The 70,000-nt window shown below is 46.0% G+C and overlaps 1 protein-coding gene and 1 pseudogene across 1 annotated transcript; one reads left to right on the forward strand and one right to left on the reverse strand.

Annotated features, from left to right (window-relative positions):
* The first annotated feature begins 24,959 nt into the window (after positions 1–24,959).
* On the forward strand, positions 24,960–28,091 carry LOC117442766 (olfactory receptor 13C2-like; annotated as a pseudogene).
* Positions 28,092–63,994: 35,903 nt separating this feature from the next.
* Positions 63,995–65,099, reverse strand: LOC117442768 (olfactory receptor 51L1-like). The gene is made up of 2 exons (XM_034078716.2): positions 65,085–65,099; positions 63,995–64,941 (listed from the first exon to the last, which is right to left on the reverse strand). Exon 2 carries the CDS (start codon positions 64,937–64,939, stop codon positions 63,995–63,997), a length of 945 nt encoding a protein of 314 aa, XP_033934607.1. The 5' UTR covers positions 64,940–64,941; positions 65,085–65,099.
* Positions 65,100–70,000: the final 4,901 nt, after the last annotated feature.

Genomic DNA, 70,000 nt, shown 5'->3' on the forward strand with positions numbered 1-70,000 from the left:
TGTGTTTATTGATCAAAAAGCAAACCTTCAATACAGCTGTTATGTGGTCAAGGTAAGTAAAGTAATAATTGAAGCTGTGTATTGGTTAATATTAGCATATGACATAAAATGAAAACACAACAGCATTTCACAAAACGCCACAGCATTTCACAAAACGCTACAGCATTTCAGAAAACACCACAGCATTTCACATTGGACGGAAAGGGTATTCCTTTAGGGAGAACACTTCTTGTTTATGATTGGACAGAGCCAGCCAGACAGCACTGCTGTAATTGGTTGTTTTTGCTGCTAGTGAAGAAATGACGCTTCGTGATTGGTCAATGTCCGACAGCGCAATATGTCCCAACCGGTCCCTCCCAACACATCAGCCGTTAGCACACACTCAGAGCTCACAGCTCCTCATATCTGTTCAGAAACTGGACAAAAGTTAAATATGTACAAACCACAGACTGTCTATGTCATGGTGAATACAGTCGCTGCTTTATTTATGTCTGTATGACGTTGTTGTGAGTGTGGACGGAGCAGCTACAGGTTAGTTTAGCCTGATGGATACGATTCCATTCAGAAAACACGCATTTTAAAAGCTTTTCGCCTGCCGTCTGTCTGCAGACTTGTCAAAGCATTAATTCATGGTTTTTACTAACCGTTATCAGTATGTTGTTACTTCGGCATCACTTTGAAACGTGTATTACAATTAAATCACTGTCAAATATGTTCATTTTGTTGTAGTTGGTATCTCCTATAGGATTTACATGGAGATACTTCCCGCCCCCTCTCCAGCGCGTCTTGTTTGAATGACAGGAGCAAACACAGCTGACAGCCGCGGTGAAACTCAAGCGATTAGAGCGATGCGAATATTGGGTAGTCTACCATAGTATTTACATGGAGATAAGCCCCTTAAAAACCATGAATTAATAAAGCATTAATTCTGTGTTTACTCCTGTGATTCAAAAAAGACGCTGGAGAGGGGGCGGGCTGGATCTCCTGTAGCTGCTCCGTCCACACTCACAACAACATCATACAGACATAAATAAAGCAGCGACTGTTTTACATTTACATTTCTGGTTAGCCCAGAAATGTGAGAGATCTCACGTCTCAATTTCCACACACTAGGAGTCTGCGAGTAATTCCATTCGCTTCGTCTTCATCTGTAGATGTGATTTGATGTGTCGTTTGTACATTTTGATGGTGGAAAACACAGAATGTTTATAATAGATTATACAGCTATAAGCTTGGGGCGATCCAGGTCGCTACACGGATGACACGGCTTCGAAACTCCTGTCAGACTCTCCATATTATATAGCAGAACAAATACATGTATACAAAAACATTTAAGAAACATTATAAGAACAATCATTGGGAACATTTTAAAACATTATACACATTAATTTCATCATATTAATCATATTAATCATATATCACACAATGGTGTGATGTGAAAAGCCATTGCTACGTTTTAAAACTTGTAAACACGCGTTCAGGAGTCTGAAAGTGGTTTCATTAGCTTCGTATTGATTTGTAGATGTGATTTGATGTGTTTTTTTGTCAATTTTGATCGCCAAAACGATAGAGAAATGTCTTTTTACTTTATAGTGGAGTCTATATATGATACTTTTGTTCAATAAGCTTTTAGTGCCACTTGTGGGGCAATGGAATGAGACTCGCTCCTTGTTGTGGAGAGAGCTGGGTAGGAATCCTGCCCTTGGCATCAAATCTTGAGTTCCTTGAATTCATTGTTATATGTGACCCAAGTCAATATGGGTGCATATTTAATAGTTATACAAATTATTATCATTATTATTTTGGAATTATTAATAATATTGAGAAGTGGGCTTCCATATTGAGATGTGGGACATCGCCCCAATCCCCATAGGTATATCTACAAGTGGGCTTCCATATTGAGATGTGGGAGCCCTGAAGTGGGCTCTCATATTGACTTGTGGGACAGTCTTGACTTTAGTCTTGAGAAAATGTTTTTTTCACTTTTAAAAACAGCTTTCTGCCCTGGAAATGATTTCTAATCATTATTACCGTCATGGAGGGGCTGCAGGAACACTTTACCCGCCTTGTAAACACTTATTCCTGGGGGAAATGCTTTCCATCAGCACCCGGCAGTAATTTCAAACGGTTTTAAATCGTTTTTGAGCTGCTTAGTCCGTCATTTGGGGCTCTGTGAGCCACCACAGAGAGGTGCTTTTCCCGGTTTATGTCATGGAAGTCTGACATAGCCTGTGTCCTGTGAAATAGCCTGTTTGTCCATGTCAAATCTTGCTATTAATTGATAACTTTTAATAGGAATCTCTGTTTGACATATGTTCAGAATGTGCTATTTATTCAGAAATAGCACATTCTGAATGACCCAGTGTACACATCGTTGTGTACCTCTGTGTCACAGCCTGCTGCTGCTGCTGCTGCTGCTGTATTCACATAACTTTTACCCAGCTTTCACACACTTATTCAAGATCAAGGCAGTTGTTAAAAACAGCTTCTTCCACCTCAGGCAGCTAGCCAAAATAAAGCCTTTTTTAAATAGTGACCTCTTTGAAACTGTAATCCATGCCTTCGTCACCTCCCGCTTGGATTATTGTAATGCACTATATATGGGGATAAGTGCATCCTCCCTTGCTCGCCTCCAGATGGTGCAAAATGCAGCAGCACGGCTACTAACAGGCACACGCAAACACGAGCACATTTCCCCCATTTTATCTTCACTCCACTGGCTGCCCGTTCATTTGAGGATTCATTTTAAAACTCTATTATTTACTTTTAAAGCCCAGAATGGCCTGGCCCCGCCGTACCTCTCTGAGCTGTTACACAGCTACACGCCCACTCACACTCTCAGGTCAGCTGATCAGTTGCTCCTGAGGGTGCCAAAAACAAAGTCTAAGCGCAGAGGAGACCGTGCTTTCTCTGCTGCTGCCCCTAAACTGTGGAACAACCTGCCCTTGCTCATCAGACAGGCTCCCACACTTTAAATCCCATCTTAAAACCCACCTCTTCTCCTTGGCATTCAAAAACAAGTAGATTGTTGCTTTTATTTGCTTTCAGTGGTCCATTGTTTTTTATTATATGCCTGTTATTTATTTTTTAATTATTACGTTTATTCTGGTTTGTTTTGTGTTTGTATCTTTTATTTATATTATGTTGTGTGAGCTTATCTCTCTGTACAGCACTTTGGTCTGAAGGTTTTTAAAGTGCTATATAAATAAAGTTGGATTGGATTGGATTATTGCTGGGTAAGAAAGCCATGTGCATGACCCTGGATCTCTGCCTGTGTGCGTGGGACCCTGCTTACAGCAGTGACTCTGCTGTACATTTCATGAGTAGTTAAATGTGGATGAAATGGACGGATTCCTGTACATTTCACGAGTCAAATGTTTATGAAATGGACAGATTATCAGGGTGGACCCTCATTGAGCCATAAATAACCCAATTTGATATATAGAGTAAGCGGGCCAGCATATCGTCACGGTGGACAGTCATTGAGTTATCATTAACTGAATGTGATATATAGAGTAAGTGGGCTAGCATATGGTCAGGGTGGACAGTCATTGAGTAATCAATACTACAAATATTTGGTAAGTGGGATAGCATATCGGGTTGACTGACACCCCCCCCCATGAGATTAAGTACAATACTACAAATATTTGGTAAGTGGGATAGCATATCGGGTTGACTGACACCCCCCCACCCCCCCCCCCATAAGTTTAAGTACAATACTACAAATATTGGGTAAGTGGGATAGCATATCAGGTTAACTGACACCCCCCCATAAGTGTAAGTACAATACTACAAATATTGGGTAAGTGGGATAGCATATCGGGTTGACTGACACCCCCCCATAACTTTAAGTACAATACTACAAATATTGGGTAAGTGGGATAGCATATCGGGTTGACTGACACCCCCCCCCCCCCGAGTTTAAGTACAATACTACAAATATTTGGTAAGTGGGATAGCATATCGGGTTGACTGACACCCCCCCCATAAGTTTAAGTACAATACTACAAATATTGGGTAAGTGGGATAACATATTGGGTTGACTGACACCCCCCCCCCACGCCCCATTCACCTTAATATGCCGTAAGTGGGCACTCATATTTGGTTGTGGACACCCCCCCCACTGAGTATAAGTACACGGGTAAGCGAATACTCGCTTTGCTGTGTAATATGCGACAAGTGGGCTCCCGTATCGCATTGCCGGACACCCCCGACTGCTCCACCTGGTGGTCGGCGACGGAAGCGCGTCCTGGTGGGGCATAACGGTTTAATTGGCACCTAAAATAGGGGGGGGTCGCGGAGGGGCGTGGCATGGCGTTTTCTCGAGTCGCGGGGACCCTCCCGAGACCCCTGGGGGTCCGGCTATTTTAAAAAGGGGGAGGGACTTGGAGTAAGGCGGAGTTTATCTTCCTCCGTACAGCGGCTGTATATTGCGGTGGGAGCAGGCCTGTCAGCTCTGCTAGCATTGGTAAGTGGGATAGCATATCGGGTTGACTGACACCCCCCCCATGAGTTTAAGTACAATACTACAAATATTTGGTAAGTGGGATAGCATATCAAGTTTAAGTACAATACTACAAATATTGGGTAAGTGGGATAGCATATCGGGTTGACTGACACCCCCCCCATAACATACTCTAGGGACTGATGGGTACACTGGGTGGACATTTACTACCGGCCGCGGTCGGCCAAATGTACAGGGTAGTGTGTCCAGATCACGGACTTTAATGCATAGCGGGAAGTCCATTAAATTGAAATTTTAAATAAGTGTTTAACGGTGATTTAAACTAGTTTATGCGGGGAAAAGAGTGCTCAAAATCGGATTAAACAGGCCATTTCATCCACACCTGAATACGCCCATTAAAAGTGCATGAAATGTACAGGAATCTGTCCATTTCATCCACATTTGACGACGCATGCAGGGTGACTTTCTTACCCAGGAATTAGTGTCTGAAAGCTGGGTAAGATTACTTTAAATACAGTGTGCACATGGCTTTATTACCCAGGAATTAGTGTGTGAAAGCTGGGTGAGTTTGCTGTGAATTTAGGGAAGGTATGGCCATTTCATACTCCCATTAAAAGTGTATGAAATCTACAGGAATCTGTCCATTTCATCCACATTTGACGACGCATGCAGGGTGACTTTCTTACCCAGGAATTAGTGTCTGAAAGCTGGGTAAGATTACTTTAAATACAGTGTGCACATGGCTTTATTACCCAGGAATTAGTGTGTGAAAGCTGGGTGAGTTTGCTGTGAATTTAGGGAAGGTATGGCCATTTCATCCACACCTGAATACTCCCATTAAAAGTGCATGAAATGTACAGGAATCTGTCCATTTCATCCACATTTGACGACGCATGCAGGGTGACTTTCTTACCCAGGAATTAGTGTCTGAAAGCTGGGTAAGATTACTTTAAATACAGTGTGCACATGGCTTTATTACCCAGGAATTAGTGTGTGAAAGCTGGGTGAGTTTGCTGTGAATTTAGGGAAGGTATGGCCATTTCATCCACACCTGAATACTCCCATTAAAAGTGCATGAAATGTACAGGAATCTGTCCATTTCATCCACATTTGTCAAACAGACATTCCTATTAAAAGTTATCAATTAGTAGCACGATCGGACACGAGCACTTATTTCACACTGCAAGGAGACCGAGCTTGAAAAGCACCTCTCTGTGGCCGCTCCAAGACCCCCAAAACACGGACGCAGCAGCCCCAGGATCCCTCCCTGCCTTGAGCAAACAGGCTAGTTCACACTTCCATTACGTACACCGACAAAGCCACCTCTTCGGGGCCGCTCCAAGACCCCCAAAACACGGACGCAGCAGCCCCAGGATCCCTCCCTGCCTTGAGCAAACAGGCTAGTTCAGACTTCCATTACGTACACCGACAAAGCCACCTCTTCGGGGCCGCTCCAAGACCCCCAAAACACGGACACAGCAGCCCCAGGATCCCTCCCTGCCTTGAGCAAACAGGCTAGTTCAGACTTCCATGAAATACACCGACAAAGTTACCTCGTTGGGGCCGCTCCAAGACCCCCAAAACACGGACTAAGGAGCTCCAGGATCCCTCCCTGACATGCGTAATTCCAGAACCTCGCACACCTTGGGTCCCCGGGCCCCCGAACTTAAGCACTCCCCCACGGACTAAACCCAGATGATCACACCCTCAAGAATCTCGTGCCCCTGGGAATCTTAAAGGGGGTGTATTTTGCGGTGCTTTATCGTCCGCCCATCGGCACCCATAGTCGGCCTCCTTCACAGCAGCAGCACCCACCCTCCAGTGGAGGATGTTCTCGTGCCCCTGGCAACACTTTAAGGGGGGTGTATTTTGCGGTGCTTTATCGTCCGCCCTTCGGCACCCATAGTCGGCCTCCTTCACAGCAGCAGCACCCACCCTCCAGTGGAGGATGTTCTCGTGCCCCTGGCAACACTTTAAGGGGGGTGTATTTTGCGGTGCTTTATCGTCCGCCCTTCGGCACCCATAGTCGGCCTCCTTCACAGCAGCAGCACCCACCCTCCAGTGGAGGATGTTCTCGTGCCCCTGGCAACACTTTAAGGGGGGTGTATTTTGCGGTGCTTTATCGTCCGCCCTTCGGCACCCATAGTCGGCCTCCTTCACAGCAGCAGCACCCACCCTCCAGTGGAGGATGTTCTCGTGCCCCTGGCAACACTTTAAGGGGGGTGTATTTTGCGGTGCTTTATCGTCCACCCTTCGGCACCCATAGTCGGCCTCCTTCACAGCAGCAGCACCCACCCTCCAGTGGAGGATGTTCTTGTGCCCCTGGCAACACTTTAAGCGGGGTGTATTTTGCGGTGCTTTATCGTCCGCCCTTCGGCACCCATAGTCGGCCTCCTTCACAGCAGCAGCACCCACCCTCCAGTGGAGGATGTACTCGTGCCCCTGGCAACACTTTAAGGGGGGTGTATTTTGCGGTGCTTTATCGTCCGCCCTTCGGCACCCATAGTCAGCCTCCTTCACAGCAGCAGCACCCACCCTCCAGTGAAGGATGTTCTCGTGCCCCTGGCAACACTTTAAGGGGGGTGTATTTTGCGGTGCTTTATCGTCCGCCCTTCGTCACCCATAGTCGGCCTCCTTCACAGCAACAGCACCCACCCTCCAGTGGAGGATGTGATGTTCTCGTGCCCCTGGCAACACTTAAAGGTGGTGTATTTTGCGGTGCTTTATCGTCCGCCCTTCGGCACCCATAGTCGACCTCCTTCACAGCAGCAGCACCCACCCTCCAGTGGAGGATGTGATGTTCTCGTGCCCCTGGCAACACTTAAAGGTGGTGTATTTTGCGGTTCTTTATTGTCCGCTCACCGGCTTCCATATTCGGTTGTGTGTGCCTGGCAAAGACGTGTACCCAAACTCAAGCACTCTGACTAAACACATAAGGATATCCAGGTAAAACCTTAGTGCCCCTGGTAAACCATGCAATGAAATGAGCTCCGTACTGTGCGACGTGCACATCACTTGGGTAAAATGAGCTTTGGGTCGCCCTGCAAATCACATTTGGTGTATTTCCAGAAAGCTGTGAAAATACACCTACATCCGGCATGTCCTGTACTGTCTTGTCCTCTAAAATAGCATTTTGTTTATTTCCATCATTTGGGCAAATACACATATTTGGGGATTTGACCCTCCCGGCCATCAGAGTCGAACCCGCAGTTCGGAGGAACCGACCGCCAGAGCACCGGCACGAGGCCAGGCCGGTGGAGGTGGAGGCCCTCCGATGGCAGGCCACTCCAGGAGCTTCAAAGTGAATCAGAGTCGAACCCGCAGTTCGGAGGAACAGAGCACCGGCACGAGGCCGGGCCGGAGGAGGCCCTCCGATGGCAGGCCGCTCCAGGAGCAGACCCCTGAGCAATATTATTAGTCCGACCGTCCAGCACCGGCATGTGGACCCGGAGAGAAGGCCCTCCGATGGCAGGCCGCTCCAGGAGCAGACCCCTGAGCAATATTATTAGTCCGACCGTCCAGCACCGGCATGTGGACCCGGGGAGGAGGCCCTCCGATGGCAGGCCGCTCCAGGAGCAGACCCCTGAGCAATATTATTAGTCTGACCGTCCAGCACCGGCATGTGGACCCGGGGAGGAGGCCCTCCGATGGCGGGTCAAATTTGCTGATAACACAGCTGACGGCTGGACACTAGCCGCAGAGGAACACCAGGGCAGGACCAGGCAGTTCACTCTTTGCAGACAAGCATATGGGGTTGGTACGCAGGATCAAACGGGTAGCCTGTGATGAAGTACGGTCAACCCTATACCATGGTAAGGCTCCCTCTCCCGAATCAAACCATGGTTCTCCGTTACCCGGGCCGGAGGAGGCCCTCCGATGGCAGGCTGCTCCAGGAGCAGACCCCTGAGCAGTATTATTAGTCCGACCGTCCAGCACCGGCATGTGGACCCGGGGAGGAGGCCCTCCGATGGCGGGTCAAATTTGCTGATAACACAGCTGACGGCTGGACACTAGCCGCAGAGGAACACCAGGGCAGGACCAGGCAGTTCACTCTTTGCAGACAAGCATATGGGGTTGGTACGCAGGATCAAACGGGTAGCCTGTGATGAAGTACGGTCAACCCTATACAGTGGCGTTTCTATATGTACAAAAGTGGTGGGGCACAAAAAACTCAGATGTCTAAATATAAGCTTCTGCAGAGAGGTTCATGGCTGGTGAGACACTGGCACTGACTCTTCAGGTTTACAAATATATGAAATCAAAATATAATATTATTTTCAAAAGCTTTTTTTGTCTGATGCTTCAATTACCTTTAAACAGACAGTTCAACAGAAGGATACCCAAAAAAATGTAATTTTATCATTTAACCCTCCGGTATCACTGTGGACGTTTTTGTCCATATGGGTAATTTTTCACTTTTCATTTTGCAATAACTTTGGTTGTGTTGGTGCAAACGGCCTGCATTTTTGTAACAAGGCTATTTTCTCGATCTATTTTGGAATTCAATTTTCAATTTTTGAAATCGGTCTTTAATTCACTGTGTAACAAATCGACTATGCAAATTAGTCATTCGAGACAAAAATGTCCACTGCAAAAGACTTTGATAAAAACATTATATTAAAAGGTTTTTTTCACAACTTTTTTGGGTTCAATCTTTAAAGCAACTTCCGCCCTAATAGAAAATACCAAAAATGTAATCATTTTCAGGATTTTAACTCTTTCAATGCCATTTTGAAAACATGAAACCGCTGTTTTTTTTCATGATGAAAACAGAGAAAATTAGTTATTTTCCCAAAAATACATATCTGGAGACTGGCTCTTTTTTTTTTATAACAGTCTTGGATATGTCAAAGATTAGCAACAAAATGGATTTTTTTGCATTATTAGTTTTTGCACAAAATCAGATTGAACAAAAAAGTTACAAATTAGTCATTCGGGACAAAAATGTCCACTTCCAAAAACTGCTCTAAAATGACAACAGATTCATATTTGTTTTAACTTTTTGGGGTTAAATCTTTCAATCAACTTCAGTCCTGATCAAAAATACCAAATGTTAAATTATGTTCAGGATTTTAACCCTTGAACTGCCAGTTTGAAAACATGAATTTGCGTTTTCTATGAAAAACATGCACAAAAAGGCAGTTATTTTCCATATAATAAATGTTGGGGGGGTTGGCTTTTTTTTTTATCACAGTCTTGGTTATGTCAAGGATTAGCAACAACATTTTTTTTTTTGCATTATTAGTTTTTGCATAAAATCAGATTGAACAAAAAAAGTTACAAATTAGTCATTTGGGACAAAAATGTCCACTTCCAAAAACTGCTCTAAAAGGACAACAGATTAATATTTTTTAAAACTCTTTGGGGTTAAATCTTTCAATCAACTTCAGTCCTGATCAAAAATACCAAATGTTAAATTATGTTCAGGATTGTAACCCTTGAACTGCCAGTTTTAAAACATGAATTTGCGTTTTCTATGAAAAACATGCACAAAAAAGCAGTTATTTTCCATATAATAAATGTTGGGAGGTTCGGCTTTTTTTTTTTATCACAGTCTTGGATATGTCAAAGATTAGCAACAACATTTATTTTGGTTGATTATTAGTTTTTGTACAGAATCAGATTAGACAAAAATGTCCCATCCACTTCCATTATAACCACATCTTTTGATCTCTCGCCATACCGGTATAAAATCATGCATTTTGTAATGTCAGGGTTTTATATTTGAGGAAAATAGTTCAATTTGTCCTTTTTACTGTATATGACCAGATGTGACATTTTACATTGAATTACATGCTTGTCATGTCTTGGTTTACAGTTTACAGCATTCGCAATTTCCCCCTCATCTCTTTACCTTTGATGTGTGTGAGAAAGTAGGAGTAAGTGTTCTCTCATGGCATTTTGTTTTTCATTAGTGCTGTTTCATGTGTCTTAGAGGTAAACAGAGGTATGATCTTGACCCAGCTTGACCTTTTTGTTTAGAATTGTTTGGAACTTCAAAGGCTTTGATAATGTCTCTTTAGCATACAAACATACACAGCCATACATGCACTAAGTCAATAAGCGAACACCTGGCTGCAAAGCCAGATCCATAAATATGTGTAGTTTGGCTGGCTGGTCATTTCATTCCTGTGATACGCAACAAGCGAGTACGATGAAGAGGCGCTTCTCTGTGGAAGAAGCTAGAGATATGGTGATGCAGCCGGCAACCTCCAGCGAGCTGCTTGACTCTTCTTCTGAATCAGAAACAACCTCAGAAGAAGAATGTGATGTGGAGTTTGTAGTGGAGTCTGATCCTTCTTCTTCTGACCCTTCCACTGAAACTGCAGAGGAAACAGAAGATTCTGGCAGTGGGTGGACATCAACAAATTGTGAAATCTGGTCTCCCTCTAACAACGACACGCTGCGCTACATTCCCGCTGCCAGAGGTTTGGTTCCAGGGCCCACGCGTTATGCCATTACAAGAATTGATGACGTGGAATCCTCCTTCAATTTATTTTTCACTGCTGAGATCATCAGTAGTATTGTCGACATGACAAACTTGCAGGGGGGATGTTCGGTGGCAAACTGGAGTGATGTGGATGCCACAGATATTTGTGCATACATCGGTCTCCTGATGTTGGCTGGAGTGTACAAATCGAAGGGCGAATCCACCCGCAGCCCCTGGGATGACCACAGTGGACGTGCCATCTTCCGTGCCACAATGACCCACACCAAATTCCGGTTGATGAATACCACCCTCTGGTTTGACGACAAGCTGATGAGACCTTCCCGTCACAGAGAAGACAAGCTTGCCCCCATCCGCTCTCTCTGGGAGAAGTGGACACATCGCCTTCCGATGCTTTTCAACCCTGGGGAAGATGTGTGTGTGGATTAGCAGCTTGTCCCCTTCAGAGGCCGCTGCAAATTCCGGCAATACATACCAAGCAAGCCAGCAAAGTATGGGCTAAAGATCTGGATCACCGCTGATGTTGAAACCTCCTATGCCTGGAAGTGCCAGATTTACACCGGTAAAGCTGCTGGCAGTGCTGCCGAGGTGGGCCAGGGAAAGCGTGTCGTCCTGGAAATGACAGAGGGGCTCCAAGGGATCACTGTGACTTGTGACAATTTGTTCACGTCATATGCACTTGTGCTTTTTACTGCTGTGGATCCCTCCTGGAAGCAAGCCAAGTCCTTCAGGAGGAGGCTTTTCTTGGAGGAGTTGGGGAGATCTCTGGTGTCTGCAAAAATCATGCGGAGAAAGCGTCCACCTCGTACACCGGCTGCTGTTACCATAGTGGCGGACATACAGGCCTCGGCAGCTGCCCCTGACACCGGCACAACCGCAAGCGGCTCCACAAAAAAGAGGGGACTGTGCTGGATGTGCACTGGGAAAAGTTCACCTGCAGAGAGCACCAAATCCCCTGCTGCAGGTTCTGCTGGATGAACTGATCTCTCTCTCTCGCACGCACATACACACACATTATTTGTTATCTCCATCTATCTTACTCCGTCTCTAACACACATACTTGCTCTATCTTCATCCATCTCTCATTTTATTCAACACACACTCATACATATCATTGTTCTGTTTTGACAATTTGATTTGTTCATGAATGTTGATTGCAGTTTGCTGTTGGAAAATAAATGTTGACATTGATACATCTGATGCTGATTTAAAAATTATTTCAAAGAAAGTTGAAAATAGTATTACTTCAGGGACACATTGAACTATTTTCCTCCAATATAAAACCCTGACATTATAAAATGCATGATTATATACCGGTATGGCGGAGAGATCAAAATATGTGGTTATAATGGGAGTGGATGGGACACGAGTGGCTAATGTGTGACTTTTTTTGTTCAATCTGATTTTGTGCAAAAACTAATAATGCAAAAAAAAAAATGTTGTTGCTAATCTTTGACATATCCAAGACTGTGATAAAAAAAAAAAAGCCGACCCCCCCAACATTTATTATATGGAAAATAACTGCCTTTTTGTGCATGTCTTTCATAGAAAACGCAAATTCATGTTTTCAAACTGGCAGTTCAAGGGTTAAAATCCTGAACATAATTTAACATTTGGTATTTTTGATCAGGACTGAAGTTGATTGAAAGATTTAACCCCAAAAAGCTTTTAAAAAGATTAATCTGTTGTCATTTTAGAGCGGTTTTTGGAAGTGGACATTTTTGTCCCGAATGACTAATATGTAACTTTTTTGTTCAATCTGATTTTGTGCAAAAACTAATAATCCACCAAAATAAATGTTGTTGCTAATATTTGACATATCCAAGACTGTGATAAAAAAAAAAAAGCCGACCCCCCCCAACATTTAATATATGTAAAATAACTGCCTTTTTGTGCATGTTTTTCATAGAAAACGCAAATTCATGTTTTCAAACTGGCAGTTCAAGGGTTAAAATCCTGAACATAATTTAACATTTGGTATTTTTGATCAGGACTGAAGTTGATTGAAAGACTTAACCCCAAAAAGTTTTAAAAAACATTAATCTGTTGTCCTTTTAGAGCAGTTTTTGGAAGTGGACATTTTTGTCCCGAATGACTAATTTGTAACTTTTTTGTTCAATCTGATTTTGTGCAAAAACTAATAATGCAAAAAAATACATTTTGTTGCTAATCTTTGACATATCCAAGACTGTTATAAAAAAAAAAAGAGCCAGTCTCCAGATATGTATTTTTGGGAAAATAACTAATTTTCTCTGTTTTCATCATGAAAAAAAACAGCGGTTTCATGTTTTCAAAATGGCATTGAAAGGGTTAAAATCCTGAAAATTATTACATTTTTGGTATTTTCTATTAGGGTGGAAGTTGCTTTAAAGATTGAACCCAAACAAGTTGTGAAAAAAACCTTTTAGTATAATGTTTTTATCAAAGTCTTTTGCAGTGGACATTTTTGTCTCGAATGACTAATTTGCGTAGTCCAATCGAATGATACCGGAGGGTTAAATATTGAATTGTTTTCTCTTAGTAAGATCCCATTTTCAATAAAATTGCAGTCTTACCTTGACTTGAAGATTAAGTCCATTTGCCTATCCTTCTGGACAAAAATCTCTATTACTTTTTTGTAAAAGTCCTCCTTATCTTCTTGTAGTTTCAAAAGTCTATCATAAATCTAATCTAATCAATAGATTTTTTATTCGAAAATGATAAAGTAGGGTAGACATGTGGATATTATCCGGCTGAACAAAACGTACATTTATCTAACAGCTACGTTTCCCACAGATCTTATTTTGAGCTATTTTCTAAAATCCTATGGAGAAATCTCGTTGCTTTTTTGTCGAGGGAAGCCAAGCGCAGCTTACTTCCTGGTTTTAGGACGCCTCACTGCAGCTCTCTCTCCTCCTCTTCACACACCACACTTTTCGCGGCACACGTACTTACAGCCAATGAGCTCTGAATTATGTGAGATGACGTATGGTGGGGATGGCAGCACTTTGCCCCAATGGTCATTATTTTTTGCCACACACATTAAATAGGAAAATACTCTGAGCATGCGCAGTGTAGTTTTTGCAGTCACCGTTCACTTAGACAGTCAGAGGGAGGGGCAGGATCAGGTTTTGTCCCACATGGCTCTAAACAGCTCAATAGTCACACACTGTAGACACTAATTAGAAGAGCACAGACTAAAACAGCAATGAGACGAATCAGATGATTAAACATGATCTTAAAATATATTTTATATATTTTTTAATTTATTTTTTGCATTTTGTTGTAATCATTATTTTAATACTTTCTGCTGACACTAGGTGGGGCTGTGCCCCACCTGCCCCTAATGACCAGTCGCCACTGACCCTATACCATGGTAAGGCTCCCTCTCCCGAATCAAACCATGGTTCTCCGTTACCCGTGGTCGCTACGAGGGCCTGCCAGGTTATCCAGGGTCACCAAAGGTCCCAGGGAGCCCCGGAGAGCACACCGCATGGGTTTCGGATCTGATAAATGCACGAATCACGGAACTTCACCGAAGGTCAGCGTTCGTTGACATCTATTAGGTCTAGACATGTCACAGTCACCCAAGTAACGTTGAGCAATCAAGGGAACCATAACTGATTCGATGAGAGTAGCATGTTATGAAGTAGGGTCGACCATATATCATGTGGAGCCACCGAACACTGGTCCCCGGGGGAACCAGTGCCCGGAGCAAGGCCAATTGCCGCAGCTATGCAACAGTGGAGGGTTCGAGAAACAGTGTTTGCCGGGTGCACCGCGGCGGAGGTGGGGAGGTTCCAGCCCGGAACCTCCGCCCCGCCGCGGGACCCGTGGTGGGACACCTGAGTCAGACGGTTCGTCTCGGTCACGCTTCATATCGGGCGGGCAGGAAAGCTGTGTTCCGCGGGGTTACCCCCGCGCAGCACACCCTCCCGGCCATCAGAGTCGAACCCGCAGTTCGGAGGAACCGACCGACAGAGCACCGGCACGAGGCCGGGCCGGCGGAGGCCCTCCGATGGCGGGTCGCGTTTGCCATTCGATCAGTGAGAAATCAGGACTTTTTGGAGAACCAGAGAAAAGGGGTGAAAATGGGAAAAAAGTACCCCAAAATAGTGTTCCATAAGGCGGGTAGAGTCCCCTGACAACTCCCCCTACCTTCCTCCAGAGTCGGAAAAAGTCTAAGTTAACTTTTTGGAGAACCAGAGAAAAGGGGTGAAAATGGGAAAAAAGTACCCCAAAATAGTGTTCCATAAGGCGGGTAGAGTCCCCTGACAACTCCCCCTACCTTCCTCCAGAGTCGGAAAAAGTCTAAGTTAACTTTTTGGAAGAACCATAGAAAAGGGTGAAAATGGATAAAATGTATCCGAAAATAGTGTTCCATAAGGCGGGTAGAGTCCCCTGACAACTCCCCCTACCTTCCTCCAGAGTCGGAAAAAGTCTAAGTTAACTTTTTGGAAGAACCATAGAAAAGGGTGAAAATGGATAAAATGTATCCCAAAATAGTGTTCCATAAGGCGGGTAGAGTCCCCTGACAACTCCCCCTACCTTCCTCTAGAGTCGGAAAAAGTCTAAGTTAACTTTTTGGAAGAACCATAAAAAAGGGTGAAAATGGATAAAATGTATCCCAAAATAGTGCCTCTTGAGGCGGGTAGAGTCCCCTGACAACTCCCCTTGCATTCCTCCAGAGACCAGTTTGAAAACTTAAAGTTTTTTGAGAACCAGGCAACAATTTCATCCGATCCAAAGTGCTCATGAGGCGGATACATTCCTCCATGATTTCCCCATCAAGTGAAAATAGCTCGTTTTTTTCTAAGTGCTCTCAAAAACCGGGTTTCTGATTTCGTGCAGATGGTAGCTTGGAAAAGATGAATGAATTTTTTGGACGGAGGAGGGGAGGTCTCGTTTCCCCTCTCCGTTGTAAATTGCAACGGGGGAGTGCAAAAGTCTCCGGGGCTTCGTCCCGAAGCGCCGAAGACTTGACCCCCTCCCCCGTTGGCACTTAGCCGTTTTTCGAGAATTTCGAAAATCATCCATACTTCCATAACATGAGACCCCAGACCCCCGGAATTAAGCACTCCCCAACGGACTAAACCCAGATGTTCACACCCTCCAGAACTTCATGCCCCTGGTGACTCAGAAAAGAGGTGTATTTTGCGGTGCTTTATCGTCCGCTCATCGGCTCCCATATTCGGCCTTATTCACAGCAGCAGCACCCACCCTCCAGTGGAGGGTATTCTCGTGCCCCTGGCAACACTTAAAGGTGGTGTATTTTGCGGTGCTTTATCGTCCGCTCATCGGCTCCCATATTCGGCCTTATTCACAGCAGCAGCACCCACCCTCCAGTGGAGGGTATTCTCGTGCCCCTGGCAACACTTAAAGGTGGTGTATTTTGCGGTGCTTTATCGTCCGCTCATCGGCTCCCATATTCGGCCTTATTCACAGCAGCAGCACCCACCCTCCAGTGGAGGGTATTCTCGTGCCCCTGGTAACACTGGTAAACACTGGTAACATTTGTCCAGCCGCTGGCAGGGACTTGACATCGGAAGTTGACATCGCATTTCCATTGAGCGGACACGCGTACATTTGAAGGGCAAGTACCACGGTACCTCTGTCCATAAGGCTGACATTTGCCTTACTTTAAGTACAATACTACAAATATTGGGTAAGTGGGATAGCATATCGGGTTGACTGACACCCCCCCCATAAGTTTAAGTACAATACTACAAATATTGGGTAAGTGGATAGCATATTGGGTTGACTGACACCCCCCCCCACGCCCCATTCACCTTAATATGCGGTAAGTGGGCACTCATATTCGGTTGTGGACACCCCCCCCCCACTGAGTATAAGTACACGGGTAAGCGAATACTCGCTTTGCTGTGTAATATGCGACAAGTGGGCTCCCGTATCGCATTGCCGGACACCCCCGACTGCTCCACCTGGTGGTCGGCGACGGAAGCGCGTCCTGGTGGGGCATAACGGTTTAATTGGCACCTAAAATAGGGGGGGGTCGCGGAGGGGCGTGGCATGGCGTTTTCTCGAGTCGCGGGGACCCTCCCGAGACCCCCGGGGGTCCGGCTATTTTAAAAAGGGGGAGAGACTTGGAGTAAGGCGGGGTTTATCTTCCTCCGTACAGCGGCTGTATATTGCGGTGGGAGCAGGCCTGTCAGCTCTGCTAGCATTGGTAAGCAGAAGCTGGGTTGCTGTGGACTGCTGAAGGTAGAGAAGAAGAAGAAGGAATGGAGGGATGAAGGGATGTATGTGCAAGGGGATTTCGTGAAGCCTGTGAGCACAGGGATGAGAGAAAGGTTGACATGAGCTGCGACATGTCAGACACAGAGAGAGCAGGCACAGAGGGCAATACGACCGGGGGGTGCTGGTGAGTCGGGCTGTGTCCGTGGAGGAGGACAGAGGCCTGTGACGTCACGACCCGTGGTGCGCGCGCCGTGCGGTGGTTGGCCCTGGAGCAGGAAGAGCTGTGTGTCTCGTTGTTCTTGCCGTTGTACTGCTGTAGGCTTTGAAGAGGTTGAACAGTCTAGACTTGTTGTCATTTTGGTGAAAGTGGATGCCGTTTTCTTTCAGGAAACGTTGGAGTTGAATGACTGTCCACCTCCGTAGTTCGGGTCCATAGTTCGGGCTCCGTTTCGGAGCGCGGCTCCGTCCGAGAGGCGTGTCGAGTGCGCCGCTGCGAGTGGCCGGGGGCTGCTAATGAGGCAGGCTGCCGTTGGTGGGGAGATTGGAGCTGGCTGTGCCTGTTGTGGCCCCGGTTGTTTGCCCTCGCTGAGTAGACAAAGCCTGGGACCTGTCTGGAGTTGGAGGTGTCTCGTTGGGGGAGCTTGAGTGGGAGCGGTGGCGGCTGGTGTGTGGGACACTGATTGCCGAGCACACGCGGCTCCGTTCGGATGCTTGGCTTAGATCCAACTGCTGAACATTGGATGGCGGGTAGCCGATGTCGAAGAGATCTTCGTCTCACTCCGGTGAGTTGATCAGCAGTTCGGGATCCATGGTGAGTTGAATGTTCTCGTGGTAGCGTTTAGCTTGTTTGAACCGTGACGACGCTCGGCGTGAATCACGGTCTGGCTGTCAGTCCTTGAAAGGATGGAGACAAGCAGTGGCCGGAAGTTTTGCCGGATATAAATAGGGGTGGCCGTTGTTCGAGGCGGAGTTTTAGGCGTGGCCATGCTCCTGAACCTATATTAACAATTTAACCTCATTTACAGTTAACTCTCACAGTAATGTGATCAATCACATTACACAATCACAATGTTACATCAAACATTGCCTTTGTGTTCAGTACAATTCGGTTTGCTGAAGCTCTTCACGTGTTGATGGAGTTTAATGAGATCCATAGAGGAGTTAGCAGTCAGATAAAAAACCTCCCACGGACTCAGACACTGTCTGTCACTCTTTGTATATATATCCTTTATTTAACCAGGTAAAAAACTCATTGAGATTAAAATCTATTTTCCAAGAGTGACCTGGCCAAGAAGTGCAGCATGTACAAAGTTACAACATATAAAACACAGACATGAAAGGCAGACAAATACAGCTGTAAAACACAAATAAAGTGGCACATTAGCCAGTCAATATGCGAAGTAAAACAAACTATTAAAATCATTCAAAAGCTGGCAACATTTAAAACAATTTCAGGATATACTAGCACTCACATCGACCAATGGTGTCGTGTTCTCTGTCCTTTAAGATGGACCTGAATTCCCCCATAGTGACTAAATCTGAGAGTTTCAGCTCCTTCTGTACATTGTTCCAAGCTGTGGGGGCAGCATATCTAAAAGCTGTTTTTCCCAGTTTTGTTCTCACTGTAGGAACCAGCATCTGAATAAAATCTTGGGAGCGCAGGCCATATGGACTTTCTCTTTGACACATATATGTGCAAATGTAGGAGGGAACCAACCCAAGCAGAGATTTATAAATAAAACCCAACCAATGGGAAAGTCTGCGAGCAGACAAAGATGGCCAATTAGCAGCAGCATATAAATTGCAATGGTGAAATTTGTGTGCATTTGTGTGAAGCATTAGCACTCTGCATCACAGCTTGCATGTTACTGCAAGAGAGACTGTTCAGGTATTGTTCATGAGTGAACATATGATCTGCCTGCATTGCTGATGGATGCTCAATTCAATTAGACATCACTTTTGATCGGCATGTGGAAGTTCAGAGATATAGATATCTGTATTTTGTGATACACTGTTACGAATGGGTGAAGCAGGTAGGACTCAAATGCAGAATAACGAAAAGCGAGCTTTATTAAATAAATTAAAGCTGTGGCAAAACAAGGCAGAATCCAAAATATCCAACACCAATGAGCAGCACAAGGAACACAGACCATGGAATGACATGGAGGGGAAACAATGAACCGACATGGAGCACAGGGGAAGACTAGACTAAATACACAGAAGGGTAATCACAGAACAAGACACAGCTGGGCAGGGGAGGAGAAACACAAGGACAACAGGTGAACACAATCGGGTAATCAGGGAGGGAAACAGACAGAAAGCAGACAGGCAGGAAACGGGGGTGAACACTTTACACAATAAAACCCAAAGACAAGAAAAACACCAACACAGACAAAACTACAAACGTGACATAACATGAGAATCGTGACAGAACCCCCCCCCTCAAGGGACGGATCCCAGACGTCCCAAAAAAAAAAAAAAAAGTCCAGCAGGGTGGGTGGAGGGGGACCGGAGGGAGGACACATAACTAGGGCTAAGAAAGGGTGGGTGGAGGGGGTCTGGAGGACGGGTCTCGGGCGGACGGCCCGGGGGAAAGGCAGAGACCAAGGAGGGGGTCTCGGGCGGAAGGCCCAGGGGCAAGGCAGAGACCAAGGACGGGGTCTCGGGCGGAAGGCCCGGGGGCAAGGCAGAGACCAAGGAGGGGGTCTCGGGTGGACGGCCTGGGGGCAAGGCAAAGTTCAAAAAGGGGCGAAGGCCACAGCACTCAGGGGGCCGAGCATAAGGGCGAAAGCAGCGGCAGGAAGAGTCAGGGGGCCGGGCCCGAGGACGAAGACCGCGACTCTCAGGGGGCCGGGCTCGAGGGCGAAGAACGAGGCTCTCAGGGGGCCGGGCTCGAGGGCGAAGACCAGACAGCTCCGGAGGCCGGGCAGGACCCGGTGTCGGCCGAACAGGAACCGGAGCCAGTGGGACAGGCTTCGGCAGGATCCCCCACGGAAGAGGACCAGGAGTTGGCAGGACCCCCGGCAGAAGAGTTGTCGGCGGGACCCCCAGAGGAACAGGACATAGGATTGGCAGGACCCCCGGCAGGAGAGCAGTCGGCGGGACCTCCAACGGCACAGTACATAGGGTTGGCAGGACCCCCGGCAGAAGAGTAGTTGGCAGGACCCCCGGCAGGAGAGTAGTCGGCGGGACCTCCAACGGGACAGGACAAGGAGCTGGCAGGACCCCCGGCAGAAGAGCAGTCGGCGGGGCCTCCAACGGCACAGGACAAAGGGTTGGCAGGACCCGCGGCAGGAGAGCAGTCGGTGGGACCTCCAACGAGATGGGACAAGGAGCTGGCAGGACCCCCGGCAGGAGAGTAGTCGGCAGGGCCTCCAACGGGACGGGACAAAGGGTCGGCAGGACCCCCGGCAGGAGAGTAGTCGGCAGGGCCTCCAACGGCACAGGACATAGGATTGGCAGGACCCCCGGCAGGAGAGTAGACGGCGGGACCTCCAACGGGACAGACATACGATTGGTAGGACCCCCGGCAGAGGAGTAGTCGACGGGGCCTCCAACGGGACAGGACATGGAGTTGGCAGGACCCCCAGCGGAACCTCCAACAGACCAGGACATTGGGTAGGGACTTGAGACGTGACTCGAGAGGGGAACTAGAGACGGAACTCCAGAGGGGACTAGAGGAGGAACAAGAGGAGGGACTTGAGACGTGACTCGAGGAGGGACTAGAGATGGGACTAGGGAATTGACTAGAGGCGGCACTTGAGTAGGGACTAGAGATGGAACTCGAGAGGTGACTCGAGAGGGGACTGGAGAGGGGACTCGAGAGGGAACTGGAGATGGGACTAGAGAAGGGACGAGAGAAGGGACTTGGGAAGGGACTCGGGAAGGGACTTGGGAAGGGACTTGAGTAGGGACTAGAGAAGTGACTAGAGGTGGGACTGGAGAAGGGACTAGGAAAGTGACCTGAGGAGGGACTAGGGAAGGGACTAGAGAAGGGACTAGGGAAGGGACTATGGCAGCTGGGACCAGGACTGGGGCCGGAACCATGGCTGCTGGGGCCAGAACTGGGGCTGTAACCATGGTTGCTGAGGCCGGAACCAGGGCCGGAACCATGGCCGCTGGGGCCAGAACCATGGCTGCTGGGACCGGCACTGGAGCCGGAGCCGCTGGAGTACGGGCTGGAATCCTGGCCTTGCATCTTCCAGAGACCTTTTGGAGGCTCCGTGGACCTCCAAACGCCAGACGGGTTCCCGAGAAAAGGTCTGAGGTTGGAACTGGAGCCACTGGAACCGGAACCGAGGCCTGGACCATGGCTGTGTGGGCCAGGTAATCGAGCAAGGAAACATAGCTCTGCGGGCCGGTACTGGTGCATGGATCCATGGCTGTGGAAACCGGAACTGAAGCCGGGATCATGGCTGTTGGAGCACGGGCTGGAATCCTGGCCCTGCGTCTCCTAGAGGCTCTTTGGAGACTCCGTGGACCTCCAACAGGACCGTAGTCGGATCCGAGGAAAGGGTTAGATGCGTCGGACCAGTCCTCAGGACAACTTGTGAAAAGCTGTAACCACTCCGGCAACGAACTCCTCAACCAAGGCATTTCGGCCACCTCCATTCGTGCCCTCTCGAGAATAGCCTCTTTGTCCCTTCTAGAAGAAGTTCCTTTCCACTCGGCATGATAACATTGAAGGGAAAAGTCTAGATCGAACAGATCCAACTCAAAATCTTCCATATCCGCTGGGTCCATTTTTGGTCGGTTCATTCTGTTACGAATGGGTGAAGCAGGTAGGACTCAAATGCAGAATAACGAAAAGCGAGCTTTATTAAATAAATTAAAGCTGTGGCAAAACAAGGCAGAATCCAAAATATCCAACACCAACGAGCAGCACAAGGAACACAGACCGTGGAATGACATGGAGGGGAAACAATGAACCGACATGGAGCACAGGGGAAGACTAGACTAAATACACAGAAGGGTAATCACAGAACAAGACACAGCTGGGCAGGGGAGGAGAAACACAAGGACAACAGGTGAACACAATTGGGTAATCAGGGAGGTAAACAGACAGAAAGCAGACAGGCAGGAAACGGGGGTGAACACTTTACACAATAAAACCCAAAGACAAGAAAAACACCAACACAGACAAAACTACAAACGTGACATAACATGAGAATCGTGACATACACACTACTCAGCCTCCCCGGGAAAGTGTACTCTAAGGTACTCGAAAGGAGGGTCAGGCCGATTGTCGAACCTCAGATTGAGGAGGAACAATGCGGATTCCGTCCTGGTCGTGGAACGACGGATCAGCTTTTTACTCTCGTAAGGATCCTGGAGGGGGCCTGGGAGTACGCTTATCCGGTCTTCATGTGTTTTGTAGACTTGGAGAAGGCGTATGACCGAGTTCCCAGGGAGTTACTGTGGGAGGTGCTGCTGGAGTATGGGGTGAGGGGGTCTCTACTCAGGGCCATCCAATCTCTGTACTCCCAAAGCGAGAGCTGTGTCCGGGTCCTCGGCAGTAAGTCGGACCCATTTCCGGTGAGGGTTGGCCTCCGCCAGGGCTGCGCTTTGTCACCAATCTTGTATGTAATATACATGGATCGGATTTCGAGGCGTAGTCATGGGGGAGGGGGTCTGCAGTTCGGTGGACTAAGGATTGCACCACTGCTTTTTGCAGATGATGTGGTTCTGATGGCGTCATCGGTCTGCGACCTTCAGCACTCACTGGATCGGTTCGCAACCGAGTGTGAAGCGGCTGGGATGAGGATCAGCACCTCCAAATCTGAGGCCATGGTTCTCAGCAGGAAACCGATGGACTGTCCACTCCAAGTAGGGAATGAGTCCTTACCCCAAGTGAAGGAGTTCAAGTATCTCGGGGTCTTGTTCTCGATTGAGGGAACAATGGAGCGTGAGATGGGCTGGAGAATCGGAGCAGCGGGAGCGGTACTGCAGTCGATTTACCGCACCGTCGTGACGAAAAGGGAGCTGAGCCAGAAGGCAAAGCTCTCTGTCTACCGGGCCATTTTCGTTCCTACCCTCACCTATGGTCATGAAGGATGGGTCATGACCGAAAGAACGAGATCGCGGATACAAGCGGCCGAGATGGGTTTTCTCCGCAGGGTGGCTGGCGTCTCCCTTAGGGATAAGGTGAGAAGTTCGGTCATCCGGGAGGCAGGGTGGGAATTTCACGACGGCCATGGCCTTTTTGCCCCTGTCAAAAGTAAAAAAAAATGTCCTGTGGTATTGGTATTTTGACTAGCAATTTAGTTAAATTGTTTCGTTTATCAACGCTACAACATTGCGTTTCGTGAGTCGGTTGTCGTTGTTGGGGGGAAAAGCAAACAGCTGTTTGCTGCTCGCGATGTGCTGATGAGCACAGTGCGAGCAGGCTCCCGTGAGCGGGAGGGCGCTCTTTCTTCACTACAGACTATCGCGCCACCTAACCATTCGCCAAAATGTTTTTAATACGCGCGGTAACCGGCCAAGCGCCGGGCAAAAAACAATCTTCTAATAAAAGAAAGTCACCGGAGGAGTTAAAGAAGTGACAGGGAGTTGGCTGCAGTGCCGCGTCCTAAAACCCTTTTATAATCTATCGATTAGATTTATGATTCGAAAATTATAAAAGTAGGGTAGACATGTGGAGATTATCCGGCTGAACAAAACGTGCATTTATTAAACAGGTTTGTTTTCCACAGACCTTATTTCCAGCTATTTTCCAAAACCCTGTGGAGAAATTCCATTGCTTTTTGTGGAGGGAACCAGCAGCTTACTTCCTGGTTTCAGGACGCGTCACTGCACCTCTCAATATGATGCCAGTATAAACAAGGTCTTCTGTCGGTTCTGTACATCAATGCCGAACTATGCTGACAAGTAAGTGAAGAGTAGACAATATAAAGGTATTGGCGAAATGTCCCAGCAGTTTAGGATAATGAAGGTTCTAATCAAATGAATTACATATAGCCATTACATGTCTAACTCCTAATGACAGGAAGGCAGAAAGTGCATTATACAAATAATATTACTCATAATAATAGCAGACATTTTTTAACAATGACCACAATATCATTATGTTAATAAACCAAATATGAACAATTGAGGAAAATTAGGAAGAACTGATGATTAAAATGTTGTACAAGTAGTAATGTAGTTAGTGCATAAATTATTGCAACAAATGTGTTAATTTTCTTCATTATTAGTCGATTTTTTTTTGGTGGACGAATGCTCCGGGCCAGTGGTTACAATGGTGGGGCCAGTGACAATACAATGTTACCCTTACTGTCTACCCCTGACTGACTTATGTGGTTTATGGCTGAACTTAACGTATACGTTTAAGAAACACTATTGCTATTCAGCCATTTGTAAAACGACTGGTGTTGACGTTAGTGCTACACTTTTCAGTCATGTTGATTGACCAGCGTAATTTAACCAAACAGCCTTTGTGCCCTGTCATGTGGCCTTTGTGCCCTGTCATGTGGCCTTTGTGCCCTTAAAAAAAATGTGAACGGGAAGGCCAAATGGCCTTGCTCCTAAAATGACGAAATTCCAAGCCTGCCGGGAGGGACTCGGAGTTGAGCCGCTCCTCCTTCGCGTCGAAAGGAGCCAGTTGAGGTGGTTCGGGCACCTAGTTAGGATGCCACCTGGGCGCCTCCCTAGGGAGGTGTTCCAGGCACGTCCAGCTGGGAAGAGACCAAGGGGTAGACCTAGGACCAGGTGGAGGGATTATATCTCTTCGCTGGACTGGGAGCGCCTTGGGATCCCCCAGCCAGAGCTGGTCGATGTTGCCAGGGAAAAGGAAGTTTGGGGCTCTCTGCGGGAACTGCTACCCCCGCGACCCGACCACGGATAAGCGGGAGAAGATGGATCGATGGATGGATGTATTTTGTGATCATGTTCACAGTTTATGTTCTGATCATCTGCAGTAATTCCACTATTGTGTGCATCATTGTTATTCCAGGGTTCGTACGGCCATTGAAAACCTGGAAAAGTCATGGAAATTCAAAATGCAAATTCCAGGCCCTGGAAAAGTTATGGAAAACAATATTTTTCCCAAAGTTTTTGAAAAGTCATGGAAATGTAACTAAAGTTGCGTGAAATATAATTTACATTTTATCTAATCACCGAAATAATCTGCGGTCGCGTGCTGTTATGGGCCATCATGACGCGCATGGTGTTATTTTTTAATATATGAAGCGCGAGCTGTGTGCTCGAGTCTTCCTGCCTGTCGGCTGAACTCTGCTGCTCCGGGATGAAGGTCAGCTACATTATTTACGGTGCGTTCGTTAACTGTGCGGAGTCACTGTGGCACAGACTGCACCGCTGGTGAACAGCTGTTAGAACGGGCCGTTCTGGTGTTCAGAGCAGAGCGGCAGAGCGTGATGTGAACTGAAAAGTTTTTATGTCGCAATATTATTTAAGGAATCGTTGAGCTAACTAGCTAGCATACATTGTCACTATCTGCTAACGTTAGCTTTAGCCTTCGTTTTCTAATAGTTTTTTTCATAGGCTATAAATAGAGTTGGTAAAGGAATAGATATTTACTAGAGTAAAAGTACTCAGATCTTGTACTTTAGTAGAAGTACTCAGATATTGTACTTGAGTAAAAGTAGAAGTACTCAGATCTTGTACTTGAGTAAAAGTAGAAGTACTCAGATCTTGTACTTGAGTAAAAGTAGAAGTACTCAGATGTTGTACTTGAGTAAAAGTAGAAGTACTCAGGTCTTGTACTTGAGTAAAAGTAGAAGTACTCAGATCTTGTAGTTGAGTAAAAGTAGAAGTACTCAGATATTTTACTTTAGTAGAAGTACTCAGATCTTGTTCTTGAGTAAAAGTAGAAGTACTCAGATCTTGTACTTGAGTAAAAGTAGAAGTGCTCAGATTTTGTACTTGAGTAAAAGTAGAAGTACTCAGATCTTGTTCTTGAGTAAAAGTAGAAGTACTCAGATCTTGTACTTGAGTAAAAGTAGAAGTGCTCAGATTTTGTACTTGAGTAAAAGTAGAAGTACTCAGATCTTGTTCTTGAGTAAAAGTAGAAGTACTCAGATCTTGTACTTGAGTAAAAGTAGAAGTACCAGAGTGTAGGAATACTATGTTACAGTAAAAGCATTCAAAATGTTCCTCAAGTGAAAGTAGAAAAGTATTCTCATCAAAATATAGTGAAAGTAGCGACAGTAAAAGTAGTCGTTGTGCAGATTGGTCCATTTCAGAATAATATATATGATAAGTTTTATAATGATTGATCATGAAAGTGTTCTCAAAGCTGGTGAAGGTGCAGCTAGTTTGAATGACTTTGTATACTGCAGGGTAGCTGGTGGATTTACTCCAGGTGGAACTAAAGTCTGATTTAACACTTGATTATATTTCACATCATTCATCCACATCTGTGAAGTAACTCAAGGTATTAAATACATGTAGTGGAGTAGAAGTACACCATGTACCTCTGAACTGTAGAGGAGAAGAAGAACAAAGTAGCAAAACATTGAAATACTTAAAGTACAAGTATCTCAAAATTGTACTCAAGTATAGTACTTGAGTTTATGAACTTAGTTACTTTACACAACTGGCTATACAGATAGAAAGACTAAGCCTTGCACAGAGGCATGAAAATACATTTACTCAACAGTGCTGCCAGAATGATAAACTGACTGCTGCACAATTAAAATAAATGCTTTTGTATATTTCTATTAGATGTGACTCTTTGGCGTTTCTGTTATTATTACCTGCTGCTTTAGTTGCTCTGACGGCTAAACTCCTCTGTTATTCCTAAACCGATATTCCGTGGGGTCAGGGGTCGGGTCTTTGTCACCTTTTTCATACCTGATGACTTTGCCTCCCTGACGGCAGTTGCTTTAGCGAGTAGAAGCTAGTAAGCCTACTATTTGATTTGTTTTAGATAGGCACAACATGTTTCATATGCAGACCTTATTTTCCTGTTCCATGTTCAAATACAACATTTTCAGTGCTAATTTCTTTTGGTCATGGAAAATCAGGTAAAGGTAATTGAGAAGTCATGGAGAAGTGTATGAACCCTGTTATTCACAAAAGCCTCCTTGAGCCTATGTACATCACATCACATGTCACTTGTTAGACGCTTCTATCCAAAGCGACTCGCACACTCAATACTGTGGGCAATCCCCCCGGGAGCACTTTGGGGTGAAGGGTCTCAGGGACACAACGACATGCTGACTGCAGTGGGGTTTGAACCTGTGACCCCTGACCCCAACACCAACGCTCAACCCACTGCGCCACACGTACATGTTCAATGCAGCTTTGTTGATTGACTCTGTTCTTTATAGCACCAATATTTACCCCAGGCTTCTGATTGACTTTTTATCAGAGAAACAGATCATATCTTCTCGAGCCCGTCTGTTTCAAAATGTGATGAATATGACTTTGACCTTTTCAGAGTCTTCCCTGCTGGCAGCCAGGGCCTGCGACAGATACGTGTCTCTGTGTAAACCTCTGCATTATCAACCATCGTGAGGAAAATAACTGTCGATGTCTGTCTGGTTTTGTCTTGGCTTCTGCCGACTTGTGAGACTGCAGTGGGGTGTATTCTTTATTCTAATAGCAAACTCTGCGTTTTTAATATTAGGGGGATTTTTGTAACAATTCGATTTACGATCTTCAGCGTGTGAGCTCGAGCGCTCTCTCTGTATGTGGAGTGTTCATGTTGGTAAATCTGTCCCTTCTGCCTATTATCTTCATGCTCTTTACATACACCAGGAGACTGATACTATCATATCAACATGGTGGAGAATACAGGAGAAAAGCTGCACAGACCTGTTGACCCCACCTGTTGGTTTTAATCAGCTTTCCCTGTTTATTTGATTTAGATGTTGTTATAATTCGTCTAGGGTTAAATATTCCCAAAATGACACGTTTGATATTGACTTTGCAAATAGTTTCCTATCGCTCCGTCTTCAGCCCAATCATATATACGGACTGAACGTGAAAGAAATATCTGAACACCTTAAATTGTTGTTGTGTGGGATCAAATCACACTAACGTCACCTGGGTTGGGTGAAGAGTTACTAAACACAGCACAACAAGTCAGGAAATGTGTGTTTAGTAGTAGCGTTAATTTCGTTGACTAAAACTATGACGAAATATGTTCGTCAACCACCTTTTTTTCCATGACGAAAACGAGACGATGACGAGACGGCACCGACGGCAGTAAACAATAACTGTAACGAAATCATCATGCAATATCGTTGACGAAAAGTGACGAGACGAAAATGTAGTTTACAAAATAAAAACTATGCCAAAATCTCTCTTTACTTTCGTTGACGAAAAATGAGGAGACGAAATATTATCAAAGATAACGTTACATCTCTGATAGTCAGTTTTTCTCCCAGCAGTTCCATTTCCGGGGCTGCGGCTGGGCAGCAGCTGTGTGTCTGTGGGGCGCGCGGCGGTACATTTGAATTACACCGGACAGCGGCAAAATATGAACTGTCAGGAAGACTCGGGTCTAACTCATGGTCTAACTAACCTTATTTAACAGAACATAAAATGGTAACAACAAAGCTGCTTTCTAATCAACCTGTGTTTTTCATCAAATAAGGACAAGATATAATCTTATTGTGAAATACGTTTGACTAAAATGACAAATTATTGGTTTTGGCTAGACTAGTTTGACTGAAATGTTCTATATAATCTGATGACTAAAAAAGACTCAACAGTTTTCTTTGACTAAAATAAGACTAAAATGCTCAGACTTTTAGTCGACTAAAACTTGACTAAATAAAAACAGGATGAAGGTGACTAAATATGAGTAAAACTAAAAATAACATTTCACACAGGACTAAGACTAAAACTAAATTAAAAAATAGCTGACGAAATTAACACTATTTGGTAGACGGCTACTTTTTTGTAACAAGGCTTCTTGGCATTACATTTCATACCGTCGGAAAGCCTGTTTATTTCTCTTTTAAATGGAGCCACATTTGTGAGGAACAAGCGTTTGTGGGATGAGAAGCAGAGCTGAGTGTGTGGGTCACGCCACGAACAATGTGCCAGAGCTTCTCTGCCAAAGCCAAACAGCTTTGTGTTGCTGTTGACTCTTCGTTGGTGTTGTTTGGTGTTTGGAAACTTGAATCGTTTTTTTTGCGCACACAAAAGACTGCATCAAGTGCAGATGATGAACAATGAAGACATGTGACAGAAGAGATCAGGAAGCTGCAGCTTTAACAGCCGCCCCCTCAGAGACGGATACTAACAATTACAAAGAAGAATCACAAATAATATTTACCCACCATCATAAAGTACACAACACAAGCAAAAGCCTAAAGAGTGTGTGTGTGTGTGTGTGTGTGTGTGTGTGTCTCAGTAACATGATGCAATGTGTTCAGATGACAGCCGTGTCCACAGAAGCTGATGTAATGAGGGTCTTTAGGCCCCCCCCCGAAATCATGAATCAGCTAAATATGTTCTGTCTTACACAGAAACGTACAAAAAAGTCTAGTTTTAGTTGCGTCTCTAGGTAAGACTGGAAAGTGTGTATGTGTGTCTATTAGTGTGTGTGTGTGTGTGTGTGTGTGTGTGTGTGTGTGTGTGTGTGTGTGTGTGTGTGTGTGTGTGTGTGTGTGTGTGTGTGTTGGCCTCTCAGTAACATGATGCAATGTATTCAGATCACAGCCGTGTCCACAGAAGCTGATGTAATGAGGGTCATTAGAGCCCCTCCCCCCCTCTCCGACTACAGCCAGTGTACAAAGAGCTAATTATGACCCAGTGGTCCCAGTGAGTCTCGGGGGGGGGGCTCTGTCGTCACGAACACAACACACACTCACCTGAGCTGCTGAGTAGCTGAGGTGATTATCTCAGTAATTGGTCCGAGGCGGTCAACAGAAAAGTTTTCTCCTTCGTCCTCTGAGGAGAGAAACTTTGGCCTGTTAGCAAACACATTAACGACAACTTTATAAGATAATTTAATACATGGTTATATAATATACAGAGTGATACAAAATAATATGATGTAACACGTTATAATAAATAACATCAATAATAATAAAGTGGGACTTAATGATGTTTTCTGTAATCCACTCAAACATCCAAAATCCACACACACACACACACACACACACACACACACACACACACACACACACACACACACACACACACACACACACACACACACACACACACACACACACACACACACACACACACACACACACACACACACACACACACACACACACACACACACACACACACACACACACACACACACACACACACACACACACACACACACACACACACACACAGTTTTCATCACTTTAGGGAAACAAACTCCTCAAAAGTTAGCATTACATAACTCTTCATGAACATATTCAAACATGACATGTCAGAAAGCGTGTAATGTAAAAGATAACTGTGTTAATGTCCGTAATGATAACTGTGTTAATGTCCGTAATGTCCGTAATGTCCTGTAGTGTGTACCACATGTCTGAGTTTTACAATCCACCTCTCCTCCTCAGAAGTCTCCACTTCAGAGTCCCTTACTGTGCATCCTTCCTCTGCACATTGTGAGGCTTCTTACACACACAGACTGCCTATCACTTAAAAGCTTAACATATAATGTACCGGTCACATCCTCACGATGCTGATGGCAAACACTCTACCGATGCAATAGGGAACGTTCTGAGTGCCTCATAACAGCCTTCATAAAGATCTCATCAGCATCAGAACCAGAAGTCCTTAATGCGTCCCGCATCGTGGAAATGTTCATGAACAGCAGATCGTGCAGGTAAGGTCAAGAGACAAATAAAAGAATGGCTAAGTATGCACACGTCATTAATAACACAATAGGTAAAAAACAATATAACAGACATGTTCGCCATGTTAGTAAAAGTAGCAGTAGGAGGGTATATTGCACAAAGTATTGTATATTTTTAATTGGAGGATAAAAACCTCTTTATTGGTCACAAATACATTAAAAAGCACACAGTGAAATGTGGTCTCTGCTTTTAACCCATTTAAAAAAAATGCATTCATCATCATAATTATTCTATATATATAATTTACACAGTGCCTGTAAACCGGAGGAGAACGCTGGCATGTCTCCTCCTACTTAAACGACTACGGAGGGACAGGGTCTGCAAAATGAGTTTGTGTGTGTGTTTTTATATATATATATATATATATATATTTATATATATATGATATGTTAATAAACCTTTGAAATCTTGAAAGGGATGTGCAAAATAGCCATAATATACAGTCTTTAATTAACTATTAGTAGAGAATAACGAGTAATGAATATACTTTATTACTCGTTTCCATTCATGTCAATTGCAGATACATGTTTAGTCTTCTCAAGCACCAACTATCAAATATCTCTCCTGATTGTTGGCACTTGACAATCACCTTACCTGAATTGTACTCAGGTGTAACTAAAGTCTGCTTTAAGGGTTGTTTATATTTCACATCATTAATCAGAATCTGCAAAGAAACTCAAATAAATGCAGTGGAGTAAAAATACCAGGTTAACCTCTGAATTGTCGTGGAGTAGAATTAGAAAGTAGCAATGAGCTGTCATGTGGGTATATATTAATGCTGCGCATTATGGACACAAGCGATTTTCACCCATTTATTAATTATATGTTTTACATTTGATAACCCCAATGTGTTTAATACTGGCAACTTCTAATTGTGGGAAAAACGAAAACGTTCAGTAGAGACGTCCCATAGAACATTTTGCGAAACACAATAGCCAGCATGTGTAGTTCTGGGGGGGGCGTTCGATTCCAGTTTTGGATAGTCTGGCGTGGTTTCGTTCCATTTCACACAGCTGTTTGACGCTCTGCGTAACCTTACGGGAACTGTAGTCCTAAACGATAGCTGGGGATTATGGGTAGTGTAGTGTCTTCGGCCATCTTAAACTCAGAAATGTTGACAATCGCAATGATGCTCGAAATGTGCCTTATAGGCCTACGTCTGTTTCCGGTTATTTTTATTTTGAAATCCAGTTCCTGACGGACGCCAAAAAAGCCCGATATTATGGAATTAAACCAATAAATAAAAGCAAGGATAATTGTGTGTTATTGGTGAGTAAATAACAGTGTGTTATTTTGAAAAGAATAACGAATTAGAAGGAAACAAATATTTAAAAATACAGATTTCAGTATCCTGAGGCTCTGAGCCCCATTTATTGTCTGAGCCCCATTTATTTTCCTCTCAGACGGCAACAAAAGTCCGAAATTATACGATTTAAAATAAAAGCAATAATTGTGGCTTGATATTGAGTAAGAACATGTTTTTATGAACCACACAGCTTCTGGTCTCCCACGACCCGACCGGAGAAAAAGACGTGCAGGCAGTAGAAATACATTGCTTTTAAAATCGTGCTGTGCAACACGAAAAAAAGGGGAAAAGCGTGTTGGTGAACACGAATCAATAGATTAAAAATCGTGTTGGTGAACACGAAATGCCGTGAGACTGGGTTGCTACACAGGGTTGGGTGAAGTGTTTTGCCAAAAAGACCAAAATGCCTCATCAGCAATTTTCCCCCTAAAAATGAACTGTAATCAATACTTTTAGATGTAAATGATTTATTGTATGATTACTATGGGTCTCTGAAACAATCAGACTGTTAGCAGACTGTCAGCAGACTGTTAGCAGACTGTTAGCACTCTTTTCCCCACTGAAACAACTTCAAATCATCAGTGTCACTATTGTGGGGATGTAGGAATGTACCTGTGCCTGGTGTGGAGCCTCCCCGCACTTTACATCAATTGATTTGCCTTTATTGATCGTATGTTCTGCTGTTAATGTACTGTGCTCATGTTGGAGGATGCGCTCCCTGGAGCCCTCCTGCGGGGAAACTTGGAACTGCACTTATATCACTTAGTGCTTTTTAAGCGATTTCATTGAGTTGTTCTCACTTTTATGCTGCATGAACACGTATTTGAGCATCTATGCACACTTTCCTCCTATTTAAAACACTGTTCAGTGAGGTGCAGCAGCCTGCTTCTCTCCTGTTTCTCTGCCCCTATTTAAAACACTGTTCAGTGAGGTGCAGCAGCCTGCTTCTCTCCTGTTTCTCTGCCCCTATTTAAAACACTGTTCAGTGAGGTGCAGCAGCCTGCTTCTCTCCTGTTTCTCTGCCCATATTTAAAACACTGTTCAGTGAGGTGCAGCAGCCTGCTTCTCTCCTGTTTCTCTGCCCCTATTTAAAACACTGTTCAGTGAGGTGCAGCAGCCTGCTTCTCTCCTGTTTCTCTGCCCATATTTAAAACACTTTTCCTCCTTCCACCTGGCTGGAGGTGAAATCTCTATTCCAGCCCTGATTTTGGCACATCTTGTAAACTAGTTAAATGTAGCTTTGTGTTTTTATTTAAGTCGCTGTTCATTGTTTTCTATATAAAGCAGATGTAATGATATCCTATGGACGCTGATGTGTGGATGTTGTGTCCTTTGATGACTTTGTCTTTTTCTATCTCACTGAACAAAGTGATGGATGTGAACTGCTTCAGCTGGTGAGGCTGGTTATGAATCAGAGGGAGGAGCTGCAGACAGGTGAGGGAAGGTGAAAGTATGAAGTCAGACTGCCAGACGCCATTTTACAGCTCGACAGCAGGAGGAGAACAACAGGGTGAGTGTTAACACCAGGATCTGCTTTCGAACACATTCATTATTTACTCTGTCAAACTGGATGTCAGAAAATAACTTAACAATCTGCGTCCTAGAGTCCATGAGACTTCTGCAAGTGTTGTGCACTTTTATTATTTCCTGTTTCCTCACTCATCAGAGTTACATAACATGTGACAGTGTGTGTGTGTGTGTGTGTGTGTGTGTGTGTGTCTGCAGTGTTACTGGTTTATCTCTCAGACTGGAGAAGATGAGTGGTTTCAAAGATGAGGAAGAGGACAAGTCTCCAGTCTCCAGCTGCCTGTCTCTGAAGAGTGACGGCTCTATGGGTCTTCCTCCAGACTTCAGTGAGGAACCCGGACCCTCCGACACAAAGTAAGAGTTTCTCCTGTGAGCTGACCTGAAGAGGATTCAGTTGTTTGGTATCATCTAAACTGTTTAATGAAACCCAGTAGAGTACATTAACAAAGTGTAATTTATCTCTTGCTTCTTGTCTTCATCAGAGATAGTAAATAATCTACTAGTGAAATCATCCTCACACTCTACATGTTGGACTTTGTGTTAAATTAAGCAAATAAAATATACATGTAAAACGTTTCACACTCGAATGAATTTTACCAACAGAAACCCACAATCACGACTCAACAACTCTAAACATCTGTAATCAGGTGAACAGTCACAGATCAGAAGCTGCTCTTTAAATGAACTACTGATGTTTAAACATGTGTTGTTTCCACAGACAGAGAGCAGAGTCTCCGGTCTCCATGTGGTCTCTGAAGAGTGACCGGTCTAAAGAGTGGCTTCCTCCAGACTTCAGTGATGAACCTGGACCCTCAGACACAAAGTAAGAGTTTCTCCTGTGACCTGACCTGAAGAGGATCCAGTTTGCACGTAATCTAATATATGAAACTGTTCTTTAATGAAATCATGTGAGCAGTTTGTAAAAGACAAACGCAGCAGAGCAAGCTAACATCATCTAAGGATATTTCAAGAGGCCATTGTTGGGTTCAGAATTCCAGAAAAGAAAACTTCTAAGTTTAACTATTTATTGTAAAGAGAGCAAGGCAAGGCAAGTTTATTTATATAGCACTTTACAAAAAATGAAAGACATTAAGAAAATTGCATTTAAAATCAGTCAATAAAAAGTAAAGCTAATAAAATAAACATTAAAAGAAAAAGTACATGGATAAAAGTTACAGTGCAGTCTAAGATATGAATAGTTCAATTAAAAGCAGCGACAAAAAGAAAAGTCTTCAGCCTGGATTTAAAAGTAGTCAGAGTTGCAGCGGACCTGCAGGTTTCTGGGAGTTTGTTCCAGATGTTTGGAGCATAATAACTGAACGCTGCTTCTCCATGTTTAGTTCTGACTCTGGGGACAGAAATCTGACCAGTCCCTGAAGACCTGAGAGATCTGGATGGTTCATCATTTAGCAGGAGGTCAGAAATGTATTTTGGGCCTAAACCATGCAGTGCTTTATAAACAAGCAGCAGTATTTTGAAATTCTTTGACACACAGGAAGCCAGTGTAAAGACTTCAGAACTGGAGTGATGTGATCCACTTTCCTTTTTCTTAGTGTCCGTGAGGACTCGAGCAGCGGCGTTCTGAATCAGCTGCAGCTTCCTAATAGATTTTTTAGTGAGACCTGTGAAGACACCATTGCAGTAGTCCAGTCTACTGAAGATAAAAGCATGGACAAGTTTTTCCAAATTGGGTTCAGAATTCCAGAAAAGACAACTTCTAAGTTTAACTATTTATTGTAAAGAGAGCAACAGATATATATCACTTAGCCAAGGACTCGTCACGTCGTTGGCAATCACAGGCAGCAAAGCTGTAATCTGTAACCACCAAATCCGTCAAGAGCCTCGAACCTCGTGCGACAATACATTGTATGACACAGGGCGTTGCCCGTACATTTATGATTGGTCAAGACTAGCTGAAGAGATACCGCGGGTTAGACTTGGTTCTCTTTGGTTGGTGCACAGACTCAGAGTCTCTTGGCAACACGATCCTCCAATCAGCATTCGGCCGGCCTGTGGAAGTCCCTCCCTACTCTGGCACCATCATACTAATTTGTTTTCTCTAACGTTTCTTCAGATATAGCGGGAAACCTTAATGTTGCTTCCTAGCTTTGCGGGGAGCGCGGCTCCCACACAGAGTCAAGGCCGGTGCGTTGTGCTGTTCTGGCTACCTCTTTGTGTTCTCTCAGTCTCTGCACTCCACCTTGCTACTTTCAATATTGCAAGCCAAACTTTCTTCTGACTATTCCCCTCATTGGTATCTAACCCATCAGAACCTGGGATTAGTGATAGTGTCTATTTATTCTATAGTCATAGCAATCTCATGAGCACAATAAGCATATATTGTAATAATAAATAAAATAAATAATAAATAAATAATACAATTAATTAACGTGCTTTAACCACCAGGTGTCCCTTTCTATCAGCTGTGCACCTTTATGGTGTAAATACAGCCTATCTACCAATTGGATCAAATATAAAAGCCAGCCGAATTAGTGTTGATACTGCAAGGAGACGTATTGTGTGAACATAAATGTAAGATGTTGTTTAATTGCTTATATATTTATGATCCACGTCACATTTTCAGTTTTGGCTACAGTTCCTCATGTTTGTCCAGAAGTCTTTTCAGCAGGGCTCTATAAATAGAGAACTACGGCAGATATGTAATATTTAATGCAGCCGAGCCGTGTAATTACAATGCCGTTATGTGATGACCTTCAAAGAGAAAAGCAAGCACACTCGGGATAAAGTATTATTTTATTTTTAAAAAACGTTTTCAGATTTCACATCACATAAACACCAAATCCCAGCATGCATTGCGGCTAAACCATCCAATCAGCGAGCTGAGGATCTTGCCTACTCTGTTTCCGGTTCCACATCCACACACATAGATTTAATACATTAATGTAGCCTTTGTTTCTGATAAAAGAGCCGTCGACCAGCTGGTGCAACAAGACATCGAGTAATCGAGTGTGACTGTTAAAAAATAAATCATTATTATATTAATATTGACAATAACAACCGACCGTCAGGGTAGCATTTGCTTGGCATTTCCGGTGATTTCTCCACTGGTTAACATGGGTTAACAATACCGTGTAACTGTCATGTTTGAAGGGACGAAATCGTGACATCTTCACGCCTCCCAGCATGGTAAATCGTCACATGTTCACACCTTGCCGTGATACCGGGTTGCACAAATCACGGATGTGATGACAGATTTCATTGCGAGGTTGAAAGAGAACTTTGCCGGTCGATTGGATGGACTTGCTCTGCCCACAGAGGTGATGGGCTTTGCCAGAGACCCCTTCACTGTTGCAATAGAGGGGGGCGTATCCACCAGAGCAAAGGAAGTGGTCCCCTGCATCGACAAGGGAACATTTATACTGGAACTTATTGACATGCATTCATCCGTAACCATGGCACAAGCAGTAGCGTGGCGTGGGAAAAAAGTTAGGGGAAGCCAATAATACGTCCTTTCTTTTGGGCCGGGGGTGTGGTGGTCAATGTGATAACGTAACCAGATGAGTGATTACAGCACCCGGTATCATTGTACACACATTTGTATCATACAGATGCAGGACTTAGACACGCCTGTTATCTAACCGACAGGTCCGCACGCACTCTCCAGCCCAAACTCTAATAAGCATTCATTCACAAACTAAATCAGGAGACCTTTAACGTTTTACATCCGATTCGCTCCTTTTTTCCTCGCTGTACACAGCTCCAGTTTGGGCATCGGCCTGTCATCAGATTGTATTTGTTGTTGCTGCTGTAGCGGAAGTTTAGTACAATTATGTTTGATTAAATACTCCAAATCTCCACCCTCCATAATTGCACTTGCTTCAGTTGCTTGCTACTTTCTAACGGCGGTGAGAGTGGTGCAGTGACACTATATATCTTCTATTGATTAGATTTATGATTCGAAAATGATAAAAGTAGGGTAGACATTTGGATATTATCCGACTGAACAAAATGTGCATTTATCTCACAGGTTCGTTTTCCACAGACCTTATTTGGAGCTATTTTCCAAAATCCTATGGAGAAATCCCATTGCTTTTTTGTCGAGGGAAACCGAGAGCAGCTTACTTCGGGGTTTTAGGACGCGGCACTGCAACACTAAGTTGATTTGATTGGATTGTAAGGCAAGGGAAGCCAGCCACCTCTGGCTTCCCTTGGCATGGCCCTGACTAATCACAGGTTGGGAGGTGCATGACGTGAGCCTCATCTGATTGGTCAATCCCTCCATTGTTTTTCACCAAGGGAAGCCAATTTCGGCTAGCCTCCTCTCGCAACAGAGAGTGCAATCTACTGTTTCACCATAACATCTAGAGGGGCGCTGTTTCACTCTTTGTAAAATACTCAATGAGAATGGGGGAGAGACGGGCCGGCAGAATAATTACCGAAACTAAACGAAGTGTTTTTATTTATTTATTAATATTATAACTACATTGCAAAAAAACAGGGGAAGCCTGGCTTCCCTTGGCCTCCAGGAGAAAACGCCGCTGGGCACAAGAGCAGCGCACTAACGGGCCAGCGAAGTTTTGGAGTGATGTCAAAAAACAGCAGTTCCCTTCGTTCAGAAAGTAGCGATCTATGTGCTCAGTATGTTTGGATCAACATACAAATGTGAGTCAAGCTTTTCACACATGAACTCAATAACAAGTAGCACTCGCTGCTCCCTGACTGACAGCACTCTTCACCAAAGTCTTACTCCTAGTTTCCACTGGGTCCGTCTGCGGCGCGCCACTCTAGTCAATGGGTGCTATTCCACCAGACGCGCCGCGTTACGGCTCAGAAGCGTCTCGCCGCTGGGCTCCGCTCTAAATAGGATTGAAGTCTATTTTTCGACGCGACGCAGCCGTAAGGTAATGTCGGGCAGGAAGTGGAACGGTGACAGCATTCGGCCCACCCCCCAAAACCGGTTCCTTCTCCTCCCCCATCCCTCCTCTGTAATCTTTCCAGTAGGAGAATAAAGGCCAGCGTTCTCCTTCGGTTTACAGGCACTGTGTGTAAATTATATAGAATAATTATGATGATGAATGCATTTTTTTTACCACTAAAATACAGCAACTCATCTTTGATTCATGTTGTTTTTAACTGGACTATTACAATTATTATTAATTATGTCTGAAGTCTAGAACACAACAAAATAGGAAATAACAACAATAAACACGATTTAAACCGACACAAAAATAAACCATTTAACTACGTAGCCTACTTACTTTCCTGTGGAAGTACAAATGTCCAGGAAATATGCCCAAATCAACAAGGACTGCGAGCCGGCATGCACGACGCTCCGCTTCCGTAATGCTTCTGAAACGCTCGTGAAACGCGCCCGGTAGAGTATGACGCCGGAGGAGGCCGGACTAAAACTGCGGCGCAGCCGTAACGCGCCGCAGACGGACCCGGTGGAAACTAGGGGTTGGGATTGCATTGACATCCTATGAGCCAAAAATCACTGCTCTTGTTCAAAACTAAAAATGTCACTTCTCCCATTGAGAAAGTCAGCGATGACAAATCACAAATGAGGTGATAGTAAGCACCGAGCTTACTATAGTAGACGTGTAGTATTCATTCATACAACTGTGCACTTTTTTCAGATTCCATTAAATGAATGTTAATTTGTTGTGTTTTTATGCACTTCTTGACGTACCTTTGTTCGATGAACAATGAATAAAAATGGCATGTTTTTCATCGCCCAAATATGTGTTGGTTTAAAATGTGTCATTACCTGCTTTTTACAGGCCGCTGAATGTCTGGCCCAGCTGAATTTTGTCAAATCTGGCCCAACTGAATGTGTAATTGAATAGCCTTGACATACAGGATAGCAAAACAGGATGAACAGGACCGGAGAGGCGACAGCCGTCTCTAGAGGCTTCTCAATACTCAAATTTCCCCTCCTCGACTCCTCTACTCCTCGGTCCTCCGGTAGTGACCCGGAAATGAATTTCAGCGCGCCATTTTGAAGGACGTCTCATTTCTCTAAATGCACACCGAGGACCGAGGATCGAGCGTCGAGGAGGCTCTCTGGAGGAGCTATAACCGAGGATACACTGATGGTTCCTCCACGGCTCCTCAGCGGATGCATTTCCGGGAACGGTGGAGGCGTGACGCACGGCCGGACTTATCTCAGCCAATGACAGCTCTGCATGCAACCCCTGGATATTATTTTAGAACCTGCTCTCATCGCAACGCGATGTTTACAGTGATAACATCTGTGAGGTCCTGCAGAAAGCAGAGCAGTGTGTAGAATATATATCACTCAGTATAACATGCCTACTCTCTTTATTTGCTTTAGTTTAGTAGATATCTACAAACAAAGAGTCGATATTTTTCTAAAACCATTTAGTGCTTCACATAATAAAATACACAACGGCTGTAGCCTGATTATGCTTTAGGAGCTGTAGGTGTGTGTGTGTGGTACAGTGTGTAGGTGTGTGTTGTACAGTGCGTAGATGCGGCGGACAGACGGGTCTCAGTTGGTTTGATGTCCTTACTTTTAATACTTGCAAATACAACTTTTGGCCCGTAATTTCAATTCCCCATTTCAGCGACTAGAGAGAGGGGGGGGGGGGGGGGGGGGGTATGAGAGTGCTCTCATACTTTAAATTGCATATATTTATATAAATATATTTGTGTCTGTGTGTCCGCATCTGTAGCCTGGTATTGTCTCATTATCCCGCACTCTCAATGAATTCAAAGTAAATATGTGGGGGAACAATGTTCAGCTGATCCAGCAGAGATTATAAAATATGACAAAACACTCGACAGATGATGCAGCTGTTGCCACGTAATAATGAACGGACGTCGCTTTAATATGACCGCTCAGAGGAGAGGAGTTCTCATTTCTTTAAACGTCTGCTGCTTCCCCTCCTCTCTCCTCGGTTCCCCTCCTCGGTCCTCCGCTCGCATCTCCTGTGGGCGGGTCTAAGTATCGAGGAGGGGAGTCGAGGAGGGGAGTCGAGGAGGGGAAATTTGAGTATTGAGAAGCCTCTACAGTGTCCCTGAGTGTGGACTCGCAGGAAGTCACAGCATGATGTCATTTCAGATTTAATAATAGATAGATAGATTTAATAAAACATTATCACCTATATAGTATACATACCTATATAGTATTTCCTGTAGGATTAAATTGTATTATATGTATTGTATCTGGGTGTTTTGTATAGAAATAAATGCCTGTAACACCAGCATCTACTAGATTTTAACTCAATTAAAAGTGGCTTGGAAAACGTTTTTTTCCCCAAAAAAAGTCAGAATGAGTTTTTCTCCTCAGAAGCGCCACAGCCTGACATGTTTTATACGTTTTATAGAAGAGGTGTTACTGTGTCCTAATGCTGCCATTTCTCCTCTTCCTCCTCTTCCTCAGTGTTCCTGTGGAGCCACAAGAGTCTTGAATCTGTCGATGGAGCAGCTGAGAGAAGAGCTGGAGCTCACAGAGCATCTGAGAGACGTGAGAAACTTTAATCATTCATTAGTTAGTGGGGGATTACAATTTAAAAAAGGCAGTTTTGACCAATACGTTTATGAATAAAAAGGTGAAATCTGAACATAAATCTAAATTCTGAGAAAAAGTAAAAACGTCTGAACAAATTCAATATTTCAAGAAATTAAAGTTAGAACAAAAAAATGATTTCTGAAAAAGTTAAATTAAAAAAAATAATAATCTGAAATCTTTCAAAAAGTAAATTTGAAGAATGATTAAAAAAAATATTATTATTTAATCTTAAGAAAAATCAGAAATCTTAAAAAAGTAAATTCTGAGAAAAAGTCCAAGTTTAGTGGAAAAATCAATTTTCTAGAAAAATAACAGAATCTCTCTGAAATCTTAAAAAAACTCAGAGAACCATTTAAAAATCAGATTCTCTATAAAAAGTGTAATCTAAAACCTGATGTCTGTATTTCCTCTTTAGAATAATAATAATAATAATATCCCCCGTCGTAGTGAGAGATACATCATATTAATGCATCTTTAATATAATAAATATCCCCCGTCGTAGTGAGAGATACATCATATTAATGCATCTTTAATATAATAAATATCCCCCGTCGTAGAGAGAGATACATCATATTAATGCATCTTTAATATAATAAATATCCCCCGTCGTAGAGAGAGATACTGTCACGGATGAGTGAAGGAAGCAGGACCCAAATGCAGATAACTCTTGAGAAACCCTTTATTTCAAGGATACAGATAAATACCGAACAGAACACTCTCCGGTGAACTCCGTCACCAACAAACAATGACCCAACACTGAACACAGACAGAGACAAGACTAAATACAAGAAGGGGTAATCATGACAATGAGAAACAGCCGGGCAGGGGAGGAGAAACACAAGAACAACAGGTGAACACAATCGGGTAATCAGGGAGGGAAACAGGCAGACAGGCAGGAAACGGGGGTGAACACTTAACACAATAAGACAGGAAACCCAAAGACAAGAACAACACCAACACAGACAAAACTACAAACGTGACCTAACATGTGAATTGTGACAGAACCCCCCCCTCAAGGGACGGATTCCAGACGTCCCTAGAAAAACAAAACAAAAAAGTCCAAAACCCCAAGCAGGGTGGGCGGAGGGGGTCCGGAGGACGGGTCTTGGGCTGACAGCCCAGGAACACAGCGGAGGACCAGGAAGGGGTCACGGGCGGACGGCCCGAGGGGCAAGGTACAGTCCAAAAAGGGGGATTCGGGCGGACTGCCCGGGGACAAGGCAGAGAACCAGGAAGGGGTCTCGGGCGGACGGCCCGGGGTCAAAACAGAGTCCAAGGTGGGGACCATGGAGGACCGAAGGCAGCGGTAGGAAGAGTCAGGGACCCGGATCCGAGGGCGAAGACTGCAGCTCTCAGGGGGCCGGGCACGAGGGCGAAGACCGCGGCTCTCAGGGGGCCGGGCTCGAGGGCGAAGACCGCGGCTCTCGGGGGGCCGGGCTCGAGGGCGAAGACCGCGACTCTCAGGGGGCCGGGCACGAGGGCGAAGACCGCGGCTCTCAGGGGGCCGGGCACGAGGGCGAAGACCGCGGCTCTCAGGGGGCCGGGCTCTCAGGGGGCCGGGCTCGAGGGCGAAGACCGCGGCTCTCAGGGGGCCGGGCTCGAGCCGGTGTCGACCGGACAGGATCAGGAGGCCGGGCAGGAAAGCACTGATGGGCCAGTTCCGGAGATCGGGCAGGACCCGGTGTCGGCCGGACAGAAACCGGAGCCGGTCGGACAGGCTTCGGCAGGATCCCCCACGGAAAAGGACCAGGAGTTGGCAGGAACCCCGGCGAGACCGGTGATGGACATGGGGCTGGCAGGGCCCCCGGTAGAACCTCCAACGGCACGGGATATAGGGTTGGCAGGACCCCCGGCAGAAGAGTCTTCTGTGGGACCTCCCACGGGACAGGAGAAAAGGTTGGCAGGACCCCCGGCAGGGGAGTAGACGGCGGGACCTCCAACGACACAGGACACAGGGTTGGCAGGACCCCCGGCAGGGGAGTATTCTGCGGGACCTCCAACGGCACAGGACACAGGGTTGGCAGGACCCCCGGCAGGGGAGTAGACGGCGGGACCTCCAACGGCACAGGACACAGAGCTGGCAGGACTCCCGGCAGGGGAGTAGACGGCGGGACCTCCAACGGGACAGGACACAGGGTTGGCAGGACCCCCGGCAGGGGAGTAGACGGCGGGACCTCCAACGGCACAGGACACAGAGCTGGCAGGACCCCCGGCAGAAGAGTATTCTGCGGGACCTCCAACGGGACAGGAGAAAGGGTTGGCAGGACCCCCGGCAGGGGAGTAGACGGCGGGACCTCCAACGACACAGGACACAGGGTTGGCAGGACCCCCGGCAGGGGAGTAGACGGCGGGACCTCCAACGGCACAGGACACAGAGCTGGCAGGACCCCCGGCAGGGGAGTATTCTGCGGGACCTCCAACGGCACAGGACACAGGGTTGGCAGGACCCCCGGCAGGGGAGTAGACGGCGGGACCTCCAACGGCACAGGACACAGAGCTGGCAGGACCCCCGGCAGGGGAGTAGACGGCGGGACCTCCAACGGGACAGGACACAGGGTTGGCAGGACCCCCGGCAGGGGAGTAGACGGCGGGACCTCCAACGGCACAGGACACAGAGCTGGCAGGACCCCCGGCAGAAGAGTATTCTGCGGGACCTCCAACGGGACAGGAGAAAGGGTTGGCAGGACCCCCGGCAGGGGAGTAGACGGCGGGACCTCCAACGACACAGGACACAGGGTTGGCAGGACCCCCGGCAGGGGAGTAGACGGCGGGACCTCCAACGGCACAGGACACAGGGTTTGAATAGGGAATGGAGAGGGAACTCGAGCGGAGACTTGAGAGGGGACTCGAGAGGAGACTGGAGAGGGGACTCCAGAGGGGACTAGAGAGGGGAACACAAGAGGGGATTTGAGAGGGGAACTAAAGAGGGGACTCGAGGAGGGACCAGAGGAGGGACCAGAGGAGGGAACTCGAGAGGGGACTCGAGAGGGGACTCGAGGGGGAACTGGAGAGGGGACTCGAGATGGAAACAGAGAGGGAACTCGAGAAGGGACTACAGAGGGGACTAGAGGAGTAACTAGGGAAGGGAACTCGAGAGGGGAACTAGAGAGGGGACCCGAGGAGGGACTAGAGGGCCTAAAGGAGGGACTAAAGGAGGGAACTCGAGAGGGGACTCGAGGGGGAACTTGAGATGGAAACAGAGAGGGGACTCGAACAGAGACTAAAGAGGGGACTAGAGGAGAGACTAGAGGAGGGACTAGATGAGTAACTAGAGAAGGGAACTCGAGAGGGAAACTAGAGAGGGGACTCGAGGAGGGACTAGAGGAGGGCCTAAAGGAGGGAACACGAGAGGGAACTGGAGATGGAAACAGAGAGGGGACTCGAGAAGGGACTACAGAGGGGACTAGAGGAGAAACTAGAGGAGGGACTAGAGGAGTAACTAGAGAAGGGAACTCGAGAGGGGAACTAGAGAGGGGACTAGAGGAGAAACTAGAGGAGGGACTAGAGGAGTAACTAGAGAAGGGAACTCGAGAGGGGAACTAGAGAGGGGACTCGAGGAGGGACTAGAGGAGGGCCTAAAGGAGGGACTAAAGGAGGGAACTCGAGAGGGGACTCGAGGGGGAACTGGAGAGGGAACTTGAGATGGAAACAGAGAGGGGACTCGAACAGAGACTAAAGAGGGGACTAGATAAGGGAACTCGAGAGGGAACTCGAGAGGGAAACTAGAGAGGGGACTCGAGGAGGAACCAGAGGAGGGAACCCGAGATGGGACCGTGGCAGCCGGGACCAGATCCGGGTCTGGAACCAAGGCAGCTGGGGTCGGGACCATGGCTGCTGGGACCAGAACTGGGGCCGAAACCCTGGCTGCAGGGACCGGAATAGCCGCCAGAAACATGGCTGCTGAAGCCAGAAGCCTGTCTATAAGCTCTAGCTTCGACGCCGGAAAAACGGCCGTATAGGGCGCTCCCGGAGCCGGGACCATAGCCGCTGGGGCCGGCCCTGGAGCCGGAAACATGGCTGTATGATCCAGCTCTGGAGCCCGGATCATGACTGTGTGGGGCGGACTCGGAGCCGGAAACATGGCTGCGGGAGCCTGCACTGAGGCAGGAACCATGGCTGCTGGGACCGGAACTGGAACCATGGCTGCTGGGGCCCGTACTGGGACTGGGACCATAGCTGCTGGGGCCCGTACTGGGACTGGAACCATGGCTGCTGGGGCCCGTACTGGGACTGGAACCATGGCTGCTGGGGCCCGTACCGGGACTGGAACCATGGCTGCTGGGGCCCGTACTGGGACTGGAACCATGGCTGCTGGGGCCCGTGCTCCTTGTCTGGCCTTGCGACGACTCTTCTTAGCAGCCGCCTGAATACTCCGTGGGCCTCCATAAGCCTGACGACTTCCAGCACATGACTCCAGAACAGGAGCAGGAACTGGGGAAGAAGCAGAGGTTGATTCCAGACGGAACACGCCGAGACGTATGGTGTAAGGTTGGGAATTGGGAGGTAGGGGACTAACATGCCTGGAGCTAGCAGGCCGGGAAAAAGGTTTGACCTCAACGCTGCCCAAAAAGTCCTCCACCCACTCGGGGATCAACTCCCTCAACCAGGGCCTTGAGGTTACCTCCTGGCGTGCCGCAGAAATAACTGACTGCCTCTCTTCCGTACTGGAGGCATATCGAAAGTCATTCCTCAAGCATGTTAACTTGTACTTTACAGCGTACAAACTGTCTGCTGGGTCCATTCCTGGTTGGGTCATTCTGTCACGGATGAGTGAAGGAAGCAGAACCCAAATGCAGATAACTCTTGAGAAACCCTTTATTTCAAGGATACAGATAAATACCGAACAGAACACTCTCCGGTGAACTCCGTCACCAACAAACAATGACCCAACACTGAACACAGACAGAGACAAGACTAAATACAAGAAGGGGTAATCATGACAATGAGAAACAGCCGGGCAGGGGAGGAGAACCACAAGGACAACAGGTGAACACAATCGGGTAATCAGGGAGGGAAACAGGCAGACAGGCAGGAAACGGGGGTGAACACTTAACACAATAAGACAGGAAACCCAAAGACAAGAACAACACCAACACAGACAAAACTACAAACGTGACATAACATGTGAATTGTGACAGATACATCATATTAATGCATCTTTAATATAATAAATATCCCCCGTCGTAGTGAGAGATACATCATATGAATGCATCTTTAATATAATAAATATCCCCCGTCGTAGTGAGAGATACATCATATGAATGCATCTTTAATATAATAAATATCCCCCGTCGTAGTGAGAGATACATCATATGAATGCATCTTTAATATAATATATATCCCCTGTCGTAGTGAGAGATACATCATATTAATGCATCTTTAATATAATAAATATCCCCCGTCGTAGTGAGAGATACATCATATTAATGCATCTTTAATATAATATATATCCCCCGTCGTAGTGAGAGATACATCATATTAATGCATCTTTAATATAATAAATATCCCCCGTCATAGTGAGAGATACATCATATTAATGCCAGCATGACGTCCACTGAGTGGACAGGTGGTTAATCATCATTTCCTGCAAACATAAAATCAATACTTTGATCATTTATGAATTCTATGATTCCTTAGTTGTTACTGGATGTCACCACATGTTTTAATACCTGCAGGGGACGCTTTCCATAAAAGGATTGGCAAGATATAGATGGGTGACTTGGTCCATGTGGCTTTCTGTGGTCCATCTTGGTGGAGAGACATGTATCATGCACTTCCACTGACTCTCCACTGAGGGGCAGTGCATGTGATGATGACACAGGGTCCTATGTAGTGGCTGATGCTGCAACTATGCAAAAAAAAACAATGCATATACAAGAAAACACCTTTTTAATAGCTGTCCACTGCAGTGACCTCTATGCATGAAAGGGTTTTAACTGTGGGAAATAAGTATTTGATCCCCTTGCAACAAACAAGGATGCTGGCTCCCACAGAGCGGTTATAGAAGTCCTCTTCCTTTAGGAAATGACTCCCAATACAGCAACAGGTAGAGAGAAAGAGATGATGAGACACAGGGTGCATCTCACTTCGGTTAAATGGATTCCTTGCGTCCTTCACTTGGGTCGTTTCCCTGCATCTAGTGTTGAGAGTGGGTTTCTTCAGGAGAGGGTTTACTCTCGCCTCCTTGTGGAAAGTGACCAGAAGTTAGAGAAGTGTTGATGAAATGGGTGAGAAACGGTAGAATATCAGGAGCGATAGTCTGAAGGAGGTTTGAAGGGATAGGGTCCAGAGGACAGGTGGTAGGGCGGGCAGAGGTAATGAGGGTAAGAACCTCACTTGGAGAGAGAGGGGAAAAGGAGGTTAGTGTGCCGGTTGAAGGTGGCTCAGGTGATCCGGTGGTGAGTAGGGGTGAGTCAGAAAAAGAAGAGCGAATGTCGTAAACCTTTTTTTCAAAGTGGTTAACAAAGTCGCTTGACAGAAGGGAGGAGGGGGAAGGGGCTTTGGGGGGGTCCAAGAGGGTGGAGAAGATGGAAAATAGTTTTTTAGGATTGGAATAGGAAGATTGGATCTTATCTTGAAAGAAAGTGCTTTTTGTCTGAGAGATGGAAGCAGAGAAAGAGGAGAGGAGAGCCTGATAGGTTAGGAGGTCGTCACGGTGTTTGGATTTCCACCATTTCCGCTCTGCTGCCCTAAGGACGGTTCTATTAGCACGCAGTGCGTCATTTAGCCAGGGAGCAGGAGGGGACTGACGAGCCTGCCGAGATGTGAGAGGACAGAGAGAGTCCAGAGAGGATGAGAGAGTAGAGAGGAGAGTTTCTGCAGCAGAGTTTGGAGGCAGGAGTTGGAACGAGTCAGAGGAAGGGAGGGCTGAGAGCACCGAGGAGGCAAAGGTAGAGGGGGAGAGGGAACGGAGGTTACGGCGGACAAGTGCAGGATGAGAAGAGATTAGTTTGTTATGTTTGGAAAGGGGTAAAGAGAATGAAATGAAGAAGTGATCGGAGGTGTGGAGCGGGTTTACAGAGAGGTTAGAAGTAGTGCAGTTCCTTGAGAATATGAGATCGAGGACACTGCCAGCTTTATGAGTCGGTGGGGACGGAGACAGTGAGAAAGCAAAGGTGGTTAACAGAGATGTTAGTTCGTCTATCTTCCCCGTCTGGAGGTTGAAGTCTCCGAGAAGTACAGCGGGAGGGCCAGTTTCAGGGATGTGTGAGAGGAGATGATCTAATTCATCCAAGAAGTCCCCCAAGGCTCCTGGTGGACGGTAGAGAACAACAATGGTCAGTTGTATAGGATGGGTCACAGTGACGGCATGGAATTCAAAGGTGGAAGGAGTGAAGTTAGGTAGCTTGAAGAGGGAAAAGCTCCATTTGGGAGAGAGCAGGAGACCAGTGCCACCTCCTCTGCCAGTGGGTCTGGGTGTATGGGAGAAGGAATATGCTGTGGAGAGAGCTGCTGGGGTGGATGTGTTGGATGGAGTAATCCACGTCTCAGTGAGAGCAAGGACATCCAGAGACTGCAGGGAGGCGTAGCCAGAGATGAAGTCAGCCTTAGGAACAGCTGACTGGCAGTTCCACAGGCCGCCTGAAACTAGGTGCTGGATCTCAGTGGAGCACGTGGGATAGACGAGAGCGGGCCGGTTATAGCGATTAGGAGATACACGGGGCCAGTGATAATTGCGAGAAGACACATGAACAGGAATGGAGAAAATACACATGATTATAGCATGAGGGGCTGGAAAGCTAAACAAAAGAAAAATAAGAATAAGACACCAGTGATACTTAGCTCAAATTAGAGTAGGATTTGCCTCCTCTTTGCCACCCTCGTGACTCCCGCAGGACTCCAATGTCTTTGGCAGTCTTACTCCCGCAGGACTCCAATGTCTTTGGCAGTCTTCGGCTGTCTGACGCTGCCGCTGACGCTCAAGAAACAGCTGCCTAAATGGACGCCTGATTGCTGAGTTCTCACAGCTAAGGTGCCACGCCCCTCTAGTTAGTTAACTCTCAACAGCTGATGGGCGACAACGCAGAGGGGTGCGTATTTAAATGGAGCCCAGACAGAAACTGGACGCAGTGACAGTTTCACGTGGACAGATCTGAGATTTAAATTCTCTCAAAAGTGCCCTTTTAGCTACAACAACTACAGAACAATTATACAGAGTAGAATAACTGAAATAGAGAAGTCTAATTAAACAAGATTATTACTTACAGCGGTTTCTGCGTCCGAGGAGGTGTAGCAGCCAGGACAAAGGAGTACACTGAATTAACTCGTTTTTGAGACCGCTATTTAACTGCTTTGTCAGCTGGGAACTGGTTTCTCCAGCTGTTTCTACACGTCACGCACAATCAACGCAGAGGGGTGCGTATTTAAATGCAGCCCAGACAGAAACTGGACGCAGTGACAGTTTCACGTGGACAGATCTGAGATTTAAATTCTCTCAAAAGTGCCCTTTTAGCTACAACAACTACAGAACAATTATACAGAGTAGAATAACTGAAATAGAGAAGTCTAATTAAACAAGATTATTACTTACAGCGGTTTCTGCGTCCGAGGAGGTGTAGCAGCCAGGTCAAAGGAGTACACTGAATTAACTCGTTTTTGAGACCGCTATTTAACTGCTTTGTCAGCTGGGAACTGGTTTCTCCAGCTGTTTCTACACGTCACGCATAGTGCTGCGTACCTGGACTCACATTCAGGTTCAGGTCCGGACTCAAGTCCAGAGGTTCAGGTTCAGGTCCGGACTTATAAGTCCGGACCTGAACCCATGGCTTGTGTCAAGTTGTGTGAGTAACTAAAGTGAACTTATTGTGAGCTAATTATCAATTGAAAATTAACTCATAATCAACTCAAATTCAAACTCATCAGGTTTATTGTGCTCCCTTCCAACTTGTGTCTACATTTCTCTACAAAGTACAAATGTGCCACTTAGTCTACAAATGACTTATGACAGCAACTACAGTGAACTACTACAAAGTTCAAACATTTATTTCATTTACCAAACTAAAGTAACCAAACAGTCCCTGAGCTGACTGAGCCTAAATCCCTAAAACGTTGCTGAAAGGTAGAGTGTAGAGTAGACTATACGCATCACACTGTTACACACCTAATATACAGTATAGGCTACACTCTAGTGACTGTACAGTCAGAGTGTACTGTACTGTCTGTGCACCATGTATTTTCTACAACTCTACAATACATACTATTAGAAATTAAAATCAATGTTGATATGGCGTAATTTTGAATTAAAAACACTAATTTAAATCACTTTTATTCTGAAAAAACCGAAAGTTCACACTATTAACTTAAAACTTTTATTCTGAAAATTCTTCACTTCCGGTTAGCATTAGCATGTGGCGAAATTCTACGTTTTCAAACCGTAAATCGAAGGTGAAATGACATGTGATGTTGTACACTGAGCACACTGGGATTAGCACTCATTTATTGACGCTGAATAACGTTTATCAGGGAATGTTTAAATAACCACAGACACCAGAATATACGTAAGTGCTAGTTTTTTTGCGAGTCCAAGTACCGGTTCCTGACGTTCCGGTTTTAACCGGACTTGAACCGAAACTTTTTACAAGTCCAGTACCGGTTCGGCGTACCGGTACGCAGCACTAGTCACGCACAATCAACGCAGAGGGGTGCGTATTTAAATGCAGCCCAGACAGAAACTGGACGCAGTGACAGTTTCACGTGGACAGATCTGAGATTTAAATTCTCTCAAAAGTGCCCTTTTAGCTACAACAACTACAGAACAATTATACAGAGTAGAATAACTGAAATAGAGAAGTCTAATTAAACAAGATTATTACTTACAGCGGTTTCTGCGTCCGAGGAGGTGTAGCAGCCAGGTCAAAGGAGTACACTGAATTAACTCGTTTTTGAGACCGCTATTTAACTGCTTTGTCAGCTGGGAACTGGTTTCTCCAGCTGTTTCTACATGTCACGCACAATCAACGCAGAGGGGTGCGTATTTAAATGCAGCCCAGACAGAAACTGGACGCAGTGACAGTTTCACGTGGACAGATCTGAGATTTAAATTATCTCAAAAGTGCCCTTTTAGCTACAACAACTACAGAACAATTATACAGAGTAGAATAACTGAAATAGAGAAGTCTAATTAAACAAGATTATTACTTACAGCGGTTTCTGCGTCCGAGGAGGTGTAGCAGCCAGGTCAAAGGAGTACACTGAATTAACTCGTTTTTGAGACCGCTATTTAACTGCTTTGTCAGCTGGGAACTGGTTTCTCCAGCTGTTTCTACACGTCACGCACAATCAACGCAGAGGGGTGCGTATTTAAATGCAGCCCAGACAGAAACTGGACGCAGTGACAGTTTCACGTGGACAGATCTGAGATTTAAATTCTCTCAAAAGTGCCCTTTTAGCTACAACAACTACAGAACAATTATACAGAGTAGAATAACTGAAATAGAGAAGTCTAATTAAACAAGATTATTACTTACAGCGGTTTCTGCGTCCGAGGAGGTGTAGCAGCCAGGTCAAAGGAGTACACTGAATTAACTCGTTTTTGAGACCGCTATTTAACTGCTTTGTCAGCTGGGAACTGGTTTCTCCAGCTGTTTCTACATGTCACGCACAATCAACGCAGAGGGGTGCGTATTTAAATGGAGCCCAGACAGAAACTGGACGCAGTGACAGTTTCACGTGGACAGATCTGAGATTTAAATTCTCTCAAAAGTGCCCTTTTAGCTACAACAACTACAGAACAATTATACAGAGTAGAATAACTGAAATAGAGAAGTCTAATTAAACAAGATTATTACTTACAGCGGTTTCTGCGTCCGAGGAGGTGTAGCAGCCAGGTCAAAGGAGTACACTGAATTAACTCGTTTTTGAGACCGCTATTTAACTGCTTTGTCAGCTGGGAACTGGTTTCTCCAGCTGTTTCTACACGTCACGCACAATCAACGCAGAGGGGTGCGTATTTAAATGCAGCCCAGACAGAAACTGGACGCAGTGACAGTTTCACGTGGACAGATCTGAGATTTAAATTCTCTCAAAAGTGCCCTTTTAGCTACAACAACTACAGAACAATTATACAGAGTAGAATAACTGAAATAGAGAAGTCTAATTAAACAAGATTATTACTTACAGCGGTTTCTGCGTCCGAGGAGGTGTAGCAGCCAGGTCAAAGGAGTACACGAGAAGCAGGGAAATGAGTTCTAAGAGCAATGGGACGTCCTTTCCTCCGGAGCGTCACGTGAAGCGACGTCCGTTTGTGATGACGCCGCACAGCTGATCGTCTGACAGCAGCCAGATCAGTGCATGCGCTGCATCGTCCAATCAGTGAGCGATACACAGTAAGGGGGCGGGGCAAGTGTCTGAGGATTTCACCGGAGGATGGTCTGGTAGTTCTTCGATCCTCCGGCAAAAATAAGGCCACTGGGACGATGCTCAAAAGTAGGCAAGTTAATAAACAAGAGAGGCGATGTTACGATACCAATTTTAAGATGATGGTGATCAACGAAGCAGAGTTGTCGAGCAGCAAAGAAATATGGAGTTACTGAGAGTAACGTGAGTAGATGGAGAGCCCAATAAGGCCGTCTTAAAAATGTAAACAGTCAGAGAAAAGCACTCAGCGGTCCGCAACATTTGAACACAATGTATGATGTGTGTTATCATTATTTTACAATACAATTATTTTCTTTGTAAAAACAAGATTTGCTCTTCAAAAAGGTATTTTTCCAAAAATGAAAACTCTTGAAAAAGAGTGGGTCGTCTTACAATCAGGTCAATACGGTCGTGTATCTTTAATATTTTAGATTGAAACATGTTGATTTGAACAGTGTTTCCTGGTCGTTGCAGCCCAAACTCAGCATGGCTAAGTGTCGGAGAAATGTGGAGAACTTTCTGGACGCTTGCAGGAAAATCGGGGTCCCACAGGTAAGACATCTCTATAATAACCCCCTCCCTCACTTATATAATAATATATAATAACCCCCTCCCCTCCCTGCTCTCTGACCTGGGGGGCGTCTTCAAGTCGACACAGAATGAGAAATGAGAGATTAATGTTCTTTTAAATCATGCCGGCTGGTGCTACAGTTGTAAGTATCAGTGTTAGGATTCATCCTTTCAGATAGGAAACACATTTAGTCTCATATTACACTTCCTGGGGATATCACTATTTCTGACGTAAAGATAGATCCTGCAGAAGTTGCTCGAGATTCATCACATTTGCCAGGATTACTTTTGAGCTTGTGTTAATGTTGTAAATCGAAACAAAACGCATCAAAGAAGCCAGAAAAGTACCTGATAGGGTTTAGAAAAAGCATGCGACTTTGGTTTTAAATAGATATGTTTGTTATGGATTTAATTAAATTGAGTCAACGTTGACTAGCATGGAGATGTAATACAAAGTGTTGGCTAAAACAGTTTAATAATGTTCTCCTACTTCCCAAATGGTGTTTCTTTATTTAAATATAAACTAGTGAAGCCCTCAGCGTCTCCCAGCTCTGGTTTGTTGTTGCTCCTTCTTTTTGTTCATGTCGCTTTAAATGGGTTTTTAACGCTGAGTCATCTTCATCATCGCTGCCTGTGGCTTCAGCTTCCTCCATCATGACAGCAGGCAGGAGAATGAAGCAGAGAGTGTGTGTGTGTGTGTATAAACGTGTGTGTGTATATTGCTTATCTGGAACCAGCTGAATATTTGGTGCATGTAAACACAATATATACTTTTCGCTTAGTCCGGACCAAAAACGGATTCAGAAAAATGACAAATCGATGTTTTTACAGAGAGTTATGTGCTTGACTATTTCTAGATTAAAGAACAGGCACTGACCAAGAAATCATCTGGTACATTTCCCAACATTAAACATTGATCTGTCGCATTTACACTGTTTTAGTACGGCTTAAATTGGTGCCTTTTAAGGGGATTCTCATACTCTAGCTACTCAAAGTTTATGGCTTCATATTTACTTTACAGACGTGCACAATATCAATTTGAGGGATTAGGAGTCTATAGAGAAACCAAAATAATAACAACAACATCATTTTTCATCTTTAAATTAAACGAAGGAAAAGTAAAAAGGGAAGTCTGACACCACATCATTTAAAATATCATCAGTCAGGATCATTTGGTACTTTTAAATATGATAATTGTAATATATTTGTTTGTATTTTAATGTTTCAACGCCGTGTTTTTTGTCTTGAGATCGAACAAAACAATCAGTTTCCTCTTAGTCTTCTCTTTGAGATTACACAACATTTGTATACGTGTATTTATCCCGCTGTGAGCCGTTGACCTCCATCTTGCTGCTGCTTGCTGACCTCTGTGTGGATGCTTTGCTTCATGCGAGCTAACGTGCTAACAGCTTCTCCGCGGCTAACGTGCTAATGATTAGCTTCTGTGCTAACGTGCTGGCTCTCCATCACCCCGGTGTGTTTACTGAGAGAGAGATGTGATTTATCTTCCTCATCTTAGTAATCATCCTCCTCTTCCTCACTTCCTCCTCTGTGACCTTTGACCTCTGTTTTCATTGGTTAACCTCCGATCTTTTCTTTCTTTCTCCTGCTGGATCGTTCCTCCTCTTTGTCGATGACACGTCTTTTTTTCACTTTTTATATTTCTGTTTTTTATTCTCCCTTTTCTCTGTTGTTTCCTTTTTCCTTCATCTCTAATCTCCTCCTTAATCCTCGTTGTCCTCTTTTATCACCTGCTTGTTACCTCCATCTTCATCTTTCCTCCTCCTCCTCCACCTCCTCCTCCTCCACCTGGTGTTGTGTTTTTTCCATCCATCTTTTATCCTTTTTATTTGTAAAACTCCTAACCCTTCAACGTTCCTCCATCTTCTCACCTCTTCCGTTTCTTCCACATACTATTCATCAATCTTTTTTCATCTTCCTCTCTCTTGCTTCTCTCCTCGTCTCAAATTCATTTGATTTTAATTTCCAATTTTTTCGTATTCCCTTTCTTCCTCCCCTCTCTTGTACTCCCTTGTATCCTTCCCTGAGATTTATTTAGATGTGACTTTGTGAACCTTTTGTAGCGTTTGCTGTTCAGCAGAATGCATGTTCCTCTAGCTGCTGAGAAATCTGTAAATAAAGCTCCAGAAACACATCAGACTGACTCCACTACTTTCTCTACACATATCAGGATGTGCAAATTAACTATTTACACTTCAATCTTTTCCAAACATTATACTATGACTTTTTCATGGATTAGTTTTTCGACAAACTAAATATTCCCTTTTTTTAACCAACCCGGGTAGTCCTCACGCTCTGTGATTGGATGTTGGAGTGGCAGTGCGCCAAGGTTACCCCGACATCAAACAGCACTTTGAAACGGAATGAAGCCCATCGACGGCACACTATCCAAAGAACTACACATGTGTGTTTCGCAACATGTTCTATGGCGCGGCTCTACTGGGAGTTGTAGTTTTAAAAGACGTTTTCATATCTCCCATAATGAGAAGTTGCCAGTATTAAACTGTGTACAGCCCTGGAGGTTTAGGGGATGGGAAACACATTGTTTTTTATCACATTTAAAAAATATCATCTATAAATGGGTGAAAATGGCTTGTGTCTAGGGTGACCAGATGTCCCGCTTTGCGCGGGACTGCACAGCATTTTCACGACTTTTGGTGCGTCCCGCAAATTGAGACGATGTCCCGCATATTTCATTTTGATTGGCTAAAACGCTTTTCTTTAAAATCAGATTTATCCAATGGCTGTTGAGAAAGCAGGGAAGGCTATCATCAGGGGGCTGTGTTTGCTGTCAATCAAACTGTAACACACGGCGGGTGCTGGTCAAGTGTTAACCAATGAGAGTAACTCACTCACACACACCCCCCCCCCCCCCCCCACCCCGCAAAACAACAACAACGAACGCAGGCGACGCAGCAGGTTATGGAAAATGGAGGAAACTGAAACTACAGCTAAGAAGAAAAGAAGATGCACATACAGCAAAGACTGGGAAGACACTTACCCGTGGGTGAAGTCAGTGCAGGGCGACTCTCAGAGAGTTTTTTTTAGTAATTTTTAAATTTCACATGGCATTGAATACGACGTCAAAAGACACAGAGAATGCGATTCTCACAAGAAACGTGTCGCTCAAAAAGAGACATCCCACTCTATGGAGACATTCCTACTCAAACCAAAACATGATGGTCACTCAGACAAGGTAACAGCAGCAGAAATAACCAGTGTTTACCACACAGTGCAACACTCCCATTCATACCGGTCAAATGACTGGTAACAAGCTAGCGCCGACCATTTTTCCAGACTCTGAGATAGTAAAGAAAATGTCATGTGGTCGTACAAAAGCAGCGTCCATAATAACAGATGTGCTTGCCCCTGCCTCTGTGGAGAGTTGTTTGACAGAGTCAAAGACACTGGTTCTAGGTGACAAAATAGCCCACACACTGTGTGTGTGGGCTATTTTGGGGGCCCACCTTCTGTTGCTGTTGCTGTGATGGACAAAACTGAAAGCTATTTTATTTTATGTATTATTATGTTTCTGTTCCCTCCTGGCCAGTGTTGGTCTTATGCTATCTATTAATTTATGTTGTGCCTACTTGTACAGGTAATACACTAGTTGAATTAAATAGATGCATTTCTAAACACTTGAAGTGAATAATGCCTGCTGCCTTGGTTAGCCTTAGTTTACTTTTCTTTATTAAAAAACTGCATTTTGACTTCACTTTCTGTTCTGTTGTTATATATTTGTTACGTTTTTTTCCGGGGGGTGCTGTTGAGAGGGTGTCCCATATTGTCCCACATTGTCCCACACAACCATACTCCTTGTCCCACATTTGGTTTGTTGGGATCTGGTCACCCTACTTGTGTCCATAATGGGCAGCATTAGCATGACAGCTCAGGTCAGAAGAGCTTTGTTTAACAGCTGGTCTCATGTCTGTGATTCCTCCTGTTGTTCATTGATAAGCCTGAAACATGCACTTGTCAAGGTTCAGAGGCTAATTTTGCAAATATGGCAGGAGCCATCGATCAACTTAAGATAAGATATACTTTATTGATCCCAAGTTGGAAATATTTTTGTTACAGCAGCATGTACAACATGCAATTTATTGTTACTTTGTAGTTCTACTCGAGGTTCAAGGCTTTTATTGGTCATGCGTACATAGCTACAGTGTAGTTATGACGATGAAAATCTTCACAGGTCACAGGCTCCTCCAACAGTGCAACACAATACAACAGATAAACAGAAAAAATAGTGCAAGTCAATACAAAAAGAAAAATTGTGAAATAGTGCAATAAGAGTCTATATACAAGTGATCAATATTGTGGATAATCTGGTGTTTTTGAGTTGATGATTAGTGCAGATGTCACTATCATACCGACAATGTTACAACCCGGCTCTTGGGCTGCAACACAAAGCTGGGAGGCGAGACGAGGGGTCTGAAAGTATAACAATCCTTTATTTAGTGGACACCAAAAAGACAGCCACGACGCGAGGCTCACACGGGGAGTGTGCGAGAGGAATGAGAGGCCTCCCGAATGGGCCGTCTTATAGCAGCTGCCCAGGTGCAGCTCGTCAGTCCATGATCACCCGACAGCACTGGAACCTGCAAACAAGAAGAGAGAGAGACCACGGAACGCCTAGTGGTGTGGAGGGGTCGTCACAACAGTAAGGATGTAAAATCCTCTGTTATCCAATGGGAATGGACGCTCACATCGCCTTTAACTGCCGCTGACATGGTATTGACGGTATTGGACGCGGTGCTTCCCTGAGCATGAAATACTGCCGCCGATGGGAATACATTGCAATCAGTTGAAAGCTCTTTGCGTCCATTTATGAAGCTGAAGGAGACTCGGCAGGTCACAACTGCACGCCAAAGGACCCTGACCAAGCGTCACTATTGGACTATCGGAGTGAGACTGTGTTGGATCACGCACACCTGTGCCTTACATACCCGTGCGTGCCAGTACTACTGGTGTGTCTTACATAATTATCCACGTCATCTGTCAGGTTCCCCCATACATATGGACTATGTAGCTGGGTGGAGAGATAGTCTTTCACTCAGAGAACGATAGTTACGGCTGTAACTACGGTTCTATTTCGTCCCTACTGACCGCCAGAGGCGGTGCTTTAAGCACTGGATATGTCCATCGCGCGCATGCGCAACTCGAGTACCAATAACAACAAAGTCACCTGTGACCCACGTGACACCGGCTATATCAGTCGTTGTCGTCAGAGGATCTGTTACCAGAATCTTCTCGCGAGCACACAATAATTCTGAGTGACAGAGAACTCTGGCGGTCATCCGGGACTCATAGAACCGTAGTTAGTCGTAACTATCGTTCTGTTTCGTCCCTACTGACTGCCAGAGACGGTGCTTTAAGCACTGGATGACTTATACCAACAATGTCATGAAGAATCCAAGCCCTTGCTCACCACTGGAAGCAGCGGAGCTCGGCAAAAGGACCACGCCCAAGAATGGGAAGTGGCGACATTGACCTGATGACAACTGGAGAATGTGCCAGAAGACCCCACAACGCCGCGGCGCAGATGGTCTCCAGGGGCACCACCCTCAGGGCAGCCCAAGATGTTGAGATGCTCCTTGTAAAGTGGCATCTCAGCCTGATGGCAGGGGGCGGCCATTGGCCCCGTAAGCCTGTGAGATGGTATCGACAACCCAGTGGGGCAGCCACTGGTTAGAGGGCATAACCTCCTTTAGTGCCGCTAGGGCAAAATCAAGAGTTGCTCCTACTGCCGTATACAGGCAGTAGCCTTGATATACGCCCTTAGGGCACCCCCAGGGCACAGCAACTTCGACGTGCCGTACTCCTGAATGTCAAAGCGTGCCAGCTGGGCAGGCTGATTGAAGTGGGTTTGTGGAAGGACCCCAGGCAGGAATGCCCCATTTGCCCAAAGGGCAACGCCTGAGAGTCCCACCTCGGGCATGTATCGTTTATGGAGAGGACATGCAACTCCCCGACTCGCTTCCCTGAGGCTATGACCAGCAGAAATGCTGCCTTCGTAGGCAGCCATCTAAGCCCCACCTGGGCCAGGGGCTCGAAGGGAGGAGATGATAGGGCATCCGGCAGCAGGGGCAGGTCCCAAGCCGGAGCCCTCGGGGTGCTAGGGGGACGCTTCCGTAAAGCCCCTCTCATAAAGAGGGACACCGACCTGTGGCACTCCGCCGTGGTGCCGTTGACCCGAACATGTCGGGCAGAAATCGCAGCCACATAAATTCAGAGTGAAGTGAGAACGTCCACTATCTAGAAGGGACTGTTGTCTAAGCAACAACGTACATGCTGTCCCCAAGGAACACGCACATTCTTGGCCCCCAGTTGGGGTAGAAAGTGCGTGAGTGCAAGCTGCACAGCCCGAAGCTCTAGCACGTTGACCTGGCGCCCACTCTCCTGGGCAGACCGCTGACCCTGAACGGTCCTGCCCTGCCACACTGCACCCCACCCTGAGAGACATGCACCTTTGGTGATGGTCTCCTGGCGGGATGGGATGGCACCCATGGGCACGCCCACCAGGAGATAGGCCCTGCCCCTCCAGCGTAACAGAGAGTGGAGGCAATGCTGCGACACCCTGACTTCCCTGTGCCTGTGCCACTTGGCGTCCAAGTGAAGGCTGTTCAGCCACATCTGCATGGGGCGCAACGACAGCGGGCCTAAGGGCCCAGCGGCCGAGGCAGCTGCCAGTCTGCCCAAGGGCCGGAGGAACTGAATATAAGGCACCATCTTGCCCGGCCCACATGGAAGTAGGCATCCCTCAAGTCCACGGTTGAGAACCACTCCACCTGTGCATGTGCAGTGGTCAGCATATAGAATAGCAGCACCTCCTCTGAGGTCCAAGATCGGGCGAAATCCGCCGACTTTCTTGCTCACGAGAAAGTACGCCGAGTAGAACCCCCTGGGCTAAGCAGAGGGCTTGAGTGCATCCTTGGACAGAAGGACGGACAACTCTTGGGCCAGGGCTAGGGCCCCTGCCGGATCGCTGACGACTGTCAATTAGACCCAGCCGAAGGCTAGGGGCCGGAGCTGCGGTCCGTACCCCTGGGTTAAGGTGAAAACCACCCAAGGGCCGGAAGTACAGACCACCCAGTAACTGAGCTGCTGCTGGGAAAGCAGCCGACGACTGCCCCCGGGATTTCAGGGCCCAGCCCCCCGGCCCCTGAAGCCTCTTGGGGGGCGCCGGTAAGGCTCTGGGGCACGAGGCCGCCTAGAAGGCGGGCGACCTGGGGCACGAAAGTCATTGGGAGGCGGTTGAGTGGACCGCTAAGACCTCTGCAGACTACCGCTGTAATCCGGCGGCTGAGTGCGGCTGCTAGAGCGGCCCCTGGGCCTGCTGGGAGTGGGCACAGGTATGCGAAGACCTGAGAGCTGCTGCCTGGTCTGCCTAGCTTGGGCAGCACGCTCCAGTGCCTCCATGGCAGCTGACCTAAACAGCTCCCCTGGCTCGACTGGTACGCTACGGAGGACTCTCCTACATGCCTCCGTTAGTGGTGACTGAGCCAGCCAAACCTGGCGACGAGTCTGTACCAGCGACAAGGCGTCCTCATACAGAGATGCGTCAACAGAAGGAGGCGCGTCAACCGAAGCAGGCGCGTCAACCGAAGGAGGCGCGTCAGCCGAAGGAGGTGTGCCAACCGAAGGAGGGGCGTCAACCGAAGGGGGGGGGGGGACAGGCGGCCCGCTAGCAGCCCCTACACCAGGCCCACGCTGAAGGGCCAAGAGGCGACTTCATCATGCCCCTATCGGCAGCTAGCTGATCCACTTTAGAGGACAGCCTGTTTCTAGTCCTTCTATTGGGGGGAGCACACATAGCCATCGCTCCCTCAAGTCGCCGGGAATGGCCGAATTGATCTGGAGGAGGATGTGACAAGGAGAGGTGTCTGTTGTCTGCTGCCAGACAATCCACCTCAGTGATTCTAGCCACTCTGACTGCCCGAGGCATGCAGCTACAGCTCATGCAGGCGTTTACCATGAGAACCTCCCTCAGATGCTCGAATTTCGTCCCCACTGACCGCCAGAGGTGGCCGAGGCAGGATGGGCAGCGGTCGTGGCCGTCCTCGGGCTCAAGAGAAGCCATGCAGGCGCTACATGAATGAGCCATTCTGTAGGTTGCCAGATGCAGCGTAGCCGGGAGAGGGTGTGGAAACACAGCCTTCACCAGCTTCCTGCTTAATGGAAAGAGTAGAGCGTTGCTGCTACTCGCCGAACAGAAAGAGGGATGTAATTACACCCACGTTACCGGCAGAGGTAGCGGGAGCGAGAGCACTGCCTTCACCTGGCTGGATTAATAAACACAGCAGTTCAGCGTCTCCCAGGAGTGGGGGCGAGAGCACTGCCGGCTAAGTTAGAGACGAATGCCAGATGCAGCGTAACCGGGAGCGGGTGCGGGAACACAGCCTTCACCAGCTACCTGCTTAACGGAGAAACAGGGCAGTTCCGCGTCTACCAGGAGCGGTGGCGAGAACTGCCTTCACTGGTTGAGTTAGAGGCGAATGCCAGATGCAGCGTAACCGGGAGCGGGTGCGGGAACACAGCCTTCACCAGCTACCTGCTGAACGGGAAGAGTAGAGCGCTGCTACTACTCGCCTAGACATAGAGCCGTAGTTACAGTCATAACTGTGGCCAGTACTTGCACGGCTTGGACCGTAGTTACAGTAGTAACTATGGCCAGTACTTACACAGCTTAGAGCTGTAGTTACATTATTGACTATGGCCAGTACTTGCACGGCTTGGAACCGTAGTTACAGTAGTATGTACAAATGTTAAGACCAGATAATAGCTTCTAAGAAATAGAAAGTACTTACCTTACTCTCTGCATCTAAACGAAAAACGGGTTTAAAATATGACACTGGGCTTTCCTTACTAAATTGAATGACGGACGCAGCCAAAGCTGGGACTCAAATGCTAATGATAGCTTGGGCACAACGCCACAAGCAGAACTTTCAAAAGAGCATAAGGGCAACTTTATGGGAGAGGAAGCGGGAACACTGTCGTCACCAGCAAGTCTAAGCCAAACAAAAAATAAGACGGCAATCAGGACAACTTGGCTGGGAGAGGGTGCGGGGACACAGCCATCACCAGCAACAAGTTGACACAAACCTGTGTGTCGAGGCTCTGCACAGCGCACAGCCGGCCACAGCTCCTGGAGGACGCGTTAACGACCTGTAGCTCCGACTGTCAGTCGCGAAGCTGCACGCGGCCAGCTGCTTGCAGAGCAATGCCTCAGATCAAACGTTGAAACCTGAACGCTGTAGGCTACAAAAATGTAGCCACGGTACTCTCGCGCAGCGAGTAGATGAAAGGAACAGATCCTCTGATGACACCGGCTGATATCGCCGGTGTCACGTGGGTCACAGGTGACTTTGTTGTTATTGGTACCTGAGCTGCGCATCCGCGCGATGGACATATTCAGTGCTTAAAGCACCGCCTCTGGCGGTCAGAAGGGACAACATAGACCAACGGTTACAATGTAACCTACAGTTATCTGAGCTGTTGAAAAGTGCAGTGTATCTAGAGCAGTGCTTCTCAAAGTGTGGTCTGCGGACCACTGGTGGTCCGTGAGCGCCCCCTAATGGTCCGTGAGTATATTGGTAACATTTCACATTTTAGTTTTCCGCACTCTCGCGGGAATATCTCCGCAATGGAGCGAGCTTAAGTTTGACTTTCGATTGCATGATATAGCCCAGATAAACACCTTCATCACACATGTGGCCACTTGTTTGTACCATTTTCAGGCGATTTGTAAAAAACGATGTGTTTTGGGATATTTGTGGAGTTAGGTGGTCCAAGTGTTTTTTTATTGAGTGGTCCTTGGTATGAAAAAGTTTTAGAAACACTGATCTCGAGTAAGCCAGCTGTCAGTGACAATCCCTGAAAGTTTCCATATGTAATTTCGTGGAAGGTAATATATTTTTGAAAATAAACATTTTGACCCAAGACCACAAGAAAAACTGTCAAGTTTAGTCCTAAAAGTGAATGTCAGCTCTCAGGTTTCAGGCCCGCTTTTTGTGATATTATGTTTGGTTATTTATTGTTTATTCTACTTCTATCATAGATACATTACAAATGTTAATGCAAAACACTTTCTTTACAAAACAGCACATTCACACTACACCTGCATGGAAAGTGACCAATCTTACTAACATTTCATAAAGTATGTTCTTGCAAAAATAGTTCACCAAGGCAAATGTTTTGGACAAAAGACTGCAGATCTTTGTAATTTACTGTACGTATAACATTAAAGTTAAGGCAGGGGGCCAAACATAGAAAGCTCTATAGTTTATTAATTCCCATAATCCTCAGCTGCACTGATAATCATCTAATGTTAGCATGCTTCAAGGTTAAACTAACATGTTCCAAATGGCTAACAATAGCATTTAATTTAAGTAAAGGTGAAAAAGCAGGGACTCACATGGCTGTAGACTGTTGTTTATTGAATATATTGCATCATTACATTTTCATTATAGTAACAAAGGGTGAATGCTTCACAACAAAATATTAAAACACAATAACAACAGTAAGTGGTGTAGCATCACAATGCCTAACATACAGTAAACCTGAATTCCTGTCAAATCTACTTTTTATGAGGATATGTTAAAAAAATACATTTTAATATTGACCTTAAATATGCATGAAGAGGCCGAACATAATATGTGTTCTAACTTTAAATCTATTACATTTAACAGAATAGTAATATTTTAACATTTGAGGGAAATTCAAGCCAAATCAAGTTAAATCAAGCATATACAATATTGTTGTTGTGCTTTATGTTGATCTCTATCTAATCATGCATCCCTTTAAATAATTATGATCGGAAACGCAATCTAACATGGTCAACATATTCCTTTTATATTTCAGCAGCAGGGCCCTTCTTCAGAAATCTCAACACGACTCCTTTGATTTGAGGCAGACCCAGGCCATACACGATAGGGTTATTGAGGGGGGGAATGATCAGATACGCTAAAGACAAAATAACTGTGATGCTTGGATTCAGTTGATCAGCCTCAAATCGAGTCAAACACAACTCGCAGAAGAGAGAGATGGAGTAGGTCATAAAGGACACGATGTGAGGCAGGCAGGTTTGTAACGCCTTTCCTCTGAATTCAGACGATCTCCTCCTGCAGACCAGCAGAATCCGTAGATATGTGTACAGGACGAAGAACATGGGGATGAAGATGCCGGTCACCACGGTAAACTGACCAACTATGTTGTTTGGAGTGGTGTCCACACAGGAGAGCTGCACCACAGGCCAGTTAGAGCAGAAAATCCGGTTCAGTTTATTTCCACACAGCGGTAATCTAACAGTAAGATAGACACCAAAGCCAATAGTAAACACTGGGTATAAAACAGCAACGAGCACAAGAACCTGCACCCATTTGAAGGTCATTTTACTGTGGTAGTGTAAGGGCTGACAGATAGCAATGAACCTATCGTAGGCCATGATGGTGAGCATGGTCAGCTCACAGGAAGCATAGGTGTAAATAACATACACCTGAATAAGGCAAAATGGACGTGAGACCAAATGAGAGTCAGAGACGATGTCCTGCAGGAACCTTGGGAAGAATCCGGCTGAGCCATACAGAGAGTTTACACACAGACAGCTGATGAAAATATACATGGGCTGATGCAGAGACTTCTCCAGGAACACTGCCAGACTAATGACCATGTTAGCAGAGACTATAGTCACATAGGTGAACAGACACAAGATGAAGAACAGGTATCTGAGGGGCCCAAAGTCTGCAAACAGGGTCAACTGAAAGTAGGGAGGGTTCAGGCTGCTGTTGCTCTTCATGTCTGCACCAAAGAGAGGAACAATACAGGAACTGTTAATGAGATGCTGTTAGCTACATTTCAGATATTAATACAAAATCAGCCTGCATGCAATCTCCAACAGTTGTATGTGACCATGTTAAATATAACATCTGGGAAAATCTCACCTCCACATACAGTAGTTCACAGACTTATTCAGGCTCTCTATATCTGCGAAGGAAGGGGGAATATAAATGCACAACAAGGGAAATGTTCAGAGGAAAATGTCGTAATTCAACACCTCCAGTAATGCAAACACACAATAAGCCTGCGTGCATGTGAATTACAACCTTCCTAACACTTGCACTTGACAATATTGAATTTAGCTTCAGGGAGCTGGAGAAGAGAAGCACACAAATGAAGGGCAGGAAAAAAGTCTCATAAACTACATGAACCACCAAGATGGTAATTCGCATTGATTTAAACATTATTTCACACTCGTACACATTGCCTCCTTCATGTTTGCAATCGGCCTGAACAGAGATCACATTCATAGAAAGAACAAGCGTTATAGAAAGGAGAAGCAAGACTTAAGGAAAGGTCACAAGCAGACAATACTCAATATAATCTCATTTGAAGTAAGTCAAATATAAGTGAGAATATATTCTTTCCTTATGTTAAATACATATATGTGCACAAATACTTGCATGCAGAAGCAGTATACACATGTAAACAGTATGATTATCTACCTGTGTCCAGGTACTAACAATAAAACAACGTACGTTACTCAATATTCATATATTAACATGTATACAAAATCAGCCTGCATGCATGCATGTGAATTGTAACATCTCCTAGGGTTGTACGTGACAATATTGTGCTGGGAATATCTCACCTCCACATACACCACATGCAGCAAAGGTCTGGCCTGTCTCAGTTATTCAAACAGGAGTTCACAGACTGACTCATGCTTTCTGTCTCTGGATAAAAGGAGGGAATGTAACTGCAACATGTCCTAATTCAACACGTACAATACTAAAAACCACAATAACCTGCATGCATGTGAACGGCAAACGTTCACAGTTGGACCTGACAACAGGAAATATACATTCCAAGTAACCGAAGAAGTGATGTACACAAACTAAGACCTTCTCATAAACTACATGCACCACAATCCTGACATCTCTCACTTATTGAAACAGTATTTCACTCAGATTTCAAATGTTTGTGCACCTAAAGCAAAAAGAGAGGTGCATTCAAAGAGCAACCGGTAAAGGAAGGAGAGGAAGACCTGAAAAAAAGGCTGCACGTGCCCCAGCCAGCATATAGCATCATCACCATGAAGGATAATGAAAGTGAGAATAATCCAAAGCATACACACCATGTTAATCAAAGCTTGCATAAGAATAACATATTCAATGAATTCAACACTCTCAGTGCATCAGTACATATAAATACACTCATACAGAATAATTATTGACTTACTGGTTCCATGCCTGAAAGTGTAGGAACATTTACATTTGTTATACTTGTGTTCAGATCAGCACGATAACCTTGAAAGCATTCAATATAATGAGGACAACTATTAAAGACAATAGTTAGACAACTGAAACAACCATCAACAATTACGTTTTAAGATTCAATGTGGGAACTAACAATAAAGCAGTGTATGTTACTCAGCTTGTTAGTGAGAGCTTTGACATGATGAGAGGAAGCCCCCTCCCCTGTAATGATCCACTCTGAAGAGGCTGGACACTATAGGTTTGTCTGCTGCTAGGATGCAGACGTTGCATCATGTTACTGAGAGGCAAACACCTGTGTGTGTGTGTGTGTGTGTGTGTGTGTGTGTGTGTGTGTGTGTGTGTGTGTGTGTGTGTGTGTGTGTGTGTGTGTGTGTGTGTGTGTGTGTGTGTGTGTGTGTGTGTGTGTGTGTGTGTGTGTGTGTGTGTGTGTGTGTGTGTGTGTGTGTGTGTGTGTGTGTGTGTGTTGGCCTCTCAGTAACATTATGCAATGTATTCAGATGACAGCCGTGTCCACAGAGTAATTGGTCTGAGGCGGTCAACAAAAAAGGTTTCTCCTTCGTCCTCTGAGGAGAGAAACTTTGGCCTGTTAGCAAACACATTAACAACAACTTGATAAGATCATTTAATACATGGTTATATAATATACAGAGTGATACAAAATAATACAATGTAACACGTTATAATAAATAACATCAATAATAATTAAGTGGGACTTGATGATGTTTTCTGTATTCCACTCAAACATCCAAAATCCAGATTAAGGATTACGTTTTACTGTCTTTGTCACACACACACACACACACACACACACACACACACACACACACACACACACACACACACACACACACACACACACACACACACACACACACACACACACACACACACACACACACACACACACACACACACACACACACACACACACACACACACACACACACACACACACACACACACACACACACACACACACACACACCCACACACACAGTTTTCATCACTTTAGGTAAACAAACTTCTCAAATGTTAGCATTAAATAACTCTTCATGAACATATTCAAACATGACATGTCAGAAAACGTGTAATGTAAAAGATAACTGTGTTAATGTCCGTAATGAGGGGGGGGGGGGGGGGTTTCATGGTGATATCTGTTAGTTTATTGTTTACCCTATTCTCCTGTAGTGTGTACCACATGTCCACCTATCCTCCTCAGAAGTCTGCACTTCAGTGTCCCTTACTGTGCATCCTTCCTCTGCACATTGTGAGGCTTCTTACACACACAGACTGCCTTTCACTTAAAAGCTTAACATATAATCACATCCTCATGATGCTGATGGCAAACACTCTACCGATGCAATAGGGAACGTTCTGAATGCCCCATAACAGCCTTCATAAAGTTCAATCAGGAGAGACATGATGTATGAAATACATGTGTATTACAGGGACACATAATATGAAGGAATAGTGATTGACGGATTACAACAAGTGGATGGAATGATGTTTGGCGATTAGGCCCCGGTTTGCAGGATGATCATTCAGGAGGGGAAAACCGCTCCGATGAACCCCCAAAAGAAGTGAAGTATGAAGTACTGAGATGTGAAGCATTTCTTACCTTACGGACTGACTGTGGAGATCTATGGAGGAAATTCCAGATTAACATGGGGACATGATGAGAATGCCGGAGTCACTGCCAGGCTTAAGTACTAATACATCGTGGGATGGGGTTAAATATAACGCAGACCCACTGGCCGACACCTGCACTCGCAGGGTTAAACATAACGCAGACCCACTGGCCGACACCTGCACTCGCAGGGTTAAACATAACGCAGACCCACTGGCCGCAACCTGTACTCGCAGGGTTAAACATAACGCAGACCCACTGGCCGACACCTGCACTCGCAGGGTTAAACATGACGCAGACCCACTGGCCGCAACCTGCACTCGCAGGGTTAAACATGACGCAGACCCACTGGCCGACACCTGCACTCGCAGGGTTAAACATAACGCAGACCCACTGGCCGCAACCTGTACTCGCAGGGTTAAACATAACGCAGACCCACTGGCCGACACCTGCACTCGCAGGGTTAAACATGACGCAGACCCACTGGCCGCAACCTGCACTTGCAGGGTTAAACATAACGCAGACCCACTGGCCGCAACCTGTACTCGCAGGGTTAAACATAACGCAGACCCACTGGCCGCAACCTGTACTCGCAGGGTTAAACATAACTCGACCAACTGCCCGCAACCTGCACACGCAGGGTTAAACATAACTCGACCAACTGGCCGCAACCTGCACACGCAGGGTTAAACATGACGCAGACCCACTGGCCGCAACCTGCACTCGCAGGGTTAAACATGACGCAGACCCACTGGCCGACACCTGCACTCGCAGGGTTAAACATGACGCAGACCCACTGACCGCAACCTGCACACGCAGGGTTAAACATAACTCCACCCACTGCCCGCAACCTGCACACGCAGGGTTAAACATAACGCAGACCCACTGGCCGCAACCTGTACTCGCAGGGTTAAACATAACTCGACCAACTGGCCGCAACCTGCATACGCAGGGTTAAACATGACGCAGACCCACTGGCCGCAACCTGCACTCGCAGGGTTAAACATGGCGCAGACCCACTGGCCGCAACCTGCACACGCATGCTTAAACATAACGCAGACCCACTGGCCGCAACCTGCACACGCAGGGTTAAACATAACGCAGACCCACTGGCCGCAACCCGCACACGCAGGGTTAAACATAACGCGACCCGTTGGCCGCAACCTGCACACGCAGGGTTAAACATAACGCAGACCCACTGGCCGCAACCTGTACTCGCAGGGTTAAACATAACGCAGACCCACTGGCCGCAACCTGTACTCGCAGGGTTAAACATAACTCGACCTACTGGCCGCAACCTGCACTCGCAGGGTTAAACATAACTCGACCCACTGGCCGCAACCTGTACTCGCAGGGTTAAACATAACGCAGACCCACTGGCCGCAACCTGTACTCGCAGGGTTAAACATAACTCGACCCACTGGCCGCAACCTGTACTCGCAGGGTTAAACATACCGCATACCCACTGCCCGCAACCTGCACTCGCAGGGTTAAACATAAAGCAGACCCACTGGCTGCAACCTGCACACGCAGGGTTAAACATAACGCAGACCCACTGGCCGCAACCTGCACTCGCAGGGTTAAACATAACGCAGACCCACTGCCCGCAACCTGCACTCGCAGGGTTAAACATAACGCAGACCCACTGGCCGCAACCTGTACTCGCAGGGTTAAACATAACTCGACCAACTGGCCGCAACCTGCACACGCAGGGTTAAACATGACGCAGACCCACTGGCCGCAACCTGCACTCGCAGGGTTAAACATGGCGCAGACCCACTGGCCGCAACCTGCACACGCATGCTTAAACATAACGCAGACCCACTGGCCGCAACCCGCACACGCAGGGTTAAACATAACGCGACCCGTTGGCCGCAACCTGCACACGCATGCTTAAACATAACGCAGACCCACTGGCCGCAACCTGCACACGCAGGGTTAAACATAACGCAGA

The sequence above is a fragment of the Pseudochaenichthys georgianus genome, unplaced genomic scaffold, assembly GCF_902827115.2.
Source record: "Pseudochaenichthys georgianus unplaced genomic scaffold, fPseGeo1.2 scaffold_470_arrow_ctg1, whole genome shotgun sequence".
Lineage (NCBI taxonomy): Eukaryota > Metazoa > Chordata > Actinopteri > Perciformes > Channichthyidae > Pseudochaenichthys > Pseudochaenichthys georgianus.

Bases quoted from the DNA above. Each gene is read 5' to 3' on its own strand.
- LOC117442768 (XM_034078716.2), bottom strand. From the start codon at position 64,939: ATGAAGAGCAACAGCAGCCTGAACCCTCCCTACTTTCAGTTGACCCTG.